Source organism: Panthera tigris, chromosome B3 (genome assembly GCF_018350195.1).
Source record: "Panthera tigris isolate Pti1 chromosome B3, P.tigris_Pti1_mat1.1, whole genome shotgun sequence".
NCBI lineage: Eukaryota > Metazoa > Chordata > Mammalia > Carnivora > Felidae > Panthera > Panthera tigris.
In genome coordinates, this window is record NC_056665.1 from 21,704,659 (window position 1) to 21,774,965 (window position 70,307).

At 51.4% G+C, this 70,307-nt stretch overlaps 1 protein-coding gene and 1 long non-coding RNA gene across 2 annotated transcripts; one reads left to right on the forward strand and one right to left on the reverse strand.

The window, feature by feature from the left end:
• Positions 1 to 711: 711 nt before the first annotated feature.
• LOC122239199 lies at positions 712 to 5,542 on the reverse strand. Its single transcript, XR_006218153.1, has 3 exons — positions 5,408 to 5,542; positions 3,156 to 3,322; positions 712 to 1,047 (listed from the first exon to the last, which is right to left on the reverse strand). It is a non-coding gene; the product is annotated as an uncharacterized LOC122239199 (long non-coding RNA).
• Positions 5,543 to 7,420: 1,878 nt separating this feature from the next.
• On the forward strand, positions 7,421 to 58,112 carry KLF13 (Kruppel like factor 13). The gene is made up of 2 exons (XM_042988267.1): positions 7,421 to 8,476; positions 52,047 to 58,112. The coding sequence occupies exons 1-2, from the start codon at positions 7,885 to 7,887 to the stop codon at positions 52,334 to 52,336; spliced, it is 882 nt and encodes a 293-aa protein (XP_042844201.1). The 5' UTR covers positions 7,421 to 7,884; the 3' UTR covers positions 52,337 to 58,112.
• Positions 58,113 to 70,307: the final 12,195 nt, after the last annotated feature.

Genomic DNA, 70,307 nt, shown 5'->3' on the forward strand with positions numbered 1-70,307 from the left:
CATGAGACTGGGTCAGGCCCACCAGATAACCTTCCCACCTTAAAGTCAGCTGATTTGGGTCACATCTGTAGAATGCCTTCACAGAAACACCTGCATCAGTGTTTGACTACATGGGAGGAGGTATGTGTAGACCAGGGGCTGGAATGTTGGGGCCATCTTGGAACTCTATCTACCACAGCATGATCACATTGCTACCTCTTGGGCTTTTAGTTTGGGTTGCTGTTGGTTATCTCCCCATATGTAGATGTGGACTTAGCTTCCTTTCATCTTGCCTTCTCTGCCCACATGTACTCCTCAAAAGGCCCCACTAGAGTAATATAGAATAGTTCATTAGATCAATGCTCCATATTTGTTACTCTTATTATGAAAATGCCCCCTGTAACTGAGCCAAGTGGTCAACTACAATGGACTTTCATTTTGTTTTCTTTGGAGCTCTGACTTGTCTTCTTTTCTGTTCATTTAATTTTCTATCTACTTACCATTAAGTCAATCCCAAACTCTTTGCCAGTTTTCTCAATAGCCTCAGAAGTCACATTTTGTAGAAGTCACAGGTTTTGTGGAAACTGTTAATGCTTCACTGAATAGCTCAGCTCCTTGCCTTCTGCGGACATGATGGGTCTGCACCTGGCTCCCTGTGGGTAGCACAGTCCATATGACTGTTATGAACAGAAGGTACTGTCAGTGTTCCAGAGAATGGCTGCCCCACTGATCTGGATGCTGGGTTGAGGGTGATCACCCACCAGAGTAGTTCCCCAGCCAACCTTTGATATATTGAAAACTAACCTTTTGGTATTTCAAGTGATGGAACTTTTGGCATAATTTGTTACCATAGCATAACTTAGCTGCTCCTGACTGATAGAGAAGGTTAACCAAACATGGGGTGCTGCTGCAACAAAAAATAATATTTGTAGCATTGGCTTAAGGGTTGACCATCATGTATCCAATGGTAGAATATTTGTTAAATTGTCACCTGGGATAACTTGGAAGAACTAGTGAAAAGAGACAAGGGTGTCATTCTACCATCAAAGATCAAGAAGCTCAAAGAACCTGCAATTAAGTTGAGAGAGAAAAGCATGTATTAAAAACCACCATGAAAGCAGCTCTCAACAATGAAGCTAACTGGAATCAAATAGATTAGGTAAGAAGTTAACCACATTTAATTGAATCAGTTAGTGATATTTAAAATGAGAGAGAGGAAGACACAGAATCCAAAGCAGAATCCAGGCTCTGAGCTATCAGCACAGAGCCAGACACAGGGCTTGAACTCATGAACTGTGAAACCATGACATGAGCTAAAGTTGGATGCTTAACCAACTGAACCACCCAGGCACCTGTGAAGTTCAGCCTTTTGATGTGGGTCTGAATGCCTCAGCTGTGGAGCCCCAGCTGCCAGGCCATTCAGTGTACCCAAGTGTTGACTAGGGGTATCTAAATAGCAGAGGAAAGCTACCACAGGAGAATGTCCACAACAGTCATGAGACACACCACAGATAAGGAGGACACAACAGGGAGAAATAAAAATTAAAATATTCATACACATTAGTGAAACCATGGAGAAATAACATTTCCAGACCTATGACTTTGCAAGTTGATAATGTCCCTCTGTATCTTTAGTGTTCTCAAGTCTTAAGGCATTAAAAGACCTATAGGGGCACCTGGGTGGCTCAGTTGGTTAAGCATCCAACTTTAGCTCAGGTCATGATCTTGTGGTGCCTGAATTTGAGCCCTGTGTTGGGCTCTGTGCTGACAGCTCAGAGTCTGCTTTGGATTCTGTGTCTCCCTCCTCTGATCATGTTCTGTCTCTCTCTCAAAAATAAATAAACATTAAAAAAACCTTTAAATATGCATCTCATATGCTGTATAAATACACCATCTATAGTTACCTTTTTATTGTCATTGCAGAATATTTCAAAATTCTTCCTTGGTTATAATATTTTTACCAAAGAGACATGTAGCCATCAACATTGAAACTTGAATTTCGTTGCGTTCTTATATGGATTAAAATGGTAAAAACTTAACTGTTTGCTCTAGAGCCTATGTATCTTAAGAAATCATATCTAAAATGCCTCTCACATCTGTTCTATTTTTAAATGACACACATAGACTATATTTCTTGTCTTCCCCATGTTTACATCAGTGTTCTGTTGAAAATATTCTGAAAATATAGTAATTTAAGAATAAAAAGAAGAGAAGCTAACTATATTTTTGAGAGAAACTAGTAGTGCCAAAGAAACCACGTACAAGGACTGATAGAGCTTGTGGCTGGAATTTATAATTACCCTTAATCTCCAAACTTCTACAGACGGAAGTGGGCTGGGAATTGCCCAGCCCCCCAAGGAAGGTGTATTTCCAATGCCCGCCCCCCCCACCAGTGCAGAGGAGGAAGATGATAACGAAGAAAACCCCTAAGGGTGAAACAAGACTCCGAGGAATAGTGACTGGCCAGTCCCTCCCAGACAGCAGGATTGGGATAATTCCAGGAATATCCTCACTCCTGAGCAGGGGAAAATATCTGCCTAGCTGGATTTTAGAATTGCTAAGGACACCATCTACTGGGACTCCTCCACTCCTCTGCTTTATGAATCAGGGAGTTTGTTGTGTTATCCTGTCCATTTCTACCACTGTGTGTTGGGATTGTGTATTTGAGGAGCGTTGGGGTGGGTGTGGAGGGCACAGACAACTGGTCTTCAGATCATAGGTTTCTAGACTAAGAAGAGCCAGCCACATGAACCACACACATGAGGAAACCACTGAGCCTCTTATGGAACTGGACTATGTTCCAGGGAGACTGCAGAGTCTCCCTCACCTCGAAACCCTGTCATCTTTTGGTTTTGGATTTCCCTGTCCCTGGCCTCTAGATTCAAATTTAAAAGGCTAATGAAAGTGGGTCAGGCCCACTTGGGGTGGGAGAGAGTAGATTTTGTGTGTGGGAAAGAAGGCATGAGTGACACGTCTGGGTCAGGGTTCTCACCGTGGGTCTTGGTCTGCCATGATGACCAGCATGTTCTAGACGGACTGCTTCATCAACCTACCTGTCCCTGGGTGCTTCACTATAGACTCGAAGCATGGCCAGAAATAAACCTTGGAGATTTGGAGGTTGTTTGCACTGCAGCATGGCCCAGCCTCTCCTGACTGCTATAGGGATTCTATTTTACCTTGTGAAGAGGTGTCCCCAGAGCTTCTGACCTGCTCCAGCTTGGCCTAGTGGCCCCCTGTGCCTCTCCTTCCCTCCTGTGGGGATTGCCTGCTTCCTGGACTGCATTCCTCCCTCTTTATTGGCTGAAGTCTTCATTTTGGAAGAATCGTTATTGCTGGTAGCTTCCTACAATGACACAGGATGCATGGAAGGTAAATTTTGTGAGATATCATGCATCTCAAAACATCTGGTTTGTACTTTGTCTGCGTGAAGATAATTTTACTTTAGATTTCCCAAGGCTTTGCCCCTTGCCTTCTAACTTCTACTTGTTATGGAGAATCCCACAGCCATTCTGACTCCTGACAGTCTCTAAGTGACCTGCTTCTATTGTCAGGACACTTTCTGTCCCCATTATTCTGAACTTGAACAGAGATCTGCTTTGGGGTAGGGCTATTTTTTCCCAATGTGCTGGGCTCCCTGAGGGCTCTTTCAACACACATTCTTCAGTAGTGGAGACTTTTCTTGGATTAATTCCTTGATGACTCCGCCCACTCCCTGTATTTTTTCTCTGGTCATTCTTTCATGGTTCCTATGATTTGATCAATGGACTTTCTGTATGGTCTTCTTTTTTCTCTATTTCCAATTTTTGGGGTTCTTTTTTGTTCTACTTTTACAGGGATTTCCTCACCTGTGCCTTCCATTCCCTCTCTTGAGGGTTTTTTTTTTTCTTTTTCCTTTCTGATATCTTATTTTCAATTTCCAAGAACTGTTTTTGCTTGTTTGTTCTCTGAATGTTTCTTTATATGTGTCCTGCCTTCATGGGTTGCAATATCTTAATTTCTCTGATGACATTATTGGTACTTATGTTGACGTGTACTTCTCTCTGCTAGTCTCTGTTTCTTCCAAGTTGTTTAAAAAAAAATCCACTGGAGCTTTAGATTTTATGACACAAGGCTTTCCTGAGATGCCAGGTCAGCTTTGGCAGTCTGTAAAAGACTGATTAGAAACTCTGTACACATGTGTGGGGCTCATTAACAGTGGCCTTTCCTTTGGGCGATCTGGCTTGGCTGGACAACCACAGATGTCAGGAAGTTTAGGTGTTCCCCTTGGCCTGATCTGATGCCCCAGAAAAGACCCTTTGTCTCCTGGCTCCTGTAATCTGCAATCCCAAAGGGGGACAGAGGTTGGTCTCAGTATCCAGTATCTATGTGCTCATTTAATCTCCCTGTTCCTAAGCTGTCAGTTGTGCCTGGTGTCTCCCAACCAAGATGCTCCCTTTTACCTTCTTTAGATAATAATTTTCCAGGACGGCGTAGGCCGCACAGAATTAGGGAGGGGATCTGGGCAACTCAAGTCTTCTTAATAAGGCTTTCAGCCTTATTCTTATTTTAGCCCCTCATTCACACTCATGTCCAGAGGTGCCTACTGCCACCCATTCGTGAAACTTCTGGAGATTCCAGTTTGTTCTTGGCTTTCTTTCCTGGCTATCGTTTTGGGATTTCATGTACTCTGGTCTGCTAAGTATTTCAGCTTCAAAAATTGTGTCGTCGTTACATCCTCCCTTCCTCTCCCCGTCTTTGCCAATTTCTGTCTTACAACAAACAAACCTGCTGTTGTTTCAGGGGGCTCTAGAAGGTAAGAGTCAGTCCACCACCTTTACCAGAAACCCCAGCCACCTTTTCAGTCTTTAACCTCTTTACTCCCCAGACATGTCTCCATCTACTTGTTCTCATCTGATCTTCCCTACTCTGCTTTTGAATATTCTGTTACTTTCTTCTGACACTTGATCCCCACCCATCCTCGTCTATACATGAGCTATGTTTGACAAAATCCTATTTAGCAAGAGAAACATGGGCTCCTAGCTCTGAGGAAAAGAAATGTATCTCTGGATACTGGAAGATATTTCTACATGGTAAAGGCTGCAGGGCCTGAGGCTTTCAGTGAACAAGGATCAAATGCCTGAGAAGCCAGCCAAAGCCCTGAGTTTTGCATCCAGAATGCCACAGGGCACAAGGGGAAACCCTTAGGGAGGCTGCACTCAGCACTCCTGGAGAGCCCTAGGGACTGCTTTAGGCTGTGGATGGGGGTGGGCTGTGTGTCAGTGCAGAAGACCTCTGACCCAGGCTGGCTTCACCTCACCCAGGGCAGGTGTCTTGTCCATGGCTGTGGCCCAATGTCTAGAACAGTGCATACTTGTGGGAGGACCTCCAGAGTGTGTGCAGGCTGGGATGTATCAGCAGGGGTCATGGAGAAACCAGAGAGATGTGGTACCTCAAAAACTGGGCAGAATTCCCCTGGCTGAGAGGGGATGGGTACTGGCAAGTCGGTGTAGGGCCAGCTCCATCCTTAACGAAGTGACTGATTGTGACATGTGGTGGGATTAGAGGAACATTCTGAATCATTATTTGGTCAGAACACAAATCTCTTAAATGTCATCAACACAATCTGCCTGGCAAAATGATTACTTCCTGCCAAGAAGAGCCCCTCTTAGAGGGACTTGACCCGGATGCCTTTCCAGAGCCCATCCCAGCATACGCCTCCTTCCCCCCTTACCCCCCCCTCTGTCCCATAGTCTTCCCAGGACGCACCAAATTATTAGTGAGAGGGAAGGGTAGGGTTTCAGTTACAGACACCCAGGGTGCTCAGTCGTCCAGGCCAGTTTATGGTTCACCATAACATGAAACAGAGAATGTCTGTTCTTTCTTCATTACCTGGAAAGAAGTTTTTTCTATCCAGGCCCCAAATTAATTTGGTGAGAAATGGCTGGTCTTAATTTGTGCGCAGGATGACCTTGCCCCACCCACCACTCTTCTCAGGTCCACAGGGTTTGAGTGCCTGGGCTGCCTTCATCCAGCAGGCTTCCCTCGCTGTCAGCTGACACGTGCGAACGTCCTTTAAGGCAAACCACCCAGGGACTGCAGTCCCAGGCCTCGGTGTTGTGGTTGGGGGGGGGGGGTGTCTTGTGGTTCAGGGGCTGCCTGAAGGGTACGGAGCAGCGGTGGCTGCGCTCCATTCTGCGGCAGTAGGAAGTTATGTACTGACTTCTCCAGTGATGGCCTAGGCCTGTATAAGAACGGCGGGGCCGAGGGTTGGAGACTGGGGGCGACTGTGAAAGTCAAGGGCAAGTTGGCAGGGCCAGGGCAAGGAGTGCGCGCGGACTGGGCGCAGTAGAGTATTTCCTTCGGGAGGCCCAGACAGTGGGTGGGTGGGGCGTGGTGGGCGGGGTCCTCGCAGCTGGTGGCGTTTGAAGCCTTCTCCACCGCGGTGGGAGAGGGGCAGCCTAGAGAAGTTGGCTGCAGGCCTGGGGCGGGGAGGAGGAAGGGGCCCCGCGTTCCCTGAACAGCGGCGCCGGCTGCACCAGCACGTAGTTCACTCCTGCAAGCACAGGACGCGGTGGGCACGTCACCCACGTTGCCAGCTTAACCACCAGCCTGGGGCCAGTTCGGCTCCGGCTGACCTAGGCTCACCGGCAGCGCGGTCCCCTCCGGGTCCCTAGCCGCCCGGGACCAGTTTGGGGAGCAGCCGATCCTTCCAGCGGTAGAGGCCCCGCCCCACCCGTGACCTCGCTCCCAGCCTGGCCGCACCATTGCCCGGAGCTCAGGAGAGAAAGAGCACGGAGGGGGCGAACGGCATGGGTCTCGAGACGCGGCCACCCAGGAACCCTCTTGCGGCGGGGTGCACGAAGAGTTTTTCCGCCCCCAGGCCAGGCCTGCTGCCTCGCGCCCAGCCTGAGCGGACACGCCTCCCCGCCGTGCAAACGTCGCTCTGGAAGAGAAGCGGAGGCGAGCCTCGCCGAGGCGCACCCATCCCTGGTGCCCCTCACAGGCAGGGATGGAGGGACAAAGGGACGCCCTGCCGAGGGCTCACTTTCACGCCGGGGTTCCAGGCCGCCACTATACAGAAGCCCTGGCAGGAAAATGCCCCCGCGGGCTCCCGGCTGCTTGGGGGTGGGGGGTGGAGAGCTGCCCCCGCGCAGCCACGCCCCGGCCCGCCGCCCTCGGACGTCCTGCGTCAGCGTGCCCAGCTCCCGGCTCAAATTTCCGCTCCTCCTCCCGCCGGCCAAGAGGGCACGCCCATTGGCGAGGGCAGGCCCCGAGGCCGGGCCGGTCCTTGTTGCGGCCCGGATTGGTCCGGCCGCCTACCTACGAACCAACGGCGTCCGCCCCTGCCCTAGGCCACGCCCCCTCCCCAGGCGCGGGCGCGCGACCGCTGTATCCTTACGGTGCGCGCTCTGGGATCCCCGCCCCCTCCGCGCGCGCAGTTCCCCGCGGCCGCCGCCGCCTGTAACCTGCGCCGCCAGGATGTGGCTGGGGGCTGACGTCGAGTCCAGATGTGGCCCCGGCCCCGCCCACCCCCGGGGCCGGGCCGCCCACACCGAGCCGCGGCGCGCACGGCGGCTGTCCCGCCTGCCACAATGCGCGGCGAGGCTGCGGCCGCGACTTGGCGAGACAGTCACTAACGTCGCTGCTCGGCATCCTTAGGACAGGCCGCCTCTGACGCCGCGCGGGGACCCCACGGGCCCGCGCCCCCCATGCGCTCACTCTTTGGTGCCCGGCCGGGCGGGCGCCTCGCGGACGCGGAGCCGCGCGGGTGACGGCAGAGGCGGCTGCGCGCCTAGCCCAGCCCGCGGAGAGGGCGCGCCGCGCCCCCGCCCCCCGCCCGCTCTCCGGAGGCCGTGGGTGCGGATGCGCCGCTGACGACTCGCAGCGACCAGCAGTGCCGCCGGCCCGCCGGCCGGAGACCGCAGCATGGCAGCCGCCGCCTATGTGGACCACTTCGCCGCCGAGTGCCTCGTGTCCATGTCGAGCCGCGCGGTTGTGCACGGGCCGCGGGAAGGGCCGGAGCCCGGACCCGAAGGCGCGGCCGCCGCTGTCGCCGCCACGCTGCCCCGCGTCGAGGAGCGCCGCGACGGCAAAGACAGCGCCTCGCTCTTCGTGGTGGCGCGGATCCTGGCGGACCTCAACCAGCAAGCGCCGGCGCCCGCCCCGGCGGAGCGCAGAGAGGGCGCCGCGGCCCGGAAGGCGAGGACCCCCTGCCGCCTGCCGCCTGCGCCGCCACCCGCCCCCGAGCCCGCCTGCCCCGGCGGCGAAGGTGCGGCGGCCGCGCCCCTCAGCCCCGCGTGGAGCGAGCCCGAGGCCGAGCTCGAGGCGGGGCTGGAGCCCGAGCGGGAGCCAGGGCCCACGGGGAGCGGCGAACCCGGCCTCAGACAAAGGGGCCGGCGGGGCCGAAGTCGCGCCGACCACGAATCCCCGCAGAGAAAGCACAAGTGCCACTACGCGGGCTGCGAGAAAGTTTACGGGAAATCCTCGCACCTCAAGGCGCACCTGAGAACTCACACAGGTCAGTAGGGCCGCCCGGGCGCCCAGAGCGCGCGGACGGGGACAGCGCAAGCTACCGGGCCACGCCCCCGGAGCCGCCGGCCGGGCGCGAGGGGCAGTGGGGCCGGGAACGGTCGGGGCCTCGCCCCTTCCCCCCCGCCACACGGTCCCGCGGCCGGCCCCGCGCGCCGAGCGAGGCGGGTCCGGGAGCTGGGAGCCGGCGCCCGCCCGGCGACCGCGCCCCCGCCGGGCACGCCCCCTCCCCGGGCACTCTCGGGCGGGGCCGCGGGGGCGGATGTCGTCATCTAGGCTGCGGGCGTAGACCCCGCCGAGGCCGAGGGGCGGCGCGAGCAGGTGCGGGCGAGCTGGGTGGGGGCCGCGCGTGCTGCTCTGGGAGACAGGCGGTGGGGGCGCCCCGGGGCCGCGGGGGAGGCGGGGTGCCCTCGCCCGGCCCCTCCCCTACCGGCCCCTCCCTCGCCGGCCGGGCGCGCGCTCGGGATGGGAGGGACCCGCCCGGCCCGGCCCGGGCGAGCGGCGGGCGAAGTTCACGCGGGGACAGGGCTCCCTCCAGCCACTCGGCACATTCTTCACTCTCCTCTTCCTGTAATTTTTCCAGCGCTCTAAGGTTTAATTTGTCCAAACCAGAGCCAGCGGCGGCCGACGCGGGTGGCGGCCCCGGTTCCCCGCCGGAGGCTCTTTGTGGGAGCCCCGCCCATCCGGCCGGCGGGGGCGCGCCCGACCCGAGGGGGCTCTTCGGCCTGGGGGCGCTTTCTCCAGAAAGGAGAGCCCTGTTCACTGCCGGCCTTGTGCGCCTCCCTCTTCCCGGCCCTGCTCACCTGCCGGGTGCCGGATGCGTGCGGGCGGCACCAGCACCGGGACGGGCGGCCTCAGCGGACCAGGGACCTCGTAGTTGTTTTTCTTTTTTTAAACACAAAGGTGGGAACAATGTTTTAAGGGATGGTAACCTTTCTCTTTCAGTTTGGCTTAAAGAATTGTGTATTTCCTCTGGGCTCACGTTAAGTCTTCTGGTACACTTAATTCTTTCGCATTTGGAGCAGGTTAAAAAACCCGTATAAATATACTGTTACCTTGTTACCAAAGGTTTAGACTTCACATTTGTACAATAGTTCGGAAGCTAGCTAAAAACTGCAGTCCTGAAGACCCTGCAGCTGAAGGACCCCCGTCTCCTGGTAAATTTGGAACTGAGCTGTCTCCAGGTCTGCAGGTGTCAAGGCCAGCGGATCTCAGACAAACCTTTACCTCAGAAGCTGCCCCCGCGGTTTTGGTCCCTTGCTGTGGCCGCAAGGGATAGCTCGGCCGGTGGTGGGGTCGAGGGTGAAGGCGGGGCCATTCTACTCATTCTTAGTCGGAATTTAGGGTGTGTGGACCGAGATAGGGTGTGGGGTTAGTGTAGGGGTGTTGGTTCAGACTGGGAACCTTACTGCCAGGGTGGGTGTGGCCGTGGAGGAGGGGCCAAACTACGTTCGGATCCTGTAGCACCCAGATTACGGGGGCGGGGGCAGTGCATGGGGCGTGGCTCGAGGACCTCCTTGCGGGGGCGAGGCCAGTACTGGGCAGGTAATTTAAGGATAGGAGACTCTCTGCGTCCTGTTTCACGGTGGCTTTCCACTCGGCTGGTCGGGTTCGAGAATTGTGGAGGGGCTGGTTGAGGGCCGGGGCTCGCTGTCACGGACCGGGCAGGCTTGGATGGGGGCCTTAGCTGGAGGATAGCGTCTGGGTTTGCTTGCCCCCTGATCCAGGCTGTAGTGTTCCTGAGTGGGCCCCTTGGCTAGATGATTGCTCCGAGGCAATGAGAACTCGGGTCTCCCTCAGTGGGGTGGAACCCAGCCTCTCTGGGGTGCTCTGAAACCCGAAGCAAGCAGAAGAGGATGGAACCAACACTCTGACTGTAGTGTGCTGTGTCTAAGAGCAGGGAACGGGGCTTGCCCTCCCTGTGTGCAGAAACATGAGGCCCTACCTCTGGAGGAGATGTAGATTTCCAGGTCCCAAATACTGACCTTCAGCCAAACACTACAGTTTAAGTGGTGCCCCAGGTGAATCTGATTATGAACCAAGAACTCACCTCTGGAGGGAGTCTGGTTCAGCTTCTGGTGGAGGGCATGACTAGGGAGCCCATTTCCAGCCTGCCCCCAAGTGTGCAGAACATAATTAACTGGTGTTCGTAGAGGAGACAAGGGTAGCCCACAGGCCACAGTGGGTGACCAAGGGGACAGGCTACCCTGGGAAGACCTGAGCAGCAGCCCCCGGTTCTGAGATAGCTGTGGTTTGGTTTGTGTGCTTCCAGCAGCTTTCTGGGGGGTCTCTGCCGACAATGGTTCAGGTCATGCCAGGCCCTCTACTCCACTAGGAGCAACCCCCCACCCCCCAACCAACCCACCTGCAGCAATTTCATGGCAGAGGGTGAATATCAAAATCATTTTAGCCAAGAAGGCAGTTCACAACTTGCTCTGTCTAGCTCTGTGACCAAGGACGGGTCCACAGACCTCCCTGCAGCTTGGTCATGTCTCGCCTGACCACTTGGAAGGTCTGTGGGAAATGAGGCTGTGTGTTTGAGAACCTTTGGGAAGTACAAGCCTCAGCCTTGACTCTGGGGAGACCTGGACTTCCCTGACTGCTTCGATCTCCCAGAGCTGCCTGGACTGCTTAGTTGTGTGGCAGTGTCCTGAGGACTGATTACCCTGTCACATTTAGGTAATTGTTGATGTTAAGCAAACACGTGATCAAACAAAGACACACATTTTTGCAACCCAAGCTGCTTTTTTTTTTTTTTTTTTTCCTAAGGCACTTATTATTTAGCTAATCAGAATTTCCAGCCCAGATCTGGGAATTTGCTAAGTCTTGCCTTGGGGAGTAGCAAGACCAGGAACATGTTTTCTTGGAGGCTGAAGGGCTTTGATGTGAACATTCAAGAACTTTGAGAAGGAAAGGCCTCTGGCCTTCTGAGGGCAGATCTCCACCTGAGCCAGCCAGGAGATTCCTGCTTGTTGTCTGGAGTGGTGGGGCTTGGCGGGTCCCCAGCAGTAATGGCCACTCAGTCTTTCTTGGCAGAGATGCCTTGAATACATTCCTACCTATTTGTTCCTGCAAAGAATCGTTTTCAGAATGTCTCTGTGCCCTGTTTTCCCTGCAGCACTGGGAGCTAAAAATCCAATTGCATGCTGCATGAGCTGGGCCCATTTCAGCAGCTCTGGGGGCCTTGCTGGAAAGGGGGGCACTGTGTTGTGTACAGCCCCTCCCTCCTGCAGACATCCAGAGAGAGACATGCCTGGTCACCTGGCCCTCTTTTTGCGGGTGGAGGTAGAGTTAAGATTGCATTCTTAGCCATTTCCTGTAATAATTTGGGTGGGGTTAGTTTGAAGTTTAGCCACCGAACAAGGGATTTGATCATGAGTGAGATTATTGGGGCAGGGTATTCAGGGTATTTAGGTCCCCTCCCCCAACACAAACTCTGGCTATAGAGCCTGGTTTCTAACCACATTCCTCCCATGTACCCCTCGAAGGTGCTTCCTGGTGCAGCTGCCTTGGACAGGCAGCCTGTCAGGGAGTGAGTGGCAGGGATCTCCTTCACCCAGGGCAAAGCCATGCTGGCAGATGGCCAGCACTTTGTTCGGGACACATCCACGCTGGTGGGTCCCGTCCCGTCTCCCTCACAGTCCCAGGCTGCCAGTGGGCCAGTTGTGAAACTTCAAACAATGCAGAAGTGTGTAGGCAGAATGTGCCAGCCTTCTCTTCCTCTGGCTAACCACTATCACCTCCTGTTGGTGTTTCCCTTTACAGACCCTTTTAGTGGATTTGCATGTATGCATGCGTGTGCATCCACACAGACATCTGAAAACTATACATGTAGGATCCTAGCAAATATATTCTACCACAGGCTTTTTTTTGGTGTGCTTATTTAACAAGGCACCTTTGTTCTTTATCTGGGCTGCGTGGTATTCCCAGGTGTGGCTGCGTGACTGTACCACAACTTGTTTAGCCTTTATCTTGAAAGGATAGTTATGTTGCCTTCTCATTTTTTATCGTTTCATGCCTGTGGCAGTAGAATCCAGTATGTGTGTTGGTGCAGAGGAGCTGGCATTTCTGTAGGATTGAGACCTGGCAGTGTTATTGATAGTAGTGTAGACAGCATTTACATGCATTGTGGAGTTACCATGTTAACTTAAAAGACATGTTATGTTTTTAAAGGAAATAGCACATTATGTTTTTAAAGGAAATAGATGGAGGTCTTGGTCTCCCCAGTACTGAAGTTCCTGCTGTGTTGCTGACTTTTTTTTTTTTTTTTTTTTACCTCTTCCAGTTCTTCTTTTGCACATGTGAGATCATCATATTGAGAACATTTAAAACAACCCTAAAACCACCATTACTCTCTCATGGCTCATGACCAGCTCTCCTGCTGCCATCTTTTTTTTTTTTTTTTTTTAATTTTATTTACTTATTTTGAGAGAGAGAGAGAGAAAGAGAACGAGAACTGAGGGGGGAGGGGCAGAGAGAGAGAGAGGGAGACAGAGGATCCAAAACAGGCTCTGTGCTGACAGCAGAGACCCTGATGTGGGGTTCGAACTCACAAACTGCGAGATCATGACCTGAGCCAAAGTCGGACGCTTAACCTGCTGAGCCACCCAGGTGCCCCTCTCCTGCCATCTTTACTTGGCTTACCCTGCAGCCTAGCCTGGGTAAGGGCTCAACCCCTGCAGCAGTCAGCTGTGCCCTCGCACCCTGAAGTGCCTCCTGGCTTGTTGGCACTGGGGGAGGGACTGATGTGATGCCTTTTGAAACTGTCCCTCTCCTGGCTAAAAGAGGGCTGGAGCCCTTCCTGTGTGAGCAATCTGACAGGACCACCCTTGACTTAACCAGAGGTACCATGTGCAAGGCTTCAAATCTGGAAGACAGCCCCGCCCCTTCAGAGTTGGCACTGTGAAGTCTGCTCACTGAAATGAGCTCATGACAGCCCCGACACTGTAAGGGCCTGTTTGCTTTGACCTTATTCTGAATTGAGTTGGTCGTTAGGTTCCTAGATGTAGCAAGTTAAAAGGGGAAAGGGGAGATAAGATAGCAGCTACAACCAAGGAAGGAAATAAGCCAACAAGTTATTAATATGTATATGTGTGTGTATGCACGTGTATCTAAATCTATAACTCAAGAAACCCAACCCAGCCACACTGTGCTGGAACGAATGTGGTGCTGTTTGTGGAGGGGCCTGTAGTCCTCCTCAGTAGTCCCCTAGGCCTGCATTCTATAATAACTGACATTTGTAACAGCGGTCTTGACATATCAGGGCACTATTAAAGTGTGTCTGGTTTATGCTTTAAGAAAGTAGTTAAACTCATTTTTGAAATGAAAACTTCAGGGATGATACACTCAGCTCTCTGTTGTATCTAATAGCAGGCTGCTTGCTAGGGACAGGCATTGTTCTGTTTGCATTCATTCCTCATAAGCTTTTTAATCTTCACAGGACCCTATGAAATAGGTACTGTTGTTATTACTAGTCCTCAAATAATGATGCCAAGGCCCAGATGGATTAAGAAATATGCCCACAGTCACACAGCAAATGAAGGGGGAGCTGAGGTTTGTGCCTGGGCAGCCACACTTCTGAGTTTGGGTCTGCCCGCTGTGCCTGGCTGCTCTTCCTGCCTGGACCTGTGTTCCAGGGGAGGGCAGGTGCCTCCTGGTATTTAGAAGTCTTCCTGTCCCAAGCACACTGCTTCCTTCACAAATTCTTATTGTGAAATGTTAAGGGAGTAATACAGTGAACGCTCATACGTTCCTCTAGACTCCTCAGTTAAATATTTGTCACCCTTTTATTTTTATCCTTTTTTCCCCTTTCTCTACTGTATTTTCTCCCTTGCCTATCTCTCCTCTCTCTTTAAATAGTACATATTATGTAACATACAGTCCATATTCACTTCTCCTAATGATCGCCAAGATGTCCCATGTAGGGTCTGGAATCCAGTTCATCACACATTGTGTATGGTTGGCCTGTCTTTTTAGTTTCCTTTAGTCTGGGACAGTCTTGGCCTTTTGTTGTATTGGCATTTTAGGGATCCAGATTAGTTGTCTTGTGGAACATCCCACAGTCTGGATTTGTCAGATTGCTTCCCCCTGATTAGATTTAGCATAAACAGTTTTTGGTGGGAAATATGACACAGGTCATATAATGTTGGGCACTTGCACGCACCACAGTGGAGGCTCGTGTGGTCAGGTTGTCTGATTGCTGGATCACATACATGGTTAAAGTGGCATCTGCCAGGTCTCTTCACTATAAAGGGACACTCTCCTCCTGATAATAAGTAACTGGTAGGTAGGGTGACACTCCAAGACTGGGTTTTTGGAGGGTTAGGGTGCTGCTGGTCCTGCATGTACAGCCAGGTGCTGTGTTGGTGCAGGTGCAGTGTCTGCCCATCTCTGTTCAGCCCCCTTCTGTCTGGTCCACCTGGTAGGTTTCTGTTTCATCTTCTGACTGGACAGTCCATTGACTGGACAAGTGCTGGCATTTCTGGGTCCTGCTGTTGGAAGTCCTTTTATAGTCAAAGGACAGCTCAGCCTAGTCTTAGGAGCTCCCTTCCCAAACAAACAACACGCCCTGATTTTATTTTGAATGAAAGTCTTTCCAGATGGTACTTACAGCCTTTTTTTTAGTTAGCTCACCCTGGCTCTGTGGCCACAGGTGACCCATCCCCCAGGCCTGGCCGGGGGGGGGGGGGGGGGGGGGCGTCGGCCTGCAGCCAGTGATACCCTTAGGGTCTTGGTGGGTGTCTACATGCTTTCCAGAAGAAAATAAATATTGATCTAAGTTCACACACCCAAGCCTGTTTTACTTCCCTTTCATAACGCCAAGTGGGGTCATTTTCTTGAGAAGTCAACTTCCCATCAAAATGGAAATAAACTTTGAAGTGTTGTCTCCAGCTTGGCAGTTGAGAAGTGACTGCTGTGATGGGACTAGGATGGGGGTGGTGGGGGTTTGGCTGCCATGGCCCCTGGGGGGGACCCTGAGCCTGGAAGGCCTTCCCCTGCTCTAGGTCAATATAATGGAGACTCAAATGCTAATTTTTTACTCTTTTGACAGTGACTTGACACTAGGCACTTGATGTAAGACAGAGAAATCTTCACCCAACCAAAAGCTCTGTCATTTGGCTACACTTACACACACGTAAGTGTGCTGTCTGGTTTGATGTTGCATCCAAGCCCGGAACGTGTTTACATGGGACCTGTGATTCTGGTTCATTTACTCAGTTTGATCTCAATCCTGTCTTCCAACATCTGTGGATCAGCCCTGTGCCAGTCAGCCTTCTTGGAAGCATGGAGTCCCCTCAGCTGAAACTAGGCTGTGGTAAAGAGGTTGGTCATCTGCCCTGCCATCCCCCTTGCCCCTTTTAGTGTGCCCTGGCACTGGTGTGCCTTCCATTCAGCTCCTGTTCCCCTTCTGCCCCAGGGCCTGGACATTATCCCGTTTGCTGTTGGACATCATGTGCATGGTCAGGGGAGCAGCCTTGACCAGTCCATAGTTTTAACTAACATCATCCTGGACAAACAGAACAGAGGGTACAGGTTTTTATTTTGGGGTGTGTGTGTTGGGGGTGGGGGCGTCTGTTTATTGTTCTTCTTTTTTGAAGTTCATCACACAAAAATACTTGCTAACCAGGAACTTGGCCACACTCCGTGGCGATTGGCCAGTCTGTCCCAAGGTGACCTGTTTGGAAAAGCACTGAGGATTGATGCCTCAGATTAAATGTCCCTGTGCTGCTGCCACAGGGGTGTGGCCTTCCTGCATGGGTGGGTGACCCATGGTCCCCTGAGCACAGGGTACAAGCTCATCTCCTTGGAGCTAGAGCCCAGGGAACATCATGGAAGAGCTTTGCAAGAAATAGGGGCCCAAATTAAAAATCACTCACCAGAGAGCACATGGTTCAGTGCCTTTGTTGGGTTCCTGTCCCAGGAGCTTCTGAAGGTGGAGTTCTGGCATATGGCTGTCTCCTGCAAACATGGGGCCAGTTGGAAGGAAGCTTGGGAATGGGGGGAGGAGGAAGTGGGCTTAGAGGAGCTCAGGGGGCTTCCTGCTCCCTACCCAGGACCACCACATCGACGTGGAGGGGTATCAGCAAGGCGATGGCTAGACAGCTTGGCTGGTGGTCAAGGGCCTAAATTGGGGCCTTCTGACACTCTTGTGTTAGTAGGACTGATGTCATTCTCCTTGAGTATGTGTAGGACCCTGTACACTTCCTCTCTGACTTTTTCACTTGTCTTTAACTCTCTTTTATGGTATAAATGCTTGCTCACACACACACACAAAGGATAAAGGGAATTTGGTTTGGGGCTAGAGGTAGAAGTTAGTTAATGGCAGATCAAGAATAGAGGTTTTTGCAAGGAAGTGTTGGGAAAGAGAGGAAACAGAAGAGGCATACTTGAGCCTTAGAGCTCAGCCCTTTAGGGGAGAGAAGTAGGGGCCTAGGCGCCCAGGTGTGTCCTTGGCACAGAGTGATGTTTGACCTGGGTCATTGGCTGGGCTAGTTGTTCAAGACCATGTCTGGGATTAAGGGAAGGGTCTGAGAACTGGGGGTTGGCACCATGGGTGCACCTCAGACATCTTACCGGTAACAAACTCAAATGTATTTTCATTGAAGGAGAAATAATAAATGTTAATTTATTTTTTTTAATTACATAGTTGCCCTTCTAACAAGTGATGGACAATCTGGCTACTTAGCAGTCTGTTGTCTTAGTTTACATTCTGCCGTCTGCTTCCCTGCCTTACTGCCTGTTGGCCTCATTCCCTCGACTGGCCACATCTGGTTTGTCCACTGTTCTTTGTGGTCCCCATGTCTTTCCCCACACCCCTCCATGGTCCGGGAATACTGAATGGCGGGTGGCGGGGTAGGTGGGGACCTGGGCCCTGGAGACACCATGCAGTGGTCCTCTCCATCCCATCATGGAGATCTTGCCTGCTCCTTCCAGTGGCTTCACATTCTGGATTTCCTTGTGCTTATTCATCAGTTGCCATTTTTGTCTCTGAATGGTGTGGTGGAGGAGGCGGTCCCTCATAGCAGCCTGTGGGGACCCAGAAGGGACTCCTGCTTGCAGCCCTGTGTGTTAAGGGCAGTTTCCCAAGGTTTCCTAGTCTTTTCCGGAGTGCATCTTTTTGGCTGCTTGCATGGCATGTCCTGCTTTCTAAAATTACTTTGCTGATTGGCCATAGGCCTCTGGGGTGAAGGGGAAGGTCCAGGGGCTTTGCAGGATGCTGTCTTTTATCCTGAGGAGATGTAGTATCAGAATTTTATGCCATGCCCTCTCTGTTGGGGTGGGGCTAGGGTCTGCCATCGGAGGCCTTATGCTGTCCTGGTGGTGAGCACAAAGGTCATTGTCTTGAGTTGCTGTTAGGTCTTTGGGTCTCAAAGGAAATCCAGCCTCGGCTTCTTCTAGGTTCTGATTTGAAGCTGTTCTTCCTTGATGGTTGGTGGGTGTTACATGTTAGCATTTTGCTTTGGATGGGTTGCCTCATTCTGAAGTGTACTAACTTTAGCCTTTGAAAAACTTCCACTTTCATTTCCCTTTCCCTGATCTCACTGGTCTCCTTGAATCTGAGCTGAGACTCCTTCCCACACTCAGGCCCTCCTGTCCCACATTCAGTACTGCACCGTGGCCTCAGAAGACAGATATTTATGTGTGTGCGTGTGTGTGTGTGTGTGTGTGTGTGTGTGTGTGTGTGCGCGCGTGTGTGCGTGCGCGTGCACGCATGCACTGTTAGCTGCCCCCAAAGCTCAGGAGATTGTTCCTTTGGAAGTAAGCCAGTCACAAGGCATCTGGCCAGGTGGCACAGGCTGCAGCAGGGATGGTTTCTTCTTCATGACCCCCAGTGGGGCTGTATCACCTCAAAGCCAGGGCCTTGCAAGAGCAGAGAAGGAGGGAGTAGTATGTGCTGGATAGGGTGGGGACCCAGGAGCCAAGCTGGAGGGTGTGCAGTCCAGGTCCCTGGTGGAGTTCTCCTTCTCAGGCCATTCTGCCCTTGACCTTTTTCACTGGGGCAGACAGTCTGGTATGGGGGACTGGATGAGGCCAGGTGCATGGAAGCTCTTTGCCTACCCAGCCGAGTGTGCAACCTGGTGTGCCCTCACTTCTCATACTCCACCACCACCTCCTGCTCCTTGCTTCCCCTCCTCTCCTCCTTTCTCCCCTTTCCTACTGTTCCCCGCCCACCTCCCCCTTCTCTTGCTCCTTTCCTCCCTTCCCTTCCCCCCTCCTTCCACCCTCTTCTGCTTACCCCCTTCCCTCTCCTCTCCGTTTTCTCCCCCTCCTCCTTTCCCTTCCTCCTCTTTTTCCTCCCCCTTCCCTTCCCCCTCTCCTCTCCTCTCCCTCCTTGCACCCCAGGACTAAGCACATTTTTAACTTGCCGTCAGGGGTTTCCAGCCCACAGGACTAAGGCAGGAGGGTGTACTGGGGGAGTAGGGCCCCAGGAACTTGAGGAGAACCAGTGAAGATACCTCTCCTTTGTGCTGTAGCCCAGGCTCAGCCTGGGAGACCCTGTGGGGTGGCTGTGGCTTCCTCCTTGCACCCTCTGGGGATGCCCTGGCAGCTCTTCCCTGGGAGGTAGCCTGGTGGGCTGTCAGCCTCCTACACAATGAGAGGTAAACAGTGGGTCACCTTGGCAACTGGCGGAGCTGGGGCTCAAAGTGCTTGTGGCAAGAGAAGTTCTCATTGTCTCAAGTTTCTGGGATGGCGTTCTGTTTTGATTTTTTTCTTTAATTAGCTGGAGTGACTAAGATACCAAAATGACTGACCTGGTTCCTATAATTTCTTAATAAACATTTATATTTTCTTCATAGGAAGAACATTTCTTCCAGTGATTCATTGACTTTTTCTTTTAGACTATGGCAAGGCCCTGGCGAGGCAGGGTGGGGGTGGCACAAAGGGCCCCCACTGCCGACAGCCATGCCAGCTGGCGAGGGTCCAGGCCCTGGGCGCACTTATGTAAACACCACACCAAGATTGTACTGGTTTTGAGGTTGATTATGTTCCATGGAAAATTTGGGGGCGATGCCTCTCTTATCTTGGAGTGTTCAGATCCCCATAACTGGAGCTTCCAGAAGTCCTCTGAGGGACCTGTAAGTCTTTCTGAGCCTAAGCAGTGTTCTTTTCACCCGATGCCAGATTCTCCTGGGAGGCCAAGGTGTGAACTAGTTTTACATCTTGGTACAAGGTGACGCTTCAGCGCGTTTGCTGTTAAACAGTAACTGCCCATATGTGCGTAGCTTGGGCTGGATGTGCCAGATTGGGTGGCCTCCTGCCACCCTGCTGGCTGTCTGAGGGAGTGCCAGGCCACGCAGGGCCCTGGGAGGTGCTGGTGAAGCTCAGCCCCAGGTTCTTGTGCAGGCCTTGCCCTTTACCTGGGGCTTCCTTGGGCCTCTCTGCTCCATCCCCCTGTCTATTACCCAGTACAGTCACCTGCCCCATCGAGGAGGAGCCCAGTGAGTACATCGGAAGGCTGAAAGTTGACTTCCTTCGTTTTATCATTGGTAGAGGTGATCCAGGTGGCCCTGGCTGGTGGTGTGTCCTTCGAACTGCTCTGCAGTTAACACCTAGGCCTGCATCCAGAGTCCCTTCTTCATCCTGGGCACGCAGGGCCCCTGGGTCCCCTTCTCTCCACATAGGCTGAATTCTTGCTGGGTTGGGCCGGGCTGCCCTGTGGCCTCATGGCCAACACCCTGTGTGTACCTGTGTCGAAAGCATTTCCCTGCAGCGGGACTGTTGCCATCACTGGGGGTGGGGGTGGGGGGTGGGGGGTGGGGTTGAAGTCCACCAACCCCAAACTGAAGGAAATGTCTATATTTGTTGCATTTATTTGTGGTGAGTCTCTGGTGTTACCTGTTCATGCACTGTGCCTTTCAGCTTTTCCAGATTTTTCTGTCAGTTGCTGGGCAGCCTCCCTACCTGGTCACTGAGAAGCCTTGTCATCCTTTCTCCCTTTGTACGAGACCTTTTTCAAGGATGTACCTAGAATTAGATTTTTTTTTTCTTGGTGAAGAATTTACATTTTTTATGACATTGAAGAAAAAACACAAAACATTGAAATGGCATTGAAGAGTGTTGAAAGTTCAAAGCCCTAATCCATTTGGGAGTTTTGTCAGAAATCCGGTGCGTCTGTGTGCCCTTTGTCAGTCCTAACAATTTGGGCTTTGGACTTTGGGCCCCACCCCACTGCCCTCTCCTCCCAGCAGCGGGCAAGTTTGTGTGCCCGGTGTTACAGTCAGCTCCTGAGGGAGCCTCTCAGTGTTTTTATCAGAGAAAGTCCTTTTTGCCTGATTATGCTTTGTCATTTAAACAGAGGGACTAAATGGAATGTTGATGAGGACTCCAGGCTTTGGAGTGAGAACAGATTGAGCTGGCCAGGGTTCTTATCTGTAAAGCAGGTTGGGGCATGCTGACCTCAGAGGAGAGGAGGAGTGTGTGTGCGAGTAGACTGTGTGGCGTATGAATGTGTGGTGTATGCATCTGTGTTGAGTGGGGGTAGGGTTTGTATGTGTCTGTGTGGTGTGTGTCTGTGTGTTTAACCTGCAGGAGCAGAATTTCACCCACTACAGTGATGCTCTTGGGCACCCGAATGAACATTTTTGCTGCCTTCTCTTTTGAAAAAGGAAAAAAAAAAAGAACAGAACAAACAACAACAGACAATTTAGAACTACTTTTTTGAAACAGGTGCCAGCTCACGTCCCCACCCTCTGGCACCGCATGTGGGGTGACCCTCACCGGCCTTGTGGCCCCAGCCACGCCCCAGTCCATAAAATGCCCATCTTGAGTTGTGGGAGGATGAAGCAAGAGCCTGCCACAGAAAGGCAGGTTCCTTGAGGATCTTGTTGCTATGGAGACCTGCTTCCTGGGGAGCTGTGCTCAGGCTAGGATGGCCCCCTCTCAGGTGAGCCTCATTTGTTACTGGGTAACCAATGGAGCCCTCCCAGGCCCCAGCCAGCTGTACCTGGCCTGACGCTTTTTAAAGAGCAGAAGCAGCTGAACGGGAACCTTGAGGTGGAAGACCCCGTCACTGGTCACCAGAGCAGTTCTGGGTGTGCCCAACAGCCTGAGGTGGACTCAGGCCTAGCAGCATCTCCCTGCCATGGCGTCAGACAGCCTCGTGGTGACAGACACTGTGCCAGCCCTGCCCAGTGACTCCACCTAAATGGAAGGACTTTCTGTGTCCAGGTGTGCTCTGCGGGAGACTTCCAGAAGCACGATGACTGAGTTCATACCCGCAGCCTAGCTCTTGAGTCCGAGGGCAGCAGAAATCCTGCTTGCTGTGAAACTTGCTTCACCCAACACTCCCAGTGGCTCCTTCAAGTGGAGAGCGCCTGGTTCTGCTGCTAGAGCCGCTTAGACGCGGACGCGCGCAGCCAGGGAATCCCACTCAGGACTCATATTTGCTATTTTTGTAACTTCCTGGGCTTCTCTGGTTTCAGCACTCATTCTGCTTCTTGTTTGCAGGAGTAATTGCTTTCATGAGCTTTGGGCCATCTGTGGATTTCTTTTCCCCTCTATTTTTTTTTTCTTTTTTGGGGCAGCAATTCTATGTTCACAGATATGAGAATTGTTTCCTAAAGGGAAGCATGAAAGCGTTCTTGAGGCTGGCTTTTCAGCTGTCGAACCACAGTTTCATACCCTTTTCCTGCTTGCTTTTCATCTTCGTGTGAATGTGTTTGGCATCAAGATGCTTCCTGTGTGGTCTGAGGTGACTATTTTGAATGAATGTAAGGGCTGAGGGCATCTAGTCTGAGATGACACCTGGGCACTAATGTGGCCTTCCTTGCTCTCTCCTGGCATCTCCTTGTTCCAGAGGATATTTGTGAACATTGGGTCGGGGGAGGGGTTCCCTTTCCTCCTGTGGACCCCACCCGGCCCCTCTGCTCAGATAGGAGAGGCCACCAGGGACCTGTGTTGTTTCTGTCTCCTGCTGGAGTGGCCAAGTGGGCCTCCTCCCTTTTTGGCTCTGAGTGAGTGGGCTGTTGTGAGACCCCTGAGCTGACCCTTCTGGTTCAGGTGCAGCTGCTATAGCTGTCTGCTCAATGCCACCTGGGAGAAGCAGCGGCCGGGTCTGTGGTGGCCACGTTTGGATGCCCTTCAACGTGTAGAGATAGGCATGTCCCCTGTCCTTCTCATAGGGGTGGGGGAGCAGAAGCCAGGGCTGTCTGTGCAGCAGCCTGGACAGGTGCAGTCTCCAGTAGAGGTGGCTGACCTGGCCTCTGCAACCTGTGCTTTCCCAGTCAGCACCCCGGGTGAGTGGGGAGATTGCCTGCAGGGTGCTCACCTGTGTGGAGAAGGCAAGGGGGCTGGAGGGGTGTCCAGCCTCCTGTGGGGCCCAGCGTGGGGAGGCATTTCATCCAGTAGCTGGCCTGTGGGTGCTCAAGAGCCCTCACAGGGCATGGGCCCACCTGTGCTAGCCGCATCCTGGGCTACAGTGGTGTAAACTGGATTTCATATGTTAGGGTACAGTTTTCAACAACGTGGAAATGGCCTGGGAAATTTTCTTGCTTATACTGCCCGTTGTTGAGAGCTGGCCAGCCCTGGGTGCTCAGTGTGCTCTCTGGGTTTTGGAGGTTCTGACTCTGGACTGCCGTGACTCCATGGAAGATAGTCATGCAAAGGCCCAAGGCAGAAAACCCCAGGGCGTCTTGGGCTCTCAGGCACAGAACTGGTGTCACCTGTTTCTGAATCAGCTTGGGAAGGCCAGAGGTGTCTGCCATCTCAGTTTTTCTGGAGGGCAGAGTCACCCCTCTGCGGCTCCTGCCCAGCCCCGGGGTACTCCACGTGGTCATCCTGCTTTAATGTATCTTTGTTGAGGGAGTATCTTGTCACTGCCCCCTCTGCACCTCCTTTTCCTGTGGCTGAGTTTTGCGTAACAGTCTCCTCCCAACGAGGCAGGTCACACGGATTTGAGTGAAAGGCCCACGCCTGCCCAGCAAATACTCGTGGCACAAATAACTGGCTCTCTGAGATGACGTTGACCTTGGGGGATGCTCCCTGCTTTTATTCAAATGTTTGTGTCCACCCCACCACCCACCCCAGATTCTTATGTTGAAATTCTAATGCCCAATGTGTTGATATTTGGAGGTGGGGCTTTTGGGAGGTGATTAGGTCATGAGCCCTCATGAACAGATTAGTGCCCTTATAAAAGAGGCTCCCCAGAGCTCCCTTGCCCTTTCTTCCTTTTGAGGACACAGTGGGAAGACACCAGCTATGAACCAGAAAGAGGGCCCCCATCAGAACTCGACCATGCTGGAGCCTTGATCTTGGACTTCCTGTTCTCCAGCATTGTGAGAAATATATTTCTGCTGTTTGTAAGCTACCCCGTTGGTGGTATTTTGTTCCAGGCTGAGCAAACGAAGATGCTCCCCAACTCCTTTGGGCAAATACTCAGCAACACTTCCCCAACTACCTCAGATTAGTGCCTTGTGCCTTCAAAGTCCAGAGCCTGTCACTCCAACTGCAGGGGCAGGACTTGTTCTCCCAGCCCTGCCCCTGAAGATGGGGGCACCCCAGGTCTATCCTGACAGCAGCCTGCACCTAGTCTCCCACCTGGCCTCCCTCCCTTGCAGCAGGGCTGATGTCAGCAGAGGAGTCTCCTGAGTATGTCTTCATCACTCCCTTCACCTGAGTTTTTAGGATGTTGACACTTGAAATGGGCTGTGGCTCAGAATTTTCCAAGCATCCAATTCGCAGGGGTTCCAGGGAGGGGATTGGGGGTGTTGAGATCAAGGCCAGGAACCAGCAGCCCCCTAGGCACTCACCAGACATGCTTCCTTAGTACCCTAGCTGGTGACCTTTGCCTTGTGGGGTGGCCTGTCATGGGCTGGACCCACAGTGCAATGAGGGGTCACCCCCTTCTCAGGAGCCTGGCCTGAAGGTACTGTTCCCACCAGTGAGAAGGGAGAGCTCCTGGAGGACTGGGCTGTCATTCCATGCCCTATCCCAGGGCCAAACATGGTGGTCAACAGGATTTGTCCCAAGAATGTGGGGAATGAGTTCTGGTCCTTGAGTTTACAGGTTTTTGTTTTTTTCTCCTAAAAGCAGTAGAATCTTTCTTTCGACCAAATCCCGTGGATTCCAGTGTAGGACCGAGTTGGGGAGGATTGCTGTCTGGCGCTGGAGGGATTTTTGGCTGTGGAGCCTTCTGTCACTGAGCAGTCCTGGGCACCCTGCACGTACCCTGAAGACAGTCCCAGTGGGGTTGGCTGTGTTGTCCCGAGGCTAGCATAGGGTCCTGCTTCTGTACCTAAGTGACTTGGCGGAAGGAAGCAAGATGAATGGAAGTCAGCCCCCAAGGCCACACGTGCAGGCTAACCCTTGGGGCTGGGCCAGGGAGTTGGGCCCTTATGGTCTGTGGCAGGTTCTTCTGGGGTCTGTGGTCAGTGTCCTGTTGCTTTTCAGAGGGTGTCACTCTGGCTGCCCAGGCTTTAATCAAGGGTGATTGGGTTGGGACTCTATGGGGTCCAGCAGGCAGAGGTAGTGATGAGACCCTGGTCAGAGCATGGGGCAGGGTGTGGCGGACAGAGGCACGTAAGGTCACAAGATGGTGGGCAGGGGAGTCTCAACCCACCCTGCAGCCTGGCTCAGAAGCACTGGGCTCTCAAGATGGGAGAGAGAAAGTGGCCAGGGGTCAAGGCAACGGTCTGGCAGGTGTGGGGGTGGGGTTGACCCCGCCATTGACACACACTGGACTGGTGTGTAAAGCTGCATTTGTGGGGTGTCAGCAGACAGTGTCAGGGTAGGGGACATAAGGCATGGGGTTTTGTCACTCATTCCCTGAATGCCACAAGGGTCCTGGCTCTGGCTGGTGCTTCTGCCCCTTGAAGACTTGGTGTCTGAGTCCAGCGCCGTGTGACCTCATCCCCACATGCTGCTGTGGGCAGGGGCACGGGGTGGGGTGGGGTGTGGGTGTCTGCATCCCTTGCTGTAGCCCTTCCTTCACCTTGGACACTCCCACCCATCCCACTCAGCCAGGCCTTTCCCTCCTTCAGATGCCTTTTCAGAAAGCAGTGGGTTTGGGGGCAGATCCAGGCCCAAGTGACCATTGTGTGTCTAGCAGTGTGTGATGAGTGGACAAGCCAGAAGTGAAAGAAAGCACTTCAGCGAGTGTGAGGAGAGCCAGAGAGGTGAACTGCTCTTGTGGCTGCCTTTCTCTAGTGCTTGGAGCAGCACCCCGATGTCCCCGGATGGGTGTACTGTGCCCGGGGGCGTCATCGCGGTGATGCCATGCTAGGTCTCCCACAGCCCGAGGCTGCTGTGTCCAGCGGTGCCAGCGTGCTGTCTCCACAGCTGGGGGTAGGTGGTAACCTCTGTCACAGGATGGACCACAGCAGTGCTGAGCCAGTGCCCACTTCTGACCAGGGTGTCTGCTCAGCCAACCTGGTGGAAAGTCTTCAAATGTTTTTAACCACTGAAATCCTGTTCTCCCCACCCATTTATAATGGGCCGGCCTCCTTGGCTCCTGTGGCCCCTCACCCCTGCACTCCTACCAGCTTATCACTTCTGCCGCCCCATGGATAAAGTTCTCAGCTACTGACAATAATGACGTTCTGATAAACATGCTGTGATCCTGGTTCTAAAGGAAGAGTATCAGAGGGCAGACATTTCTCGTGACCTCCCCAGAGTTCAAATGGAGCTTGCGTGCAGAGGGGATATGACACCTGAGTACCCATGTGCACCCAGCATGAGCCCCAGTCCTGGCACATGCACCTACTGCCCAGTGCCCCTCATGAATCTCCAGCCTGTCCCCATGGGAATCCAAGCCTGTTCTGCACAGGACACCAGGTTGATGATCTCGACTCTGTTGTTTCTGGGAAGATCATCCAGGATCACCCATCTGTGGTTCCAGAAAACTCCCTCTTTGTTTCTCTGAAACTTGGAGATTTCTCTCCCCCACCGCTCGCCGACTCAGGAGCAGAGCTGTGGGCCCCTCACTGTGCCGGCTTGGGCCATCCCTCATGGCAGAGGGAAGGCTGCACACCTGGCCCTGTTCTGGCCATCCCCCAGTCACAGTGTGGCCCTGTCTCGTCTCCCACGGGCCCTGTGCTTGGTACCCCTGCACCCCTGTCCTGCTGGTGACCCACTGCCACCTTTCCTTTCTCTTCCTTCTCCGCCTATCCTGCCTGGTCCCCTGGCCTCTCAGGGTCCCCGGGGGTTCCCATGCCAGGGGCTCAAAGACTCCTGCTGCCTCCCCCCACAACCACAGCCTCTGCTCTGGGGCAGGCCTCCCATGACGCAATGACCTGCTTTGTCACAGTGGTTCACTTCCGTACCTGTTTTTCTCTTGCAAAGGCATCATCTTCAACTGGAAGAAGAAATGAAAACACCACCTGTGCCTCAAAACCATTCAGTTTCTAGACAGGGAAATGCCAGGCAGTTAGGCCTGGCCCACCCTTGTCCTCCACTCCTCACCACCCTCCTGAATTCAGTTAAAGTTGGGGATCAGCAGCCAGGCCGCTGAAGTCAGGGAGGTCAAACTGGAATGGTGATTTGGGTGGACAGTAGGGGAAAGGGGGTGTCAAGCACAGGAGGGGCTCTGGGTAGGAATCTCAGGTCACCTGGCCACTGGTCTTCAGCTGGGTCTGTGGTGGGGTCAGGTCTGGGTCAGGGCGCCAAGCTCAGTAGGTAGGAGGATTTGCAGGCTTGAAACTAGATTGGTTAGGCGAGGAGTTGGGGTTTGGACCCCCTCACCCCCACCCCAGAGCTGTGCCGGCAGCACCAAGTCTGAGGAGAAGGCTTCTGTAGCAGGGTCTTGGAATTGCCTGGGAGTCCAGGGCCACCAGGTGACTAGTTTCTCTGAGACCAAGCTGGACTGACTGGGAGTGTCCCTCATGCTTGGGGGGGGGGGCTGGTCTTTTCCAAGCTCTGAGTGAGGCTTGTGTAGTTGAGGGGGTGGCGTGGAGGTAGACCATGGGGAGCATGACAGAGGCTGGATAGCAAAGGGCAAGTCTGTGGGAGGTCTGGGGACCCGTCCGCAGGGAGAGGCATTGCTTGGCAATGAGAGACCAGCCCCGAGGCATGGAGATAGAGAGGATTGTGCTGCTCCTGAGAGATGGTAGGGAGAGACTTCCTGGGGCGGCCCTTTACCCCTGGGGTCTGGGTTGGGTGGGGGAAGCACCAGAAGAGGGGAGATGAGATAGGAAGGCCACATGATTGGGAAACCAAGGGGAGAAGAAGGAAGTGGGTGTCATGGTGTCTGGCCTGTCCTGCCCTTCCATGTCCCCTGGCTTCTGTGCTCTGTGGCTGCGTGCATGTCCCCTCTGTGGGCGGTTTTGGTGGAACATTCAGGAATTTTGTTGGCTTCTCCCAGACTGAACATTCCTCAGGCCAACATCTGCCCCGCCTTCCCTGAGGATGGCCCGCACGTGAGGAAGAAAGGTGGGTTTCCAAACGTCATGTCTGGTGTCTCCTGTGTGATTATTTCCCACCTTGCCTTCTTGACCAGCCCTGGAGGATCTGCCTCAACTTTGGCAGCTTCTTCCTGCTCATTCTGGGCACCTGTCATCTATCTCCAAAGGCAGGACTGACCCCAGGCTTTCCTATTGGTGGAGGAAAGTGGAAAACACACAGGACTGGCATGTGGGACATGCTGCTTAGCTCTTGTCAGGATGCCCACAGGAGCAGTCAAGTGTAGAAAAGGAAGAGCATGCAGCAGAAGCAGGCCAGGGTGGTGGGAGGCTCCTGCTACTCTCTTGAATTTGACTTTGTGCAGAAGTGACAGTGGAACCCAAGGGTTGGGGTGTGTCAGCCCAGCCTGAGTGCTTTCTGGGAAGAAAAATATCATGCATGGCACACACATGCACATACATCTTTATTGAAAGCGATACATGAACTGCAACAATTCAGAAAATATAGAAGAGCTCAAAGAAAAGATTAAGCAGCACACACGGGTTTACCTACCTGAGACCACCATTGCTCGGCCCTGTTCTGACCTCCAGTGAACCTGTAGTTCACAGATACTCAGCCCCAGGAAGCCCCTCCTGGCACCCACAACATGGCTGACTGTGAGGGCGGTGCACAGCCTGCCTGCGCCAGACGTGGCCAGCTTCGTTTCTGGGAGCCCGGGGCTTAGACTGCATGCCAGGCCCCTGTGCCTTGGGCTCTGGTGTACAGCCTCAGCCACTGATATTGGTTCTGGCATCATCCAGGGCCATTTGTGGAGGCCCGATATTGACTCGGGAACCAAGGAGTGCAGATGTGTGTGGGGCAGGATGCTGTATTCCCTGTGGGCTCATTGCACCCACTTGAAGGGGCTTTTTGATGCTTGAGTTTGGAGAGTTATGGTCTGTGACTGTAATTCCATTTGGGGGAATCCTAGGGTCCATGGAAATGCTGCCCATTGCTTTCCTTACTTGGGCAGGTCCTGGCTTTGGCATTGTTTTCCCAGAGCTGGGAATGGTCCGACTGGGGATAGGCCAACAGCAGGTGGGCCCCCCACTGGCCTGGCCCATTTGGAAAGCATGTGTCCTGCTGGGCTGCAGTGGGGGGTAGTGGCTGTTGTGTGGGCTGAATGGTGAACAGTCAGGGGGACCAGGGATTGAAAGTGCACTTGCCCCTTGCTGTGCCTGATTCTGGACCTGAGTCTCCAGGCCCTGACCAGGCATCGGTGGTGTCCAGCCTCTGCTCAGCTGCCTCACCTCTGATACTTCCACAGGCCTCTCGCTATGTGAACATGCTGGTGGTGAGGAGGAAATGGGTGGCCGCCAGGCCCCTGGGGGCTGAGTGTGGGCCAGAAAGATGGGTGTCAGGAGTCAGGAGCAGGGATCCTTGGGTGTTTGAAGTGCCTTCAGGCCTCTTTCTCCAGGGGCTGGAGGGCTCCCCAGGGCGTGGGGGGAGGGGGGTCACAACTTCCAGTACCCTCCTGCCAGTGCAAAGTTGGGCACGAATTAACAAAAAACAGATGAGTTCGGTTGTCCCTGGAATTCCACAGGAAGCTAGATGGTAGAACAAGTGATCAGCCATGTGTCCTTGGCTGAACCAGGAGTACTCCGAGAGTTGCTGAAATTCCCAAATCCTTCAAGAAGCTCTTACAGAATATGTGAACATTTCTGTGGGTGATGTGGCTCTTCTCCACCAAGTGAATCCCTACAGAGAATTCCCCTGACCTCCCAGAACATGGAGGGTGGTGTGGCTTGTGGTCTCTGTTTTCAAGCCAGTATGCAAATTGGAAGCTTGGAAGGGGAAGAGTCTGCCCAAGTCACAGTGGGGAAGTGGGCTTCCTGGGCCCAGGGATCCTGGCTTGGGGAGGGGAGAAGAGGCGGTGGAGCCAGGCCAGAACCTGCCCTGGGCTCCTCTGCCAGGGCCACAGGGGGATGGCTGGGAACTTCATCTCATTACAGATCTCAGGGTGAAGTGTATGAGGTTCCAGGCAGGGATGCTCCCCTTAGGTTCTGTTTTCATCAGATGCTTAAACTTGAGGTGTAGGGAACTGTGTCCCCCAGGATGTGGGGTAAAAGAAATGAGGCCCAGTGCTTGGTGCTCTGCACCTGTTTCACCCACACAGTGTTTAGAAAGTGCGGTTTGGCGTGTAAGGCAGCCTCTGGTCTGACATGAAAGGATCCACAGGGTAACTTTGGTCTAGGTACAGCCCTCTAGGCGGGCTTCAGAGGAGGCCTCATGGCCAGGTTGACACCCAGGGCCCAGGGTGCTTTGGGGGCTATAGCTACCTTGTCATGGTCTTTCTGTGAGAACATGGGGGTAAGGGTGAGAGTCAGGACACTGGATGGGGGGATATTGGTGGACATCCAAGTGGAGAATCCCACAGCATCTCCAGGAATGACTTGCCTTTCCAGATGACCCAAATCCACCATGCCTGAACCCGTGGCAGCTTCTGAGTTGGGTCTAGTCAACAGTCAGAAAATGCATGTTCCACCCATAGCATGCACTGGGTTTTGGTGCTCTGGGAGGGGGTCAGATGTGTGTTCCTGTTTCTCATAAGAAGTTGGCTTGCTGAGGGACTGATTTCAGTGCAGTGTGTTCATTTTCATTTCCGATTATAAAAATTGAGCGTGTTCGTGAAAAAGGATTTTGGAAACAGAAAAGTATTAAGACAAAGATTAACAAAAAGGAGTATCGATAACTTTAATCACACCCGCCCATGAGTCACCACAGTCAACATTTTTGCCTCTGTATGTTTTTAGTATAAGACTCAGGATTGGGGCTCCTGAGTCTTTAGTATAAGACTCAGGATTGGGTGGCTCAGTTGTTAAGCATCTGACTTTGACTCAGGTCATGATCTCACAGTTGGTGAGTTCGAGTCCCACACAGGGTGAGCTCTGAGTCCCGCTTCTGGTGAGCACGAGCCCCACTTCAGGCAAAAACATGAGCCCCTGGTGAGCACTGCTTCTCTCTCTCTCTCTCTGTCTCTCTCTGCCCCTCGCTCACTTGTGCCTTCTCTCTCTTAAAAAAAAAAGACTCGGGATTGTCTGATGGAAGTCCTCTTATGATCCGTACTTTTCCCATGGTAACATTCCATTGCGATCACATCCCTGAGTTGATGACTGGCTCTTCTACCTGCACTTGCCACATGAACCCTCATTGGTCATCTCCAGTGTCCTAAACAGGCCCTAAGGTTAGGTGGCTGTGACATGTCCAGTGACTTGCTCGTCTGGAATATTTCATGACTGACAGCCATCCACAGTGGGCTCAGGTTCATTATTTTCACAGCATGGACTCCTGGGAGCAAGTAACGGAATGTGCAGTCAGGGGCAAATTGCCTTCTAGAAAGGGAGAACGAGCCCCTCCCCCACAGCCGCACAGGCGAGCACCCAGTCTGGCACCGCAGCAGGGAGGGCATTATGAGATATCCAAATGGGTTTTGCGGTGAACCAAGGTCTGTGTTGTGTAGAGTTCACAAAACAAAAGCCCCAGACCCACTCTTTGCCCTTAAACTGTCCTGTTGTGTACCCCACCTCCAGACCCTCACGGCTGTAGGGTATGTGTTATAGGTAGCCTTAGACACCAGGGGCCTTGAGATCTAACCAGGGAAGGGTGAGTTTTTCCTACAGCATCATCCAACCTGGGAAGGTGGCTGTTGGGAGTATTTCTCATCTTTAGGGCTCCAGCCACGCCCAGGGGTTTCCATCACTCCTCTTAGCTCTGGGGTCCACCTGGGGCCCTCCATGTGCCCTGAGGGACAAGGACAGGAAAAGGCAGCCTTGGACTTCGAGATGCTGCCTCCCAAGCTCCCCTGGTTCCCAGCGTCAGCCCTGCTCAGTGCATAGACCTGGTGGCCAGGATGGTGGCCAGCTGGGCTCTGGTCAGAGCTTGCTGGAGATATAAATGCAGCTCAGGGCAGTCCCCACGGTAGAATGTTATTCTGAGCCCACCAGTGAGGAAGGCCTGGTCAGACCCAAGCCATGTGAGTCCTGCCTGGCCTAGGTATGGCTGGGGAACAGGTCTGTTGGCAGCTTTGGTGACTGTTGAGATTAGCACACGTGTACAGTGGTGCCACTTGGTGTGGCTCCAGCCCCTGGTCCTGGGCCAGCCCCGTGGAAGAGCCTCTGGGCACCTGCTCTGTCCTGCAGACAGGAGCCCCATCCTCAGGGCCAGGGCTCTGTGTCTCCAGGCTCCTGTGTGCTTTAGTCAAAGGCTGTATTAAGTCCTGTGCATCACATGGCCAAGCTGAGTATCCTAGGAGTTAAGGGAGGACATTGTTTCCAGGTCCCAAGCTGCGAGCATCAAGATAGAATCCCAAGACCACTGGGCAGTGGCACCTCCAGTCTGGCTACTTGGGAGTTCTGGGGGAAGGTGGCCCCTGACCATGGAGTGGTGTTGAGGCTGGGCCGTCCTCCCCTTGTCTGTCTGTGGTCATCGTGCAGCTGGCTTACCTTGGGACAGCCAGGAGTCAAAACTGCTGCATCCCTTGGACTTGGGGCCCAGGGCCCTGGCCTCACAGCCATGCCTTGCTGTGGTCAGGGGCTCTGTTGGGCTATGTTGTGTCAGGGTTAGGGGCCCCTAAGTGTGTAGGTGGGCCTTCCAGAGGAGGAAGGGTTGCAGAAAGTGGGGCAGGGGCACTGGGCAAGGAACTGGGCTCAGGGTGGCTCCACTGTTTGGTGGCGGTGTGACCTGGCATGTCACAGACCCTCCTTGGGCTTGATTGCCTGCACCGTGATTTAGGCAGTTTACTGGGTTGTGTTAAAAGGCAAGTGCCCATAGGACCAGAGCAGGGGCTGGTGGCCTTGGTTACACGGCACAGTTGCTGGGGGTTTTACAACTGCTCATGCTGGCCCTCCCAGGAGTGGAATTCAGAACCAGACTAGTGCCTGGGAACCCTTCCGAACCTTCTGTAACTCACAGCCGTAGGTGTTCTGGCTGTAGACCAGCTCACAGGGAAATAGCAGGAAGTCCTGTGGGAGGAGGGGAGCCCTGGAAGGGTCCTGGGCTGAGCAAAGTCCCTGCCATCTGGCCTGGTCTACCCGCAGCTGACCCGGTGTCTGCCTTGGTCCCGGCAGGGGTTGGGCTGCTTCCAGATTTGTTTTCATTTTCAATTCCCTTTATTGCTCAAACCACCTCAGGGCCGCAAAAAACAAACCGTTATCCTCAACTGACCTCAGATTCCTGGCCTCAATTGTTTGCCGTTTGCTAATTTTAGCTTCTGATCATTTCCACCCTTATCCTCCCCCCACCAAAGGGAGACACAAACCAAGAATAGCTGCTGGGAAGGGGGGCTGTGGTGTTTGTGGCCAGAGTTCCCACAGTGATCTGGCAGGGCGCATGGGGCAGTTCCATGCAGCCGGCCTTCCCCTGGTGGGTGGGTCTGGGGGGAGCCCTCGATGGCAGGACTCCCCTTCCCCCGGCCCCTTTCTCACCAAGAACCCAGCACCCACAGGCATTGACATGCAGAAAAGAAGAAGGACTCTTATCTGAATGTTTCTCCTTTTAAACAGAAACCAGGCTGCTTCTTGGAAAAAAACATCCCTGTAGCCATGCGTAGCATACAGACCGCTAAGAGTCAGGCACTCCCCAGAGCTCCCAGACTCCAGGAACAAGTGGACATGCACAGTCTCGGGTCAGATGTGGAGCTTGGCCACAGTGGGGCCCAGGAGACAGCATCAGCCTGGAGGGCCCTGGCCAGGCCCAGTCCCCGCCCCAGTGCACTATGCTCTCCCAGCCGTGGGAGCGAACACAGGGCCTGTGTGGACCAATTACAGTGGTGAGTCCAGGGCACTGGCCAGGCCTGCAGGGCGTCAACCTGCCCACGGGAGGGCGGGCAGAGAGCAGCCTAGGGAGAGCCAGAGCCAGGATGAAATCCAGGGAGCAGAGTGGCCTCTTGGCGAGGCCTAAGGCAAGTGGTTGCACCCCACATCTGTACAGTAGGGAGAGTGTCAGGCGGACACCCCGATTGAAAGGAGCATGTAACAAATGCCCACAGCCCTAGTAGCCCCTCCATCCTTTTCTTTCCACTGTTTTCAAGGAAATCCCAGACACCATACCATTTTATCCATTAATATTTCAGTTGCACATTTTAAAATCAAGTCCAATGTGTCTAATGCTAGAATAACACTAATTAAACATGAAATAAAGAAAGCCACAGCCTGAAGTCACCCCAGACCACTGGTTAGTCTCGGGAAGTGGTGTGGGCCACACCCCTCATGTGGGTGCTTCATTGCAGGCAGAAGGTACCCAGTGCCGAACCGTTTTGGACACAGGTTTTTATCAAAATCGAAAGCAACAGCAACAAAGAAGAACAAAAGTGCTACTAGGGTAACACAGGTACAGAAGGAGGAGGCCCAGCTACCTAGGAAGGGCTTTCCTCTGGTGCGAGGGGATAGGGAGGAGCAAAGCAGGTGTTAGACCCATGCCCCTTGGGTGCTGGCAGGGCCCACACCATCCCACAGCTTCTGAAGGGGTGACAGGGATAGCCTAGTGGTTCTCCACGGAAATGCTTGGCTGCCACAAACGTTAGATCTGTCCCATTTTGTAAATCATTTAAAAAAAATATTTGGGTAGCTCAGTCGGTTAGGTGTCCCAACTTCGGCTCAGGTTATGATCTCGCAGTTCATGAATTTGAGTCCCATGTCAGGCTCTGTGCTGACAGCTTGGACGGAGCCTGGAGCCTGCTTTGGATTCTGTGTCTCCCTCTCTCTCTGCCCCTCCCCTGCTCATTCTCTCTCTCTCTCTCTCTCTCTCTCTCTCTCTCTATCAGTCTCTCTCTCAAAATAAATAAAAACATTAAAAATTTTAAAAAATATTAGAGTAATGCACCAAGTAACACATGTAGCCTAAGGACCAAATCACCCAGCTCATTTTATTGTGATGCACAGGGAGGGACCTGGCTGTGCCCCGTTCTCCTGTTCCCTCTCCCAGCAGAGTTCCCTGTTGGCTTCTTCAGTTGCCTCTTGCGGTGTTTACTGCCCTAACTCTCCCCTGCATGTCCATGGGGGCTCTGCTCTGTGCTTCAGCTTTGAACATCATGTGTTGACTTCCCATGGTGGCAGATGAGAAGTGAGGTCCCTGTCACCCTGCCCGCCCCCAGAAGAGTGGGGTATTTTGCATTAGGTCAGCATTCAGTGTTTACAGATGACCCGGACTAACTGAATGCTAGTTGACAGTGACCCTAGTGTCATATGTTTCTTTTCCATAGAATTAATAGTTGCTCCTTTTGCTTGGTTTTCTGAGTGCTGTCATCCTTGGCTTGTCCCCATGCCCTGTGGCCATGTGGCTCTCGCTGATGTGGAGGTCTCCTCTCCAGACCTTTAACAGCTTCCCAGACTGTCCATTGCTGTTTGAGGCCCTGTTTCCTTGAACCCATGCCTGTGCCTTCTGGTGAAGGGAGAGGAGGCCATGTTGTGGAGACTTCCATGTCTGGAAGTGTTTTGCTCCTAGACTAATAAGTTGCGGCAGAAGTGCTGGGTCCAAGGCTCTGTCCCCCAGCGGGCCCTGGGACTCATTCTTGCTCGTACTCCAGATGACAGCCTACCTTCTGTGCTCTCTGGGCTCTCTGGCCTCCTTTTATCTGGAGCTGGAACGGTTGGCTGATCCTTCCCTTATCTTACCTTTTCCTCCTATCATCCATTTTACTTGTCTTTCGCTCTGTGTTCTGTGAAACTCTCTGTTCTTTTCCAACCGTGACCTCTGCCATATTCCCCTGTTGTGTCTTTACTTTCAGACTCAGGTTTTTGGATCTCCTTTTATAAGGAGGATCCTATCCTGTCCTTGCTTCCTGGATGCTTCTTACCTCTGAGGATGACTGACAGCTCTGGAGTTGGCTTCTGCATCCTCTGTGTTGCCTTTTTCTGCTTGCTGATTTGGATCTCTCACCCAGCTGTCCGGGTCAGAGGCTCTTCTCTGTCTGATGATCCTTGGTGTCTGGAGACACTGCCCAGAGGCTGGGCCTGGTGCACAGATGGGCTTGGTGACTTTCCGTCCCTGCCTGGGGATGTCGTCCTGGTTGCAGGGCTCAGAGGGCTGGGTGGGGAGAGGTCTGGGAGTGGCAGCATGGAGTAGGTGAGCTGTTCCTCAGGCCCCCATTCAGGAGGCTGCCCTGCCCTGAGCCATCTCTGTGGTCTCCAGTCCAGATCCCCCACCTCTCCTGACACACTAAGACAGTAAATTGTTCTTCGACAGGTACAGGTAAGGCAGGCAGCTGTGTATGAGGTAGACAAAAGGCTGTGATGTGTCTATTGCTTCTTTAACATTCAGGTGCCTCCTTTTTCAGCCCCAGTGTCCCCCCACTGCTGGGGACTCCTGAGCCTGTGGGAGGTCACATTGTACAGGGTCACATGCTTCTTTGCTTTCTCTGCCATCTCTCGGATTTCCAGCCTCCAAATTACTATTGTTTTCTCCTTTTCCTTTCACTTAGTCCTTTAAAATGCCTTTCCTTTCATTTTAGAGGGATCTGGGGATGGGAAGGTAGTGATCTGCTATCTTTATCCAGAGCTCCTGTTTGGCATGTGGGCCAGTGCAGGGAGGTCCAGGGAGAGACGAGAGGGAAAGATGAGGACCTCCCTCATCAGCAGGAGAATCCCTTCCCACCTCCTACCTCTGCATAGGCCAAATTGTCCAGTCCCTCCAGTTGCCAGTGTCCCCCTTTGGTTATTATCCAACAGTGTTATCCTGGAATTACAGCCAGAGCTACAATGAGCAATAATCTTGAAGCAACTGAAAGCAGCTCACAGGAAGACAGTTGCCCAGGGAAAGAAGAAGGTCTAAACCTAAGGTTGGTAGCTTTAGGTTTCTTTTTCTCTGGTTACAGATCCCAAAGTAGATATCCAGGGCCAGTGTGGGAGCTCCAGGATGCCATCAGAGACCGAGGCTCATCACCTCTTTCTCTTCAGTCATTGTTGATGTGTGAATTAGGCTGTGCTTTCTACCCGTGTTATCATGACAGCTGCTGCCTCTACAACCTTGGAACATTCTCCAGGCAGGAAGAATGGTGGCAGGCACATGGTCCTCTTTATCAGGATGAGGCTTATCCAGTGGCTTATCCAGAGCTCATTTGGCTACAGTCAGTTTACAAAGCCAATCCTAACTGCAAGGGAGTCGGAAAGGAACCATTTTTACCTGGTGCATTGTTGCTACAAACTGAAGTCATGTTCTCTGGGGAAAGAAGACACAGAGAACGGGTGCTGGACCAGCTGGCACTTTGCTGTCACTGTTGCAGTTGCTGGGCGACTCCTGTGCATTTGTCCTCAAGGTGGGCAAGCATTGGTCAGAGAAGTGTCCAGCTGGCAAAGGTGACCACTGCATGAGCCAGTGCTCCCAAAGCATTTGAAGAACCTCAGAAATCATGTACTTTCTTCAGCATTTACTTTGTTCCCCAACAAGTGAGGCCGTATCAGCCATTTGTACTGGCTCAGAAGTATTGACTTATTACTTAGAAATGAGCTACATGGTCACTGCTATAGTGATCACGACAATTGAGTGAAATGGGTTTTCTCTGATTTATTACCTGAACTATAGTTGTCATGCCTTCTCAGGTTCCTCATGGTGTTTCATAGACTTTCATTGTTTTCCATGACCTTCATAGTTTTGAGGGGTTGTGGCCAGATATTCTGTAGGTTGTACCTTGGTTTGCATTTGTCTGATGTTTTTCTCATGATTACACTGGGTTTGTGGCTTTTGGGGAAAAATACTAGAGGTGAAGTGCCCTTCTCATCACATCGTATCAGTGGGAGAATGATATCCACTGATACTTATTTTGTTGCTCAATTGGTCCAGCGTTGGCCAGGAACTCTATCAGGTTGGCTCCTGTGTCCCTTCAACACATCCCCATCATTTTTGTTTTTTGTTCACTTCCTTACTTTCTGGCATTAATAAGATAAGTCAGGTTCATCTTGTATTTTTCTGGCTCTAGTCCTAGAATCAGCCATTTCTCTAAGGAGCCTTGACTTCTGTTATTGGAAATGGTATTTAGAAACCAAGACCTGGGTGTGCTTTCTGCTCTTGGGGTGTTACTGCTTCTAGCCTCTCCCAGTGGATGGAGCCAGAAAACATGTCTGTGTCCCAGCCCATTTATACACACATACCTTTAATAATTTCTCTATCTGGCCCTCTTTGTGCACGTGAGCTAAGCACACATCACACTGATGTCTCAGTCTCTGGGCCAGTCCCTCAGGAAGGACTCATTCCCACCTCCCCCTACTGATCCGTAACCTTTGTCTCTAACAGTGAGACACTGGCTCCCACCATTCACCGTGTGGTCACCTGTTTGTAAGTGCCAGCATTCGAGTGAAGCAGTTTCATAATTGTTTCTGTCGTGAGAAGTTAGAGCAGCGCTAGGTACAGTTGCTTTTGTCTGTGAATCTTTCGGTTTCCAGTCAAAACACTGTTTTCCTAAGTGACTTAGGTCAGCTGCTTTTCCCCACCCCCCTCTGAGAGGCCATGTCATACATTTGTAATGTGGTTGGAATCTGTTGTCACAGTGTGTATTCTGTCCTGGGATCCCCCAACCTCCTTTATATGCTCAAAGTTTGCATACGTTAAAATGTAAACTGCGATATGCAGTACTCTGGGTTTTAACAAATGCAGTCTTGTATCCACCACTCCAGGACCAGGCAGGACAGTTCCATCACCCTAAAAATTCTCCTTTGAGGTCAGCCATTTCCTGATTCCCCAACTCTGACAACCCCTGTTGTGTTTTTTGTCCATACAGTTTTGCCTTTGGCAGAATGTCATATGAATGGAGTCATACAAAGTATATAGACTTTTGGGTCTAGCTTCTTTGACTTCGCAAAATGCATTTAATTTTGCATAAATTCAACCATTTTTGTGTTTGTGAATCAATAGCTACTTCCTTGTCATCACTGAATAGTATTCCATTGTATGGATATACCACAATTTGTTTATCCATTTACCTGTAGAAAGTGCTTATTTGTAGTTTTCACTGACTATGAATAAATCTACTATAAACATTTGTGGATGGCTTTTCAACTCACTTGCTAGATGCCTAGGGTTGGGGTTGCTGGGTTGTAGAGTGAGTCTCTATTTAACTTTATAGGAAACTGTCAACTATCTTATAAAATGATTGCACCATATTCTTGCCAGCAATGAATGAGAGTTCCAGTTTGCTCCACCAGCTGTTAGTGTTGTTGGTTTTGGGGAATTTAGCCATTCTCATAAATGTATGGTGCTGCCTCATTGTTTTACTTTGCATTCCTTAATGATGATATTGAGCACCTTTTCACATAGTTGTTTGCCATCTGTGTATCTTGTTTGGTTGAGTTCAGATCTTTTGTTCATTTTTAAAATCAGATGTTTGCTTATTGTTGAGATTTAAGAGTTCTTTATATATTCTGAATATGAGCTTCCTTTACTTTTGGTCAGCCTCAAATGAACATTTTTATCAAGTAAATAAACCTGAATCTTTAATTGTGGATTCCAGATTCATGTCCTTGTAGTTTGAGAAAAATCTCTGAAAAGACCAACTGAAATGTCATTCCTGGGCTGTCAGCAGCTGTAAGGGCTTGGTGTGCAGTAGTAGATCACATACTCCCAGAACAGGGCTGGTGACAGCACTCTGGCCTCCGAAGCAGGAGAATGCTCCCTTTGAGAGCATGCTCAAATGCTCCCTGTTCAGCTCAGGGAAGGTGCTCCTGGGTTCCCTTGGAGACAGTTAGTGATGTGGCCATCAGAATAGAGGGGAAAGAAATGGACATGTCTGTTCTTTGGGGTCATGTCACATGAGTCCACGCATCACGTTTGATCATCTGGCAGACTATTGCAGTCCAGGATCTGGAAGTGTTTGGCGGTGGGAGCTGATCTCTCTCTGTATGTCTCTTCAGGAGAATGTGTGTGTGTGTGTGTGTGTGTGTGTGTGTGTGTGTGTGTGAGTGAAGGTGGTGGGGGACCTCTAGAGCCCTTGTCTGGGGTGGCTTCTGCCTGCCTGCTGGCAGAAATCATCAGTATTTTATTATTGCTGTTCTACATGAGACCTTGGGAACGGAAATTTTCAAATGTGTTTTGTAACCCTTAGCAAAAGGGGGGAAAACACCTTTATGAAATTTCTGGCATGTGGTCTTTTGACCTTTCCGGGCATGTGCACCTGTGCGTGTAAATTAGTGCTACTCCCTCACCAGGGGCCAGAGGTGCTGGGTTCTATGGTAGCAGGCCCAGTTAGCGAGCTGGGCTTTGGGTGAGCTATTATTATTTCACAATAGAAGTTTGTAGTCTATATCCATAAATACACATGTATTATGATGTGTTTATGTCCGACTTTGTGAGATAACATACTGCACTCTTTCTGACAGCAAACAGCAGCTCAGTTGAAAAGTGTAGGAATGCAGAACGAACAGTCACGCATGAATCCTGTCTTCCCAAGATAACGGCTGTGTTTCCTTCCTGCAGCTCTGGCTCTGAGGCATGTTCATTTCCTACAGGCATTGGGACAGAGGGTCTGTTTTCTTGGTTGGAATGAGACTACATATAAGTGGGTCCCTGTCTGTGGCTTATGAGACTCTAGAGAGGGACAGGAAGGTGGCCTCCGTGCCAACCCTTCCTTTGTCTGCCTACCTAACCTTGACACATGAGGGGTAACACCACAGAGCACCCAGTCCCCCACACCCTACCTCAGGGGTGGGCAGCTTGCCCCAGCTTTCACTGGCCCTCCCTTGGCCTCAGGCTGACTCGGGTAGCCTTTGGATCATAGTGTCCCCATGCAGAGCTGTTGAAGAAGGGTCACTCTGGGGGATTGTGGGGGCTGGGAAGCAGAGTGGTGTCAGCTTTTCTCCCTGGCTGGTGTCCTCAGGGTCAGCTCCCTTAGTGACCTGTTCCACGCTAGGCTGGGGAAGGACATAGGATCAGGGTTGAGCACTAGGCAGGATGTGAGGAGGAAGAGACAGGCTTAGAGAAGCGGTGGGCAGGCCCTGTGACAGGGAAGCGGCTGGCCTTAGTGCCCTGAGCCTCAAAAGGCCCTGGAAATGCTCTTCTTTCTACACCACAGCATGGGTTTTTCCAGGTAGGGAGAGGGCCGGGTGGTGAGGGCAGTGGGTGACCACCTCCTCTCTGGCAGTGGAACTCAGATTTACTGAGGAGCAAGGCCTCTGGCTTACTGTTCCAGTATCCTGTTCTCTGCAAGTGGTTCTTTTGAACAAAAGAGTGTTCTTAAAACACACTGGGTATAAATTGTCCAAGTGGCTGAGGCTCTGCTGGGTCCGGTGACCTGGGCTACTGAAGGAGAGGCTCCTCCCAGAGTGTCTAGAGCTGTTCCTCAGGACTTCAGCTGTTCTAGAAAAGGTAGGTCAGTGACTGGATGTTTTTTTTTCCCCGCTGCATCAGCTCCCTCAAAAACCAAAAGCATTTTAGAACTATAGAAAAATGACTTACTTGTTTTTATTTCGATTTATTTGCTTTATGAAACCAACTCTGACAAATACATTGTTTTGCTATGTTCTGTTTGAAACTTGTGACTTTTTTTTTTTTTTTTCGTGAAGGAAATGGCCCTCTGCTCTGAGTACCTGGAGCAGGCCAGTGTAGGTGCTGGGTCTGGAGGAAGAGCACGTGCTCCCCAGGTGCCACGTGCTGCCTCAGGGTGCTCAGACCTTCTCAGACAGGCAGGCAGGCAGGCAGGGCCTCTTGAAAAGGAACTGCCCAGCTCGTCCACATGTTAGGTGTGGCTACGTGCTGCAGAGGGACTGGTGACTGCCTGCCAAGGTCCCCTGCAGGCAGAGTGGCCCAGTGCAGCTCAACTGGGCTGGGGGTGCCACTGGGAAGCTTCTCCCCAGGGTGACGAGGGTGGTACCTTACATTGTGTGTGCTGCGCCACAGTGCCTTCATCTGTGAGATGGGCCCTTGGCCTTGATGGTCCCTTTTGGGCTCTCAACCCCCAGGATGCTAATGGCCGAGGTCAGCTTGTCAGAACATTTCCTATTCCATGGTGGGGAGAGGCTGTAAGAATGTCCTCCTTCTGAGTGAAATCTGTATTGGGAGTGCCAGGCTTTCTGGGTGTGTGGCCTTGGTGAGGTCGTTTTGACTGTCCACTTTTAGTCTTCATATCTAAGATCTTGACACAACTCCTGTCCCTCAGGGTAGAGTCAATGAGCTTGTGCATGCTGGAAGTAAAGGCTGCCTCCCTGTGAAGCTCCATGTTTGCAGGTGTGTGTGCTGTGCGTTGTACCCACCATTGGGGCAGCTGTGGCCAGGCTGGGGCCCTGCTGTCAAGACCCACCTGAGGGGGCAAAAGAGAGAGGACCAGAGTGAGGAAATGAAGGCTGGGGGAGGGGAGAGATACAGGAAGAGGAAGTGGACAGAATGGTTGCCAAAGGCTCTACAGAGAAGGGCCCCTCCCTTGGTTGCCTAGAGAGCCCTGGGTGTGGGCATGGGGCCCTGGGGTACAGAGCAGGCAGCTGGTTGTGCATGTTGGCAGATGGCAGCAGGAAGGGGGTCGTTTGCTCTGCTCCATGCCCTCTCCCAGGGGCCCTGGCTGACCTTGAAGACTTTTGTTTCTTTGGGGAGGGGGTAGTGCGGGCAGGCAGCCTCAAGTTGGCTGAAGGCTTGTCTGTGTCTAGGAGCAGTTTGGCTTCTCTCTGAGTCTCTGCGGACTTCCCCATGTGGCTGTCAATGACTGGTGCCACCCCAGACGTCACAGCCCAGCACAGCCTGCCAGAGGCTTTTCTGTACTGTGCCCGCTTCCCCCACCCCATCCGTGCCCGGCCCTCTGTCTTTCTTCCCTCCCTTCCTTCCTTCCTTTTCCTTTCTTTTGGTCCAAGAGAAAAACCCTTCCCAGAAGCCTGCACCCGTTCCCTAGTTCCCACCTCCTTACCAGTCCCTGGCAGAAGGGACCGAGTCTCCTGCCTTGAACTTGTGGTCTGTGTCCTGACAGCTGGACGAACTCACCTGGCAGCACCTCTCCAGCAGCCAGAGCCTGGCTTAGCCACCGAGGCTGGTTCTCGCCAGTCCTGTGAGGGCGGACCCAGTGATAATTATGCAGGAACATGGTATATAGGAGGCTGAAGGGACCTTTAACACATGCAAGTTAACAGCTCTGGGTCTGCTGCTGTCAGATTCTTCTCCCTTGCCTTTTAAGTCACACTGGGTCTGTCAAACCACTGATCAGGGAGCACCCTCCAACAAAACAATTTGCAGAGTGACCCAGGGGCTTGAATCCTGGAGGTCCGTCCCCAGGAGCACCTTCCAGAAAGGTAGATTGGACTTCACTGCTATTTTTGAATTTCTCATATTCCAAGGAGCTCCCCTGCCCCCTCCCCCATTCTAAGGGGAATCTATTTTAAGGGGAATTCTGGGGATTGTATTCAGAATGTGCTGAGGAGAGTATGCATGGCCACATGTGGTGTGAATGGGTCTGGCCAGGAACTCACAGGGTTGTTCCGTCAGCTCCTGTTTTAAAATTTGCATTATTGAGGCACCTGGGTGGCTTAGTCCGTTGAGCGTCTAACTTCAGCTCAGGTCACGATCTCTCAGTTTGGGTGTTTGAGCCCCATGTCGGGCTCTACACTGGTTGACAGTGTGGAGTCTGCTTGGGATTCTCTCTCTCCTTCTCTCTCTCTGCCCTTTCCTTGCTCATGCTCTCTCTTAACAATAAATAAAACATTTAAAAAAATAAAATAAAATTTGCGTTATTTGTGGCTAGCATTTCCTAGTTTGCTGTGGATTCTTGTTTTTAACTTTGTGAATAGGTAAATACATTTGTGTGTTTTGAAATCCAGGAGATTTACGCAGTTTTCAAGGCACCCTCTCCTCACCCCTCTGTCCCCAGGTAGTCTGTATCCTCCCAGAGGACCTTTCTACAAGCAAAAGCACATGTCTACACACACTGTTCCTTCTGCTCAGAACCTTGCTTTCCTTCCTCAACAGTACCACTTTAGAGATCTCTCCCCATCAGTTCAGAAAGAGTCCATTCCATTTCTTTTTCATAGTATTCCGTCACATGGGGTTTCCATAACGTATTTCACAGGCCCCAGCTGGAGGACAGGAGTTGTTTTGAGGCTTTTTCTGCATTGAATGACCAGGCCCATATCCCATTTTGTAGGTGTGCAGGTGTATCTGTAGAATAGTTTCCCAAAAGTTGTTTTGTGGGGTCGAAGGTTGCACACATTTGTAATTGGGATCAGCATCACCACGTTGCCCTCCAGAGGGGTTGGGGCACTTTGTATTTCCACTGGCGAAATGTGAGAGTGCGTATTCCTGTGGCTTTGCTACCTGACAGATAAAAAGTAGGATTTCAGTGCGGTTTTGTTGGCATTTGCTCTCTGACAGGTGAAGTTGAGCATCTTTTCAGATATTTGAGAGTCATTTGTGTTTTCTTTTTATCAACTGTCTTATGGGCTTTGCCCATATTTCTATTGAGTGTTGGTTTGTCTTTTAATTTCTGTGTTCTCATTCTGTATTGGAGGTTAGGCCTTTGTGATATGAGCTGCAAATATTTTTTTTTTCTCAGATTGTCATTTATCTTTTGCCTTTGCTTATGGTGACTTTGTCCATGTCTGGCTTTTATAGTCAGATTTATCAATCTTTTCATTTATAGTTACTGGGCTTTGATTCATAGAAAGAACTTCTATCCTAGCATGGTCCTTACTTTCTTTCCAGAAAGTACTTAGTTGTCCTTACACGTTTTTTGGACCCTCTCTCCTCTACCCATCTGAGATGATAATTTGTGCTAAGTGTGTTTCCCACTGTTGTGGTGTTTTGGGGTCTAGTTCTGGCATTTCCTCTCCTCCCCACCAGTCAGTTATCAGCTTCTGTGGCAGTATGTTGAATATCTGGCAGTCTGGTACCCTCACAGTATTCTTTTTTTCAAAGTTTTCCTAGCTGCTTCTATTTGTTTTTCTGTATGAATTTTAGGATCTAGTTCTCCTATTCCAAAATAAAACAAAGCAACACCCGAAATGCCTACTTCAAAAATACACTTACATCTTTTGTAGGAAGGCAGATTTTGTCTGAACTGTGCCCCCAAGGTAGTGTGTTGCTGCACACAGCCAGGTGCCACCTCCCCCTCTCATCCTGCCAGCTCTGCTTGTGCAGGAGTGTAAGGCAGCATGTGATCAGCAACACCTGTGCGCCGGTAATGGTAGCATGAGACCAGAGTGCCCTGGGGCAGGGCCAGGGCCAGGGCTGCGGCTGTTCCAGCAAAGATGAACACAAAGTGGTATGGGGCTCGAACGTGCAACCAGTGGTTCCCACCACGGTCACTTGCCACTGACTTGCTCATGAGAGCTCCCTGTCCAAGGGGCTCAGTAGCCCAGGAGCACCCCGCCCCCCCACAACCGGTGATAGTGGTGTATCTCCTATGAGCATGTATGTGCTCCCACTTAACCCTCACAGTAACTGTGAGAAGAAACAGGCAAGATGGCAACCCCTGAAGCCATCGACAAATGAGTAGGGGTGCAGGGGTGGGGTGAGTGCAGGGCTACTTCCATGCAGAAAGCACCTCTCTGGCTACAGGCAGAGTCCTAGGACAAGAGGGGTCCCCACTGAGTGGGGCCTCACCTCCTCCACTTGTACCATGGGGGTAAGCGCTTCTAGCTGGAGCTTCCCAGGAGAGGGCATCTGCATGTCAGCTCCACGTGGGTCTATAAACCATGGGCGTTTTCAGTGATCAATGAAATAGCCAGTGGCCTTCTAAAGAAAGGAAAGTCTGCTTTCCATAATGGGGACAGGCCTTTCTGCTGACCCCAAGGCTGCCCGTTGGCCTGGGTTTCCTTGCAGGCTGACAGCTGATTGGCCCCAATGGTTGGCTATCTCCCAACCTGCCCCAGCATGGGAGGGTGAGCAGGAGGGACTCGCTGGTATGAAAAACATGTCAGTCTTGATGTGGGGAGCTGGAGGTGGCCCCATACCAGGGGCCACTGAACAGAGCTATGTATTGATGAGTGACAGCCCATTCTTTTCAGGACCTGGGTGCTGCGGCCTGGGAGCCTGGGAAAAGGTGTATCTCTGTGGAAGCCTCTCTCTGACCAGCCCCACCCCTCACCACGCTCCCCAGACACACATCCGTGGGGATTCCTTGTGCTCACTGAGGTCTCTTCATGTGATCTTAGGTACCCCTGTTAAGTCAATGGATCCATCTGCCCTTTTCCCCGGGGGCCCCCTATTCAGAGATGCATCCCCTCCCTTCTTTCTTCCACAGAGGGGAGCTCAGCGAGGCCTCCCAGAGCCTTGGTTGGCACAGCCAGCCTGAGCTGAGAAGAGCCAGCGGGAGGCCGAGGGGCCAACTGGGGAGATCACTTACTGCCACCGGCAGAAGAGGCACTAGTTTACAGACATTGTTCTGGCTCCGGGTCTTTTTTTTTTTTGCAACGCAAAAGGACCCCCAGGACTGCCCACAAGGGGCTCACAGACCAAAAACTGCCATGTGCAGGTGCTGTTGGAGCCAGGAGGGACCCAATCATCTGTGGGAGCTGGCAGTCTGGCCCAAACTGGTTGGCGCAATTGAGAAAATTGGGAGCATGCCCTTTGGACAGGGGTCAGAGCAGGAGGGAGTCTCTCAGTGGCTCAGGGTGTGAGCTGAAACATGCACACTTCCCAAGCTGCACGTGCAGGTGCAGCTGCCAGGAAGGGGGCAGGGGGCAGGGCCCTGGGCTGGGCGCTCAGTTGGGGGCTTGGGCAGGAGGAAAGCCCCTGTCCTCTTAGCCTGGCTTCTTGCAGCTTCTGGGAGGAACACACTGTCCCAGCCCAGGCCTGTGGCTTGGGCAAGAGGAGCATGTGGGACACAGTGTTCCCTGATAAGATGAGGCAATTGCTCTCACAGCCTCATCGCAGCGCCAAGGAACATTTATGTAACCCCTGCCCTGCGCCCCGTGAGCCCTTGGCCCAGGCGCCCCTGCTGCCCAGCTGCCCTGCTCACGGTGCACCAACAGCACCCCACCCTGTACCGACCAGTTATCCCCTGTCTCGAAGTCCTGCCACTTGCATCCTGGCCCCTCCCAAGCCCCCTCCCACAGTGACCCAGCCTTTCCCCACCCAGCTTCCTTCACTCCCTCCCTGTGCACCCTGTACCCCACAAGACCTGACCTCTACCCCCTTGCTCTCACTCTGCCTCCCCCTCCCAAGTCCCTCTCACCATTCTGTCCCACATCCCCAACCCTGGCCTCCTGCAGCCCTGCCTTTGGAAAGTGAGGGCAGGGGGACTGGAGTGGGCCCATCCCAGTCTTAGGCATCAGGCAGGATGCTGTAGAAGGGCTGATCTCCCTTCAGGGTTCTGGAATCTCTGATCAGGTTTCCTATCCTGAGAGGGCCAGTGTCACTTCTGAGCTAGACTGAGCATTCTCCTTGTGGTGGCCCTGTGGTACTATTGTGTCCTCCTATCACATGCCCAAGAGGAGGCAGATTCAGAATTGAGCCCAGCAGGAAGGAAGCTAGGGTTCATTTAGTCTGGGTGGCCAGCTCCCTGCTGGGCCCCACTCCACTCTGTGTACGATCCCTATATACTCACTCCACCTAGCCACACCACCTTGGAGTCAGTCCTTAGAAGAGCAGTTTTCAAAGTGAGGCCCAGGGACACCTGTAGGTACCTGAGATACTTCCAGGAGACCATGAGTTCAAAACTATTTTCAAAATAATAATATTATTTGTCCCTTATTCTCTCAAAAGAATACAATGAAATATTCCAGAAGGTACATGATGTGTGATGACATCCCCCTGACAGCTACAGGAATGCACATGTGCTTGAGTTTAAATCTTTTTTCAGTTTTAATTTCTAATATGATAAATATCAATGGATATAACCCACATGAACAAATACTCTTTCGGTCCCTCACTACAAGTATGAGCGCTACTGTGGGTGACTCTGTCCCCCTGTCCAGGCTGCCTTTCCCCCAGCTGTTCTCGATTCTTCTGGCTGCTCCTCATTAGCCTCCTGGGTGCTGCTTGAATGTCACCATGTAGAGGCGGGCCCACCCAGACCCTGGTGCTGATCCTTGCCAGCATGAATCATAACTTCTGAGTGTTTTATTCATCTGTTTATTGCTGTCTACCCTCCTGGAATGGGCTGACAGAGGTATAAAGGATGGAATCGGGGGGACTCTGCATAATGACCCTGTCCCCAGGGCCAGACAGAGAGTCTGTGTTCAATAAAAGTGCTGAGCTGCTGTTACCCAGATGGACCAAGAGCTGTGTGCTGGCCTAGGGGTGATGCTGGACTTTCCTTGCCTTCTGCCACTCCAGGCTACCTGGTACCAACATCCCATCCTATTGGATGCTACAGTTCTGTGTGGCCCACACATCATTGTAGCCCGACTATAATTATACCCCTCAGATGCTTCCCAGAGCTGCAAACATAAGGACCTTGAAAAGGACAAGCTCCCAATGAGGGCCCAGGGTTTATTAGAAAGCAAGGGTGAGTCTGAATTTGGGTTGGTCTTCCCCTACTGCCACCATGGGCCTAAATTTGAAAAGACACAGGTGTAAAAAATAGTGGATGAGAGCAATAATAATAGCTAACATTTCATAGGTAGCATTTGGCATGTGTCAGGCACAGTGCCAAGGTCTGGTCGTGTGTGTGAGCCCATGGGATCACCATGTGTACCCCACTATAAGGATGTGGTAGTATATTCATTTCCTGTGGCTACCATAACAAATTACCATAAATTGGGTGGCTTAAAATAACAGAAATGCACTCTCTCACTGTTTTGGAGGGCAGAAGTCTAAGATCAAGGTGTTTGCAGCTCACTACCTTGCCCACCTCTTTTCCTTCTGAAGGTTCTGGGGGTGGGGTGGGGGAATGGAATCCATTTCATGCTTCTCTCCTAGATTCTGGGGGCTGCCCTACAGTCTTTGGAGTTTCTTGGCTTATAGATACATCACTCCTGTCTCTTCCTCTGTCATCGTTTGGCCCTCTCTTCTCTTCTTTTCTAAAGGACACTTGTGATCTCATTTCAAGACCCTTACCTTAATTGTATCTACAAAGACGCTTTTTCCAAATAAGATCACAAGTTCAAGGGATGAGGACCGGGACATCTTTTTCGGGGAGCACTCTTTACCCCACCATAGGCAATGAGTTACTTATCTGAGGCCACACACATCAGTATACTGTGAGAACAGATCTAAGCCTCATCTGTCAGACGTGGCACACCAAGCTCTTGAACTCAGCACCTAGTCACAGGAAAATGAAACTGTTGTGTTTAATGCTGGACCTTTCCAAACATCTAATGACCAATGTGCATTGTGAAGTTCCTAGACTGGACTTAGCATGTAGCATTTCTCAAACTTTTTTTGTTGACGAGATTTTTTTTCCTCCAGAACCAATTAACAATGTATTCAATTCTAAAAAGACACATAACACAGAAGAGCTTACAACAACAAAAAATCCTGTTCCCAGTGAGGCATCACTTTCTAGAGACCAACACTGCTCTGATTTTAGTTGTCTTGGTAGTTACCGCCATAAATGAATTATATGATATATACATATATATATATATATATATATATATATATATATATATATATTTTTTTTTTTTTTTTTACTGTTCTTTGATGTATCAGATTTATATATGATGCGTTATCTCCCTGCCATGAAATTGAAGGATTTACCTCATTTCTACCCCTCCCCTCACCTCCTCCTGAATTGATGAATATATTATATATTTTTTTGTTGTTGATTATCCTTATAACTTTAACCTCATTTAGGCATTTCCTTTGTGCATGTGTGTGTTCCTACCTTTCTCTTAAATCCACATTCTCTACTGGGGGCCATGAGTCAGTTGTATGGGCTTTGTCTATAACATTGATTCTAAATACTGACAACTAGTTCTAGGGTTCACATGACCATAACTGTGTAAAGATTGCTTCCATATGCCAGGGCCTGTGGTGGGATTTCATTCCCTCCTGCTGCCTCATGGGGTTGTTGTGAAAGATAAATATAACATACAAAAAGCCCGTAGAACAGTGTTTGGCTTATATCTTGTAGCACTTTAGATTGCTTCAAATTTAGATCCCAGTTTTCTTGCATGTCTTCTATTCTTCCTGGAGTTTGTAATTGCCTCTCTTTTTTCTTTTAACCAAAGAATAGTATGTGCCTTCACTGTGTCCTGAAGTTTATTCAGCCTCTTGATCATACTCTCTGATGCATGGAATTCACCTTCTTCTTGAAACTATCCCCCTGTGAATCCTGCCTCTGTGGCCACCAGGTCTCTGCCTCACTCTTATCCTGAGATGCCCCTTCATTTTTCACTAATTTCTCTGGCTTCTCATTTTTTCTTTTCCCATTTTTGCTGGAGTTTGAGAAGTAAACTTGGAAGACCCTGTTTCTTTTTCATCGAGCATCCAGTGTGATTTACAAGAAGTTTGGTATTCCCTCATGGTTGACTTGGTGTTTGTTCTCACCTCTTTCTAATAAGTTTTGTGATCTCTTCATTTTACCCAGTGTTCTGACTTTGCAGAAATTCTCACAGCATTGCAGAAATTCTTGCAGCAGGAGCCTTTACTTACTACCCTGCCCACCTCTCTGCCAGCCCTTTCCATGTTACTCTCCTGTCTTGTTTGATTCTGACAGATACTGTTTTCTTGTTTCTTTGGTAATTTACTCTCCTCCATTTTTTCTTTTCTTTTTTCTAACGAACAGAAATTATTTAAATATATTGCACCCCCAGGATTGATTCCCTGTAACTCTGAACTATCATTTGTAACTATCAGATAGTTTTGGGATATGATGGTTTGCTCTCTTGATTTTGAATTCTCCTCCCACACACCCCCTTTCCTGCTCCCCCCCAAAGCCCCTGTAAAATCACATGTGCAACATGTACATGTAACATGTAACAACATATACAGCCACACAGAGCTCTTAGTTTCAGCATTACTAGGAGGCAGAGAACACTGCAACATTCACATATTTTCAGAGCTTTTTTGATGTTGTTCCATTTTTTATGGGTTATTTCCTTCAGTATATTTCCATCTGTTCTATGAAATTTTTGTTTGGGCAATAATACTCTCAATTTCTAAACACTATTTTTTGTCCTCTGAACTTCCTTTTGATGGTATCATGTTCACTTTATGCATGAAATTTTGTCTGAAAATTTTCTCAGAATACGAATTCAAAGTTTTAGGTTGACATTCTCTTCTGTCCCTTGGCTTCACTCTTTTTCCTCTGGAGTCAGCTTTGTTTTGTTGCTCTTGGCCTTTTCCCTTTCATCTTGCTGGTTTTCCTTGGCCATCTGGCCATCCTTGAGTGTTTATATTTAAGGTTGATGGGCTCATTTAGGGTGGGTGGCATGGATTTCCTCTGCTGGGCACAGGTGCACCAGCTTCAAGGGCTGGCTGAAGGCTTTAGGGCCTGGGGGTGGGGGGCGGAGAATGGAAAGGGTGGCGGTGTGGCCACCCCCAGTGCCATAAGGGCTGCATTCTGGGGTGCCAGGAGCCCCTGCTGATTCTCCCTGAGCAGTTGATACCATTTTTTTGTGGTTCAGAGTTTGCCTGGGTAAATGATGGCCTGTTCCTTGCTCTGAGGGATGGGAGGGGTGAGGTCCTCATTGAAGTCTACCTTTGTTACCTCCCTCTCAGGGAGTGTTCTGGGTAGCCACCCTTGTCTGTCACTGTGTTTGGGTCTGCAAGAGCCTGTTGCAGCCTCTTGTTCTGCTGGCTGTTACCTATTGGCCACACTGGAGGTTGAAAGAGCAACATGAGAAGCAAATTACCTCGTCTGGGCTCCTTATGTTATTGATGAGGAAACTGAGGATCAGAATAGTAGTAGAGCACTCAGGTTGGGAATTGTCTCTTGGCCCTGCAGGGGTGTGGGGCTCTGGAGTGTGGCTCCCTTCAGGCCAGTGTGAGGCAGCTGGACCCTCCCTGGTAGGCCTGCAAGTCCTCCCTGGGCCCTAGACCCTTTACTCCGGATTCCCAATCTCAGAGCCTGAAGATGGGCCTGATCTGCCCTCGGGCCAGGGCCAGGGGTGCCTGCACAGGTTGTTGGGGGTCATGCTCTGCCGTGTGCTTGGGACTGCCACCGCCAGGGGCCTTGGGCCCTGCTATCACAGTTACTGAGAAGCTGCCATTTCATCCTGGGAGATGCCTGCTGCCTTCCTTGGGTACTGGCTGGAGGGCACAGGCATGGCACATGTTTGCCCTGATGGGTTGGTTACAGGCCGGTGGAGAGGGAGGGGACGCGGCTAGCGATGGGGAGGAGCAGGCTGCGTGGAGGGCAGGGCCAGGACCGGTGACTGATGCGCTGCCCTGTCGCCCCGCAGGTGAAAGACCCTTCGCCTGCAGCTGGCAGGACTGCAACAAGAAGTTCGCGCGCTCCGACGAGCTGGCCCGGCACTACCGCACGCACACAGGCGAGAAGAAGTTCAGCTGTCCCATCTGCGAGAAGCGCTTCATGCGCAGCGACCACCTGACGAAGCACGCACGCCGCCATGCCAACTTCCACCCGGGCATGCTGCAGCGGCGCAGCGGGGGCTCACGGACCGGCTCCCTCAGCGACTACAGCCGCTCCGATGCCAGCAGCCCCACCATCAGCCCGGCCAGCTCGCCCTGAGCGCGGCCGCAGCCCGACGCAGCACAGCCCCGCCCACCCCTCTGCGGGCCCTGCCCACCCCTGGCCGGCGAGGACCCTCCGCCCCAACTACAGCCATGAGCAGATATGCTCGCCCTTCCTTTTGTGATGCCGTGTCTTTTCCTTTTGTAATGAGAAAGAAAGAACTTTCTGGAGTCAAAACAACAACACAACAGACAATTTTCTTCACCTCAGGTGTCAAAGTGAATTTGTAAAAAAACGAAACAAAAAATTTTCAAAAAACACCATCCACAAATTGCACAATAAACATACCCACAAAGGTGAGATTCAGTGGTGTTGAACCCCTCCCCCCCTTTCTCAGGGATGGACATGTTCCACGAGGTCAGTGAGGACACCCCCTTCCTGCCGCCTTATTCTGTACATAGATTTGCACTCTGGAGTTTTCTGTTAGGTTCGGGAACACACTGGGGACAAAGACTGAGCAATGCAGGTGGAGCTCAGTGTCTGGCCCTTGGGTTAGTCCGTCAGTCATTTCTGAGCGGATGTGGTCACTGACATTTGCTTCCAGGCCAGATTCCTCAGCAGGGGGCCCCAAGTCTCCACGCAGCCGCCAGCCTCTGCCCCAGAAGCCCGGCCGGGCTCAGGACATAAATGATTCAGAGGGATGCCTTAAGCTGTGCTGGGTGAAAGAAGCACTCCATCTGGGGAGACCACAGAGGCGCCTCCCCTCTGCGGGGCCCTGCCAGTCTCCCTGTCCCTGCCTCCAGGAGCCTCTCTCTGGGCCTCTCAGCACTGGGAGCAGAGGTGCAAGCCCCAGCCAGTCAGACCACTGCACCATCCGAAGTCCAATGCGACAGGACCCGGGCCACACCTGCCCCACCCTTGGCCTGCCTGAGGCGCATGCCCTGCACAGGGACACCGGCTAGTTTGTGTCCTGCAGAAGGTACATGGGGACCTCTCACTTTTATCATGTTCTCTGACTGGAAAATAGAGGCTAGGAATCCTGGTGTTTTCAAAGATGTCTGAAAGTGTCTCTGGTGCCTCCAGTTCCTGTGTTCTCCTGGACCCGTCCTGCTATCAAGACACCTTTGTTGGAAACAATGGGGAAGGTTGTTGGGCCACCTTGCCAGAGGCCCCGTGTGTGTGGTCGTGCATGCAGCATCACTCAGTGCTTCACAGAGACAGTTCTGTAGCAAGAGACCGGAACATTGTGACTTGGAACTTTACGGGAGTGGTGAAGCAGATGTTATGGGAAATGCTGTCAGAGAACGTGCATTCTGTTTGCTCCCCAGGGAACACCAGACAGAAACTTGTGGGAAATACTTTGCTCTGACCCACCGTGTTCCCAGCTCAGAATTAGCAAACCTCCAGCTTCTCCATGAGCTTTGCACCCCCTGGACTTCTCCCTTTCCCTCCCGTTTCTCCCCTTCTGCCTGGGAGGCCTCAGCCCACACCCTGCCTGTGGCACATTAGGGCTGTGGGGGCTCCATCGCCAGCGTTCTCCTGCCAGGGGAGGAGGAGCAGAGAGCTGAGCAGTTTCTCGTGGAGCCCCAACCTTGAGCCCTGGTGAGGCAGTCAGGCTGGGCTCCAGCGTGCTGCTCCTCTGCAGACATTTGGAGGTTCCACCTGAGTGCTGCCCAGGCACCACCCTTTCCTTCCTCCTGAGATTTGGGGCCTGTAAATACAAGCCCCCAGGACAGTGCGTGTGTGTGTATGTGTGTGTGTGTATGTGTGTGTTGGGGTGGGGGGTGGGTTTGGGGTGGACTTGGGGTATCTTGCAGAGACCTCTGCTCATTTTGGTGAGGAAGAATGACCCTTGGGACCTCAGAGGGCTGTAGATGGGCTTCCTGGGCCCAGAGTGCCTTGGTTGTGGCCACCCTGCTTCCACCCTCACCCTGTCATGGCATGGGGTGCAGCACAGAGAAGCCGTAGACACCCAGGCCTGGCTGGTGCTCACAGCCTGTGGCCGTTGCTTTGGGCCAGCACCTTCTGTCCATAGTGACCACAAGGGTGGCAGTCTGCTGTTGACAGCACTTGGGTGCCCCTTTCTGACTCCACTGTGTGTCATCTGGGATTGACGGGTGGCATGGTGGTGGCTTCCAAGTAGCATGTTAGGTACCAGGTTGGGCAGTAGCGTTGTTCTTGCTGTGGGTGGAAGCCAGGCAGGGCCAGGGGATCGGGTGCAGAGCTCACTGCCCTGGCTGCCGGGCCCTACTCGGGCTGCCTGCTTGCATTTGGTCTGGGAGAGAGGGTGGAATATCCTGTAGAGACCTGGACAGAAGAGCGCCCTGAGTGCTCAGTGTGAAAAATCCTCCTGCCCAGTTCCAAAGTGAGGCCCGGAAGGCCCTCAGGGGCCCCTCCCAAAGTTGTTTCCGTGTGAGGCAGAGAAAGCCACACTCTGAATACATTTCATGTCTCAGGAACTCACATTCCAGGTTCAGGAATTTTATTCCAAAGTCCTTTGGTGTGCTCACCGTCCACGGGTCCCCGAAGGCAGAGAGAGGAGGCTGTGGGTCTCTGGGAGGCCAAAATGCTGTCCTCTGGAGGAGCCGGGAGTCTCCTTGTGATCTGCCTACTGGCATCTCAGAAGGAGGGTTTCTAACCCCACTTCTGTCTGCACATAAGAAGGGGAGTAAGGACTCTAAACCCAGTCATCTTGGAATAAAAGAAGAGCTGGTTTGTTTTAGAGGTGGGGTGGGGGGTGGGGGAGGGAAAGCGGGTGTTTGCTGTTTCCAAAGAGAGCACTTAATTTAATTTTTCCTCTAAATGACCCAGGGCTGTTCCGTCGGATAGATGGAAGGGTAACATTGCCTTAAAACAGAAATATGCAGGCATTGGCTATTTTTGGCAAATGAGTGTGTCTTCGTTCCCAAAGCAGTGCTGGTCTAATGGCAGGGTGCGGTCCTTCCTCTAGGGGCCTGGCCTGGGAGATGGGGCACTGCTCTGCTGACTTAGGGCACCTGGAGAGAATTCCCGCCTGGCACCCCTGGGCACTAGGCCTGGGGCTCCAGTCGGACCATGCCAACTCATCTGGGGCTAAAATTCATCTCACTTGAAGGGTGGGAAAAATCCATGAACCTTGGTGAGGTTTAAATGGGCTCTCACTGGCATCTCATCATGAAATGAGTGCTTGTGGAAGGGGGCGGTGGACCTTGGAAAGCTGGCCCCCCTGGGCCTCCGCTGAAAGGTGTGGACCCTCTTGAAACAACCTGCATTTTCTTCTGAAATGTAGAATGTCTTCCCAGCCTGGGTCTGTTTCAGGGTCTTTCATTTTTCTGGTTTATGGCCATGCTTGCCCAGCTTCAGTGTGATTGAGGAACCCATAGGACTCCTAGAAATAATAGTGAAAACTCAGACCTTTATTTTGTAGGAGACTTGTTCTCAAAGGCCAAGGGGGCAGAGGTCTCAAGATGAAGGATGCCTGAACAAAGGAAGAGTTCCCCTCCAAAAAGTCCTAAAAGGGACCCTGGACCCAACCATCAGCAGGCTGGTGTTTAGCTCACATCCCAAATAAGAAAGCCCCTCTTTGCATCAGCCATGTTAGGGGACCAGTTGTTGGCTCCCCATATGCCCACTGAATCCTACAGCCATCCAGAAAGAAACATGAACACAGCAGTTTCCACAAAGGGCCCTGGGTCCTCTTCTGTAGGGTGCTATGTAGGAACAGGCAGTGATGCCCTTGATGGGAATATAGTCCTGGAGGTGCCCTACCTGCATCCCACTACACCCCCACTTATGGCACTTTGAGGTGCAGGACACCCCCCCCCACCCTTTATTCTGAGGCCATGCAACCGGGCAGGTGCAGGATTCGCCACGGTGCAGCCTCCAGGTGCAAACATCAGTGGCAGTGGGGTCCCCAGATCTCACCATGCCCTGGCTCTCCGCTCAGACCAGTGGAAGGTGATTCAGAGATAGGGACAGACAGGCCACAGGTGGCCCCCAGCCCACTTTTTGGGGCATGAAGAGAGGGCTGGTGGCTTTCTAGGGTCCCAAGAGGAGTGTGGCAGAACTGGGGTCTCCATTTGAGCCTTCTGCTGCCCAGCCCAGTCTTCAGAAGACCCAACCTCCTTTCTTGCCAGAAGCAGGTGCTAAGGTGGACTGCACAGGATCCTAGCACAGGATCCTAGCACTCCTTGGGGACTTCATCCTCAGCAAGCTGGAGTGCCACCTAACAAGAAAGTGTGATCTGAGCAATAGCATCCCCTTGTTTTCTGACTCCTGATTTGGGCTTGTTTACCAGGCTACCTGATGATTTTGACTTCTGGCAGGTATCATGGATTTTTTTTTTAAACCCATTTTTACAAAGTCATTCAGTCAAAAACACAGTGCTGGAAGGTTTAAAGTGTCTGATGTATTGGTCACATTGAGACCAGTAAGAAATGCTTTGTAGGTCACCCACATCTTTTTTGCTATCCAAAGATTGCATATGCGATTCTGGTGGCCATATTTTCCAAAACTAAAATGGAGGGTGTGGGCTAACACTTTCTGAATGCAGGGTTGCCCTGGGAAAAGCCTGCTTCTATGACTGATATTCCTCATTCTAAGGTTAGGTTTCGAAGGTTTGTCCAAGACACATTCCAGAGAATTTTGTACCAGAATTTGGATGTACAATCCAGCTTACTACTGATAAATGCCTGAGTGTCATTTAGGGAGAGGCCCTTCCCCCACCCACTGTCCTGTCCCTCACTGGTTAGAAGATTGGATTCGGTGGTGGGAGCTGTGAGCCCCGGATCCATGAGGGTAGAGGGGCCATACCTGGTTTCTTGGTTTCTACTGACCCCCTGTAGCAATGTTGGACTTGGCAGTGCGTCCAGCTGGCCCTGCCCAGCCTCTCCCTTCTTATGCAGCTTTAAAACCTTACTACTTTTATTTAAAGATGAACAGGATGGGAGGGGAGTGGACCACAGGAGCAGCTTTCTCCTAGGGCTCAAGGGAAGCTTCCCAGTGACACATTGACAGGATGCTGTACACGCTCACTTAGAAACCCAAGTATGTGTGAGCTGAATGCCTGCAAGACAGCCACAGGTCTGGTCAAAGATTTTCCTTCCCACTCAGAGCACAAGGGCTGGGTGTACCGGCCGGATCCCTCCCCAGCCTGCCCTCTGTGTGGGGTGAGAGGGTCATTTCCCAGGGCGGCTCAGACACCACTTGGGGAGCAGTGTGGTGGCCATTCCTGGTCAGGGTGCCCATGGGTGGGTGGGTGGCTTCGCTCTTTAGTCTCAGCCCGGAGAGTCCATGTGCCTAGTGCCGGGGATCCCAAGGGCTCAACGGCGTCAGCACGAGCTATGCATTGTGGGGCCTGGGGCTTGCTGTGGTTCCCACAGGACCAGGAATAACTTGTGTGGATATGTTGGGTGCATGAGTCAGCCACCCCAGACCCACACAAATGACCCCTTCCCCATCCAAAGCCATTGATGGAGTTTCTCTGGAATCGTTTGCCAAAATCCCAAGGCAGAATCCAAGGGTCCAAGACCATTTCCATGGAGCACACATTTTCCTTTTCTGTAGGAACATTTTTTTTTTTTTCTTTTTAACCAGCACCACACCATGCTTCCGAAGGCCACGTTTCATCTTTCCTGGATCACTACAGTGAAGTATTACAGTTGTACAGTTCCCAATCTGGCCTTGGCTTGCTCGGATAAAACTTTGTATGTATTTTGTATGGCATAGATTCTATATTGTAATGATGTCCTATGCAAAAAGAAAAAAAAATTAACTAAATTGTAAATTTTATTGTTTTAACGTGTATGCATGTTTAGTGACGTTTACATTTTGAAATAAAATTTATGATTCATTATTTTATTTGCCAGAGCTGGTTCCTTGGAGAGGCCCGGGGTGGGGGAGGGGAGGGACCAAAATGGACCAACTCCAGCAGCTATATGTAATTGCCTGAGGGGCAGTAACCGACCCTGAGCTTTGTAGGCCTTTTATAGAATAGAAGGCTTTGCAGAAAGTGGGTGCCCCTCTGGCTATCCCCTGCCTATTTCAGCTTATCACATTCCCACCCCTCAACTCTTCTCCCTCCCCCACAAAAAGCTCAGCCTGACAATTCCATCCTTCAGAGCATCAAGGAGAAAGGTAGACCCCAGGGAGGCACTGATGACAGGACCCTGAGCAGGGCATAGTGCTGGTCCCTAGAACCCCCCCCCCCCCCATAAACACCTGCTCCCCAGGGCAGCAGCCCCATTCCTCAACTCCAGTTGCCCTCCGAGGGTCTGAAAGTCTGTCAGACTACACTGTCACTCAGCCAGATGGCTGCCTGCTCCCCTTGCCCCTGCCCAGGGTCCAAAGAGTGACCTGTTTGCAGCCACAGAAGACCCTGAGGTTGGCTGTGGGAACGGACCCCAAAGCACACTGCCACAAGCGCCAGGTCTGGGGCGCTGGGGACTGGCATGGTATGTGTTGATACCAGAGCTCATTCAAGTCTTCTGTGATAATTAAGCACCCCTGGCTGCTCCCTTACCACCCAAATCAGGGCATTTCCATAGCAGGCAGTATAAAGCCTGTAGCTGGCAGGAAGAGATGGGCCCCAGACCTGTACCCGAAGAGCATGGAGGGAAGGTGCAGGTGCAGCCCTGCCGTCGCAGCCCCCAGCCAGGTTCTCATCCAGGACTGAATCCGGGTCCGTGCCTGATTCTTACGTGATCGCCTACTGTTGTTGAGAGAACACATGAAAACACGAAATGGAAAATAGTAATAACGAAAAGCACTGCAGTCAATCAAAGGTGATTTTTCCTAAACCTGGAAAACATCTACACTGGCAGGTGTTTCCTGATAAAATCTTTTCTGCAGCATAGATTAGGAGGAGGAGCTGTGAAGTCCCTGTTAGGGGACTGACACCTGTTAGGAAAACAGGGCTTGTTTTCAAACAAAAAACTTTTAATATGGAGACAGAGCCCAGTCTTGGTCGGAGGATTTTCCCAGGAAGGTGATCGTTCTTCCTTCTCAGAGACTGTTCCTTTTTGCTCAGGAACTCCCTGATTGCGGCAAGCTGAATAGATTCACTTCCATAAATAGGTGTGTGTTGAGAGGAGCCCAAATGCTTTATAAATATTAACGGGGTGGGGGCAAATGCAGCCATCAGTTGTGACATCGCTGCTGAGGTTTGCAAGAAGTTTTGGGTTCCTTCTGGTGTTCCTTTCCAGAAGATGGGGGCCTGGCATTCAGGAAGCCTCCATCTCAAGCCCTAGGGGTGTCCTGAGACCTTGAGAGGCACCCAGTAGCATAGAAGGAAGAAAATGTTCAAGCGATAGATTTTCCTGGTGTTTAAAAAACCAATGCAATGAGGGGCACCTGGGTGCCTCAGTAGGTTGAGTGACTGACCCTTGAATTCGACTCAGGTCATGATCTCATGGTTCCTGAGATTGAGCCCCACGTCAGGCTCTGTTCTGACAGCACAGAGCCTGCTTGGGACTCTCTCTCTCTGTCTTTCTCTCTCTGTCTCTCTCTGTCTCTCTCCCTCTCTGCCTGCCCCTCCCCCCCTCTTAAAATAAATAAACTTAAAAAAAAAACCAATGCAGTATTGCGTGTGGCATAAACAGCACATAAGCAGTGTGGGGGGAGGGTCTGTGATAATAGGATATCAGAACTGAGCAGGTACTGGGTGTTACAGAGTGGTCAGCCCCCAGACACTCCTTGCCCAACACCCTCTGCTTTTTTATCAGGACCTTGAATTACAAAGTCAAACTTGGGGCAGTTAGGGGAAGTATGCAGTGTCAGGGAGGGTTTGCACCTGGATGGGAATGTAGTAGTAAAGTTCTTGGATAACAGAGTGAGGATTCAAAATGACATTGGCAGCCAGTAGAAGGACAGCAAGTCCCTGATCATAGCCAGCAAGATGAAGTGTGCCTATACCAGATAAGATAGACCCATCTTACCACATCAAATCTGGAGGCGATCCAGCCTATGGCTGGTTGGTGCTGACCTGCAGCAGGTCTCTGGGGGACACAGGGCCTGGGAGTAACCAGACAGTGCTGTCTTTGAGAAGGTGGAGGCTGGCATCTGGTTGAGACATTGTCAGAGGGCAGAGGCTGGCCATGGCTCACAAACTACAGGAACTTACCATCATTTGGCGCTGGCTTGCAAACAGTGACCACCCCACTGCTGGAGGTATTCAAGCAGAGGCTGAAATGCTACTGGCCACAAATGCCATAAAAGAATTCTGGATGGGAGCCTGTTTAGTAGGCAAAACTAAGGCTGCAGTATTTTTCAGGAGGACCCACTGGGGCATGATCCTCTTAAACTATCTCTTTGTGGCCTTGTCAGTCATGTTGGGGGTGCAGGCTGGTGTTTGGTGGGTTGGGCTTGACTGCAGAGGGCTTCAAATAACACATTAGACTGTGTAACTGATTCCAAGGACCTGGGTGGCTCAGTACATTCTAATCAAACCTCACATATCCCACGATAAAATTCGCGCCATTAGCACCACTTCTAAGGTCTGATAAGAGGAAAATGGTTTAGCCCAGTGATGGCACCTGGCTACTCCTGGCAAGGTGGCCACCTCCACACTAACTTTGCCACCGTCACGGATCAGAGACTCCACAGCAGTGGTGCACAGGACAGGCAGGTTTTGATGGAGATGGTGTTGGAAGCATACAGCCTGTGTTAGTTTCCTATTACTGCTGTAATAAATCACTACAAACGTAGTTGCTTAAGGCAAAACATTTCTATTCTCTGCTCTGCTCATCATAGCTCTGGATGTCAGAAATCTGAAATGAATCTGATAAGACTAAACTCAAGGTGTCATCAAGACTGGTTCCCTCTGGAACATCTTTTCTTGATTGAAGAAATGATGCCTTGACTCCTGGCCCCTGCATCCATCTTCCAAGCCAAAAGTACAGCAACTTCTCTCTTCTTTGACCTCCAACTTCCCTCTTATAAGGGCCTTTGTGACTACATCAGGCCCATCTAGCAAGTCTGGGATAATCTCCCCACCTGCCCCGGTCCTCACAGCCTTGCTGCACCCATCCTGAGCCAAGGGAGAGCACAGTGCCACTCAGGCTACAGCCGAGAAACGCTGGGCCTGATCAACTCCCGCGTGGCAGGAGAACCCTGTGGTCACACAGTAGATTAAATTGGACTGGGCTTCTGCCACTTGCATTTTGTAGCCCCTCACAGTATTTTCCTTCAGTTGTCAGCTCTGAAAAGTGGAAATAACAACAATGAAAATATTAGTCACTGTACTTGAGTTCTTTTTTTAAAAGCGGGGTGTCTGGGTGGCTCAGTTGGTTAAGCGTCCGACTTCGGGTCAGGCCATGATCTCACGGTTCGTGAGTTTGAGCCCTGTGTTGGGCTCTGTGCTCTTAGAGCCTGGATCCTGCTTCAGATTCTCTGTCTCCCTCTCTCTCTCTGCCCCTACTTGCTCATGCTTTCCCTCTCAAAAATATAATAAACATTTAAAAGTAAATAAATAAAAATAAAAAAGTGATTGTCCCTCTCGCAGCCATCTCACTCAGAGCGAGGCTGAGTCTCTGCACCAGACACAGCTGGACCCAGCTTTCAGTTCTGAACGTGCCACCTGAACAGCCCTAGAGAGGTCCTTCTCTAAGCCTTGCCTTCCTCAGCAGGGAAGCAGCCATGGCCGGGGGCCACACAGGTTTGTTGTGAAGTTTGCATGGAGGCCCCAGATGTCAGGCGCCAAGTCAGCTGGAATTGCGCCTGTGCCCAGGCTCCCTCCAGCCTGGCCTCCACTCCCACTTGCAACCTCCAAGTCATCAGCAGTTATGAGGCTCAGGCCTCTTGTTAGGGCCCCCGCAGCCAAGCAGATCCCTTTTCCCACGAAGGCTCCTATGCAGCCATGACTACCTGCTCCCCACACTGGAGACAGATGGCCCTGCAGTCATTACCCTCAGTGACAAACGGGTTCCATGACAGCGTGAGGCCTGGGGAAGCCGCACTCAGGGATTTAGTCTGCTTCTATGCCCCCGTCCCTGTCACTCTGTCATAGTGTTTTCTATTCCCATTCTCACAGCAGGGCAGTGAGTTATTTATTAATTCCCCAGGAGCACTGGGTGAGTATCAACAATAAATATCAATATGATTTGCATAATCAATAGGCTTCCTCCTCAGAGGAGTCCTCAGCATGCAGAGCACCCCATGAGGTCTGCTTATTGATTTATTATTGCTTTTGGAAAATGGTTACTGAATGCTGGCTCTGATAAAAGTAAGCTATGCCCTGTCTTTTGCCTGTCTCCTGCCCTTTCTAACTATAAGCCCATTCTGGAAGGTTAGCTGAGACTGATCGCAGGCCTGCAAGGGCAGGACACCCAGAGCAGGGAGGGTGGCTCCATCCAGGGTTCTGCAGCTCTCTCCCAACCATGGTCCAGGGAATCGCTTATGTGAATCTTTCACCTTGGGGAGAGCAGCTGCGGCTAGTGCTTGAGCTTTTTGCATAATGGAAGCACAAAGCCCACATCGAGGAGAGTGGGTACCTCTACCGTGGGGAGCACAGGACCCTGTGAGGTGCCCAGGGTCAATGTCAGTGGTGACCGGCTTGTGCCTGGGTGGGTGCCGGATGGGGGGGGGGGTGTCAAAACTCACACTTCCATTACACTTCCATTCACACTTGTGAATGCAGCAAATATTAAATAATAAAACACTTAAAAGAAAACTATCTGTTAAAAATACCAAAATGTTTAAAATAGCATAAATATGAATAGGGGATTGACTTAACTATGTGACATCTACTATCTCCAGTATCCAATATATTAAGTAAAAAAAAGGCAGGTTATAAAACAGTTTGTGGGGCGCCTGGGTGGCTCAGTCAGTTAAGCGGCCGACTTCAGCTCAGGTCACCATCTCGCGGTCTGCGAGTTCGAGCCCCGTGTCGGGCTCTGGGCTGATGGCTCAGAGCCTGGAGCCTGCTTCCGATTCTGTGTTTCCCTCTCTCTCTGCCCCTCCCCCGTTCATGCTGTGTCTCTCTCTGTCTCAAAAATAAACGTTAAAAAAAATAAAAAAAAAACAGTTTGTAAACTATAATCACCTGTTATTTAAAAATTTTTCTCATCTGTTATTTAAAAATATAATAATATATATATGTATATATATAGTGTGTGTGTATATATATATATGCATAGAAAGATTACTGGTAAGAGACAAAGCTCAAGCAGTTTTATATTTAGTAGAAATTACAAATTATTTTTCTTTACTTATTTTTATTTCTTTTTTAAGTTTTCACACCCACTCAGGTATAACTTTTGTAATTAAAAACTACCAGAGCACTTTTATGAAGCTAAGAGCTTGTCAAAGGTAAGCTGGGAAGCTCACCTCCCACCCCTCAGGAGATGTCCACTGGCGTCCATGACTGTGACCTTATGGAGAGCAAAACACACCCCAAGGGCTCCTAAACATGCATACATGCAAGGAGGAACGTGCCCAGTGGCTGTCTGCACAACTGTGCAAAGGCACAATGCAGAAGCAAGTGCATCAAACTTATCCAAAAGCAGTGCTGCATAAAGAAAGCAAACTGCAAAAATGAAGCACTGTCATAGAGTGACATGCTTGTGAGTGCTGGAAACACAGGGCAACGACATGTGTTCTTCGTGCATCCATACCTATAAGCCAAGTGTGCAGAACATGTTGGGGAAGTCAGGGCAGATGGCTCAGAGGGCTTCACCTGTACCTGCTAGGTGGTGGGAGTTAAGGGTTTTTTTTTCTTTCTCCATATTTGCTCTAGATGTAAAATGTTTGACGATTTTATATATGGTCCAAGGATTTAGTTCCCGCATCTGAGCTTGTCCAGGCAGGCTTGAGGGCCATCCCTGCAATGTGCAGCCTGAAGTGTGCTGAGATGGCTTTGGGCTACCCCCCAAGCTGGGCAAAGCCTGGCACCAGGAGCATGGCCGCTGGCTGGGACAGAAGCTGTACAACACAAGAAATAAAAATAGAACTGCTCCAGTCAGAGGGAAGCGGCAGGGCGGGGGCTGGGGGGTGGGGAGGAGGTGAGCTCCTGGATGGGAAGTTTCTGCAAGGAGAGAAGTGTTCATTGATCTGAGACTAGGGAAGGATGCAGGCCCTGAGTGCAGGGTAGGGTCCTGGTTACCTGCTGTGGTACCTGGAGGCGCCATCTGGGGGTGGAGGTTGGGGCTCATTATTCCTCATCCCAGCTGGCACTGTACCCTTAGTAAATGTTTGGAACTGCTTTTTTTTTTTTTTTCATGTATACAGTAGAGTAAGGAAGGCATGTTTTGTATACATTTGGTGATGGTTGCAAAACTGATTGAGAAAGTTCCAGTAAAACAGCAAAATATGTTTACTTTGCTTTATGGGGTGTTGAGTCATGGTGTTCAAGGACTTTGGAAGTAATTCAGTCATTGGTTTCACTTTTAACATTTACGAATTTTAATCAAAGCAATACAAGGTTAAAAAAACAAATACCAGTAAACCTAGTGATAAAATAATCTCTCTCCTCCTGCTCCCCACCCACCCCCGGCCCCCAGTCACCGAACATTCCACCACCCCAGGGCTAACCCTTTTTTTTTTTTTTTAAATCATTTCTCTTTTTAAATATCTTGTTAGTTATTCCCTATGCCTCAATGAAATGCTTGTCTGTCCTCCTGCTTTGTGATTTATGAGCATTTGATGAAATAGACTGGCTTCCTGATATGAAAGAAGATTGATTAATTCCATCTATCCACCCTGTGCTTACATGACAAGGAATGTTTGAACTCTGTAGGTTCCCTTTGAAGCGTTACAAAATGCTGTTTCTCTCTCATAGATGTGACCCTACCTTTGGCCCATGTCTCTACTTCCCCTTCTGGAAGGTGAGGGTCCCAGGGCCCTTACCATCCACCCTTCTTGCCCCTCTCTGCCCCCCCGTCATGTACTCCTGCAAACTGTACAATAAAGGTGGATTCAGGTGGCACAGCAGTGGGAGCCTCTACCTGCCAGGGCTGAGAGCATTTACGTGTTACATGTCCCTCACTGCACAGCCAGTCCCTGGACTAGGGGACATTTCCTTCTCTGTGAGCCTACAGAAGGATATTCTTAGCATCCAGGGCAAGTTGGGTGAACACATTTCATTCCTTCATTCCATCAATAGCTTAAAATCATATCTTCTTTTAGTTTGCTTTATATTTGAGACTTAATTTCATTATATACATTTTTCCCTCTGTAGCTTTTTAAAAAATGCTTATTTATTTTCGAGAGAGAGAGAGAGAGAGAGAGTGCCAAGTGGGTTAGGGGCAGAGAGAGAAGGGAACAGAGGATCCTAAGCAGGCTCTGTACTGACAGCAGAGAGCCCAATATGGGGCTCGAACTGCAAAACTGTGAGATCATGACCTGAGCTGTAGTCAGACACTTAACTGACTGAGCTACCCAAGTGCCCCTCTTCTGTAGTTTTTAATTACCTTTCTTCCTTCTTATTAACAAACTATAAGGTGCCTCTGCCATAGCGTCAATTTTACCACTGTTTTGTTCCCAAGGCCTCCTCCCTAGCATGGCCCCTGCTCCTGCCCCAATCTGGCTGCTTGCTCCCTGACTCTGCACAGCTGTTACCTGGGACTCCCTCTACTGCCCCAGAGAGGGTCACTCTATACTCTATACTCCAGATGCCGTGTCTTTTTTTTTGGTTTTCTTTCTCACTTTGCTGCAGCATGTCCTCAAGTAACTGTCCAAGGAAGGATATTTGTGAGGTGTATATGTATTTTTGAATCCTTGGAGGTGTGAAGATATATTTATTCTGTCTCATACTCTGAGTGGTAATTTGGTCAAGTATAGAAAACTAGGTTCAAAATTACTTCCCGAGTGTCTTCTTACATCCATTGCTACTGATGGGAAGTCTGAACCACTGTGATTCTCCTTTGCAGCAAACCGTTTACTTTTACCCTTTTTGCAACCTTTCAACCTTTTCTTCCTCCCTGTTGTTTTGTGCTTTCATGCAGATATTTCTAAGGGCAGGTCATTTTTCCTTCATTCTTTGTCCCATGTGTCTCTTTAGACCTGGAAATGTTTTCTTCTGATATTTTGTTGCAAATTTTCCTCACTTCATGTTCTCTCCTTTTTTGTTTCATAGTAGTTGAAGGTAGATTTACAGAGTCAGCCTTCTGTATCTCTTGTCTCTGCTTTCACTTTTTCTGTCCTGGATTATCCTCTCATTTATCTTCCCTCTTACCTCCTGGTCTGCTCGCTGAGTTGGAATGGGCTTCTTTACTCAAATCTCACATATCCTCTAAGACCCAGACCACACTCCTGTTCTTTTCCAGCCCTCCCTGGCATCCCTGTCCCCAGCCAGTGCCAAGGCCGCCTCGGCTGGAAGCACCTTGTCCTGACTCTTAACTAGGCTACCAAAGCGGGAAAGGATGCGGGATTCTCACCGCCTGAGCCTCCTCTACCAGGTGGAGGGCTGTGGGAGACTGCGGGGTGGGTCTGTAGGGGGTACTGTGGGGGAGTTTGGGAGACTGTAGGGTGGAGTTATAGGCGGGGAGGCGGGGACTGTGGGCGGAGTTGTGGGCGAGTCTGTGGGCAGGGCTGCGGGGATTGTGGGCCGGGCTGTGGGCAGGACTGTGGAGGCTGTGAGGGCTTTGGGGACTGTGGGCGGAGCTCCTAGTGCTGTTGGCGGGGCTATGTGTGAAGCTTTGGGCGGGGCTTTCGGGACGGTGGGCGGTGATTTCGGGGCTGTGGGCGGGGCCGTGGGTGGGGCTGTGGGTTGAGGCTATGGGACACTGCACCGTCCAGGCCTTCAGGGGCTCCTCGAAACTTTCAGGGAGAGGGGATAAGAGGTGTGGGAAGGAGGAAGGCGAGAGGGGCCAGGCAAGCCAGCCTTGCTTCCCAAGGCTCCAGTAAATTCCTGAAATTCATCAACTGCTCCCAGCGAGAGGGTTTTCTGTAGAAACCAGGAAGGCTCAGGATTCCTGTGTGGGCTGACAGGTAGTTGTCAAAGAGTCAGCTCATGTAACAACAGGGCTAGAGGCAGGGGGCTTCTTCACCGAGGCTGGGTGCTCACATCCAGCCTCTCCCTCTAAACCAGACCCCGCTCGTCACGGTTCACCCCTCCCAAAGCTCTGCTTTCCTTCACAGCTCCACTTAGTTCCATGTGAGATGACATTCCGTGTTGTCTCAGGCTCCCGCCACACCCATGGGCCCTCCCACACCAGACATTCATGCAGGCACCCACAGCGTCTCCACCTACATCTGAATCCTCCCGTTGCATCCCGTGTCCCCAGGAGTGCCCCAGTCCACCCTCGCACTACCCACTTCCATACCAGAGCGGGGTGGATTTCTGGCTTTGCCCTTTGCCTCCCAGGAAGCGCCCTTCGGCTTCCGCGTTCAGCTTCCGCCCAAGGTCGGGCCCAAGGACTCCTAGATGCTGCCCTTGCTGCTGCAGTTTGTATTTCTAACCCCCAAATGTCTTTCAACCCTCTGGTTCTGAGAATATAATCCACTCTGGGACACACACTACTTATGTGATAGAAAGAGGATGCCATAGTTTCAGGGAACAGTGACGATAATCGTAACTTGCATACTTCTATGCACTTTGCAATTTTAAGGTGCTTTTACTCACATGAGTTCATTTAATGCTGATGATGATCCTCCCGGAGACAGGGAGAGGAGACTCCATCCTCATTTACAGAAGGCACACTGAGGCTCCGCAGGCCACATACCTAGCTGTGGCCACAGCGAGGGGCTGAGCCTGGAGCCCTCTCAAGGTCTTGCCATGCTCCATCTGTGAGGACAGTGGCCCCAGGGTCCTCCCCTACCAGACCAGAATCCCCGGGTTTCTCTGGTCCACGATTACATGTCCTTTGTCCTCCACCTACTAGAGAGGTCTGCAGGCGCATCCCAGTGACTCTTCTGCTCCCTCATGCCTATCCTTTGGGGCCACTGCTGCTCTGCTTCATCCCATGGGGCTCCTTCCTCCATGTTCTGGAGCCCTTGGGGCCATAATGTCCAGAGGACCCCCAAGGATATCTTGGGGAGGACCAGAGTAGCTTGGACAGGTGTCATTTTGGAAATTCAGTAGAGTCTGTTCATGTTATTTTAACAATGTGGGCTCTGGATGGACCTCAGACATGGGTCACATGGGGGAACTGGGCCTAGAGCCCTATCTGGGGATCCACACGCATTTCCTCTATTGACACTCTTACCCTCTTATCTCTGGAAGCTTCCGGGAGGTCTCTGCAGCAGACATAGGCTTGTGCTAACAACTCTGGATACATGCCCAGGGCTCAGCTAGGCCCTGCTGCATATGGAGATGGACAGATGCAAATTCTGTTGGCCCTATCATCAAAGTAGATCCTTCTCTGAAGGCTTTACCACACCTCCCCAGAGGCCACTCTGGCTCCAGACCCTGTCTTCTCCTCCCTGGATTAAGAGAGCAGCCACCACTGACAAGCTACATGCAACTTATGTCCAACCCAGACCCCCCCAGGAGCCTTACAACTCTAGAGGCAGATGGGTGGATCCTTTTCTGATGAGAACCTGAAGGTGGCTTCCCTTCCCACTCACACAGAGCCAGACCCTACTTGACTTGGCATGTGCCTCTCCCAGAGCTTTGCCTCACCTCTACCTTCTTGCCAGCCCCTACACTGCTGGAACCACACAGGCTTCCCTGCAGAGTCTGGCATACAGCAAGTAAACCCTGCCTGGGGCCTCTGAAATTTCTGACCCAGATAGCAAGGTTTGCTCCTCACTCTGTGCAGGCCTCTGCACAAATGCTCCTCATGAGGGGAGCACACCTGCCCCATCACTCTCGGCCCCTCCCAGAATCACTCTGACCGAAGTAGGATGCACTTAGGCTGTCCCACCCTTTGTTCTTCCATTTGAAGGCCCCTGCTCATGCCCTTACTTGTCTCCCCCTTTTACTGTACTCAGCCCCACTGTACTCTGCGGTGAGGCGTCGGCTGCCTCTGCCCTCAAAGCACAAAGAGGAGGCACTGGGCCAGGTGGCAGGCGGATCTTCCCAGCCAGACATTGGCTTGCTTGGCCTTGAAGGTGAGGGTAATGATAATAGGAGTTCCCACTTAAATCATGGTCATTATGTCCCAGACACTGTTCTACGTCTTCGACCAGTATCAACTTGCTTGACTCCCACAACAGCCGGTTTGCAGGTGAGAAGTTGGAGGTGGCAGGGACCAGCTACGGAGCTGGAGGGTACGGCAGTGCGCAATAGCCACCAAAGAGCGCTCAAGTGTGCCTGGATTCAGGAGCCTCCCCCAGTGAACCACCAGGACAGAGATGAAGCGACAGGTAGGCATGGGTGTTCCTAGTGGTGCATGACACCCCCCACCAGGAGGTCCTGGGTACCCATCGAAAAGACGGAGAGACATGGAAACAGCTGGCGTTAGGATACACTGTTAAGTTAAAAAAAAAAAAAAATTAAAAAAAAAAGTAAGGTGCCAAATTGTTCATATAAGACACCACTACTTTTATAAGAAAGTAGGGGACATTAAAAAAATATGTATATATATATATACACTTCACTTATTTTGCAAAAAGAAGTCCTGTGGATACAGGCAGAGGGAGTAGGAGTGGAAACAAGATTTCTCTGGGCACACATTTTTTGATACAACAGTTTCATTGAGGTATAATTCATATATCATACAATTCACCCACTTCATGGATACAATTCAATGGATTTTGGTATATTCGGAGATAAGTGCAACCATCCCCACAGACAATTTTAGAACATTTTCATCACCTTAAAACATACCCTTTATCTCTCACCCCCACTATTCCCCTTCCCCCCCCCACAGTCATTTATTATTCTGACTATTTCATGTGAATTGGAACCATTTAATATATGGCATTTTTGTCTGGCTTCTTTTCACTTATCATAATATTTTCAAGGTTCATCCATATTATAGGGCATATCAGTACTTCATTCCTTTTTTTAATTAAAAAAATTTTTAATGTTTATTTGTTTTTGAGAGAGAGAGAGAGACATAGCATGAGTGGGTGAGGGGCAGAGAGAGAGGGAGACAGAAAATGAAGCAGGCTCCAGGCTTGAGCTGTCAGCAGAGAACCCAACACGGGGCTTGAATTCATGAACAATGAG

Excerpts from the sequence above, each read along its gene's own strand:
- KLF13 (XM_042988267.1), top strand. The coding sequence starts at position 7,885 with ATGGCAGCCGCCGCCTATGTGGACCACTTCGCCGCCGAGTGCCTCGTG. Across the intron at positions 8,477-52,046 it reads GCACCTGAGAACTCACACAG|GTGAAAGACCCTTCGCCTGC; the intron begins GTCAGTAGGGCC and ends GTCGCCCCGCAG.